The 72,089-nt window shown below is 35.3% G+C and overlaps 2 protein-coding genes and 1 pseudogene across 2 annotated transcripts in view; 1 reads left to right on the top strand and 2 right to left on the bottom strand.

Moving 5' to 3' along the window:
• Positions 1-731, bottom strand: part of LOC127846080 (uncharacterized) — a 7,599-nt gene extending 6,868 nt beyond the window's left edge. Inside the window, exon 1 of the mRNA XM_052377258.1 lies at positions 554-731. Within this exon, the coding sequence (XP_052233218.1) occupies positions 554-662 (109 nt within the window). The 5' untranslated portion in view covers positions 663-731. The remainder of the gene's footprint in view (positions 1-553) is intronic.
• Positions 732-19,818: 19,087 nt separating this feature from the next.
• LOC127846079 (uncharacterized) lies at positions 19,819-25,696 on the top strand (annotated as a pseudogene).
• A 4,595-nt stretch (positions 25,697-30,291) lies between these two features.
• On the bottom strand, positions 30,292-63,628 carry LOC127844421 (uncharacterized). The gene is made up of 9 exons (XM_052374631.1): positions 63,512-63,628; positions 52,194-52,727; positions 48,708-48,812; positions 48,291-48,547; positions 47,059-47,143; positions 42,003-42,122; positions 40,479-40,589; positions 39,972-40,033; positions 30,292-39,139 (listed from the first exon to the last, which is right to left on the bottom strand). Exons 1-9 carry the CDS (start codon positions 63,564-63,566, stop codon positions 39,095-39,097), a joined length of 1,374 nt encoding a protein of 457 aa, XP_052230591.1. The 5' UTR covers positions 63,567-63,628; the 3' UTR covers positions 30,292-39,094.
• Positions 63,629-72,089: the final 8,461 nt, after the last annotated feature.

Genomic DNA, 72,089 nt, shown 5'->3' with positions numbered 1-72,089 from the left:
ATACTATAAATTCCAATTTAAACTGATTTATATGACATAATTAGAAAAAAGCAAAGTCCCGGAAAATAAATGTTGTTTATGAATGGATTAAAATCGCTAGGAATACGGTTTAATCATTAAAAATAGTTAGGCAATGGTTGTCATGGATAGCCATGCTCCTTATTGATATTTATACATCCATGAGATTTAACTGGGAACCAAGAGATAGAACAGAATGACCTTCACTGGGGACAACGTAAAATATCCGGTGTTACCGAATGGCACATAATTGTTTGACACTCGGAATAACCATATTAACAGTCAATATCATAAAAATATTTCCAAATAATTATTGTAGGTTTATTTTTTTATTTGAAAGGTAATATCATAAAAAATATTCATATAGGCCCATGCCTACCTTTACAAATTAACGAGATTTACGCTATGCATACAGATTAGTGAAGAAGATACAATTTGACTATACATGGTTTATTAATTTAGTGTTATTATAGCCCAAGAACCTCAAAACAAAATACGCTTTTGCAAAAAAACCTACTAAAAAGATGACACTAACCTTTTGCATTTTCACCTAACGGCATGGAAAGCGTTGTACACAATCCCAGAACAAAATAGAGTTTAAATGTATCCATTTTAGTATTAGTAAATAAACTGTGTGTCCACATGTGGGTCCTTCCGAAACAGACGCCGACTAATTTGAGATGAATGTGAAAATATTTGGACTGGGATCCCAATAAATACACAACAAGGGACAAAATTGTCACAAAACCAGGTTTTCATTGTGAAAAAAAAATCTGATAAAGGGAGAAAACTAAAACTGAACTTTTGAAATGACCAAAAAAAATTAACCCCCTTTGTAAGTTTTTTTTTTTTTTTAAATCTATTTTTAGTCGTGGCGACCTTGACATTGGAGATATTGACGTGATTCTTTCGTGGGACACACCGTCCCATGATGGTGAACAAATGTGCCAAATGATTTTAAAATCTCACAATGAATGACATAGTTATGGCCAGGACAAGCTCATTTATGGCCATTTTTGACCTTTGAACTCAAAGTGTGACCTTGACCTTGGAGATATCGACGTAATTATTTCGCGCGACACACCGTCCAATGATGGTGAACAAATGTGCCAAATGATTTTAAAATCTGACAATGAACAACATAGTTATGGCCCGGACAAGCTTATTCCGCCAGCCCGCCAGCCCGCCAGCCAGCCAGCCCGCCAGCCCGCCAGCCCGCCAGCCAGCCAGCCCGCCCGCATTCGCCAATCTAATAACCAGTTTTTTCCTTCGGAAAACCTGGTTAATAATATATATGACTAACCATCAAAATATTGTACTGGGATCCCGTCTTAGAATAACCAAATGTTAAAATACAAACATTATTATGTTAACAATTAGCTTATGTTTTACAATCAATTTTAATTTTCGTTCTTGCTGTGCAGTTCCCAGTTTTGAAAGTTATCAAAATATAAGACAATGAAAATGTGTGTTCAATTGTAATTTATCGACTGTTTACGGAATACGAAATACTCCTTGAGATGGACTATTTATGAATATAACTTGTAATGTATCGACGGTTTCTAAAATACTCCGTGTGATTTATGCATATAAATCGTCTGTGTGTTGTTGCTGTTTTTTTTTTGTTGTTGTTGTTTGATTTTTGTTTGTTTGTTGTTGTTGTTTGTTGTTTTTTTTTTTTGGGGGGGGGGGGGGCTTTCCCCTATGGCCACCATCCTCAGAATACTTGTTAGTTACGTTACGTGGGATAGTGCGAGATACAGGATACGTCCGTTTCAAATATAACCCTGTGCCATTTAGTACCCGTTTAACCGTGTAACGTCTCATGCGAAAGATTAAGTAGGTCAGATTGAAATGTTGATTGAAGCTGCGACCCCCGATTTATGGCGCTGGTACGTTACACTAGACCACAGATATGTTCAATTGTATCTGCTCTGACCATATATTAATTTAATACCCAACAATAAATCTTCCTAATAGGGCTCTGCGTACAGATTTGATCGGCCCCGAGCATTAAGTGGCTTTTATTCAGTGGTACGTAATTATGAATTTATATAAACTTTGAACAAATAGTATGATGATGATAAGTGTACGTGTAATTTGAATTTAAAACTTGTATTAATTTTACAATAATGGGAGCGCCCTTTTCTACAATTATGAGTCAGCTTAAAAGCTCATAAACACTCAAAATCAACGAATATTTCGTGCAATATTTCGAAACATAAAATTAATAAATAAACGATATCCGAACATTTACGAGCGAACGCGAGATTGGCTTCGGGCAGCTTCGGAAACACGAAGTACCGGTAGATCATGAATTCGTTGTTCTTCCGACGCTGCCTGAAGCAAGTCTCGCGTTCGCTTGTAAATGTTCCGATATCGAAGCTGGTGCGTTGAAAACCGATTATGTCAAAATAGGGCCCCGTGTGAGGCTCGAACAATCGACCTCACGCTGCGAAGCCGAACCGCCTTACCCCTAGGTTAGTAAGACGCGAATGTAACAAAACATGTAAATCTGGTTTTATATTATGTAAGAATATCCGTAGCATTATTTTATAAACCCCCTTTATACTACAAATTAAGTGTAACGGTAGTCTGACTAGTCTCCCAACCTATGTTTAATGTTCAACCTTTATTATCCACACAATAAATAATTGTTTAATATGATAACACTGCTACTTGATGTGTGTCACGTTAATTCGAACCCGATACAGAAATATGCAAGTTAAACATCATTTGAATTATTTCGTGTAATACCAATGTGATGTTTTGATTGGCGCAGCGAAGTAAATAAATGGCAAGAATGGCTTAGTAAAACATGTATTATTTATAAAGTATTTGATTGAACAGTCCTTACATTATACAGCTTGTGCACGAGAATAACGTAAATATCCCTCTCTCATCCACGTGTATTGAATAAATATTTCGCACGATCGTGTATTAAACTTATAAATGTTTATGTAACAGCCATGATTTTGTCAATGTGTTCTTCAATTATTTGTTGACATAATGTCTGACTACATGGCTAGTTATTTTTTAACAAAGTACCTAGCAAATTTTTCTAACTTTCACCAAGTTACCACTTATTAATTAATTTATTTAGCGTATTTGTCACATGGTTTTAAAACACGCAATGCAGCTGTAACTAAGCTATTTGATGCATACAATACAATAATAATTAACCGACGTAAAAGATAGAAAACAGACCTGTTTAATACATGCAATTAAATAAAATCGACTTACCTATTTATTTATTATGTGCAATAGAATAAATGCTGACCTATTTGCCACATACATTTTCGGTATTTTCTCTTTGGAAATGTTTGTACCGCGGCGTCGCTTTCATTCCGTTGAAAGTTTTTTAGCAAGCACCTGGATGATTGTGAATAGCAATAGACAGTATTCAATCGTTCTTCGGACTAGATTTCAGAGTAAATATAGCGTCTGACAACATTTTTAGATGGTCGCTTTAGCGACTGTCTTAAGTGCTTAGTGTAAAATTCAGATCGGTACGGCCTAGCTACTTGGAGCCCAATACCCGCTTACTACGCGTATCCGCGCAAGAAAGAGTTGTATAATTTATGCAAGAGTTTTGAGTTCTCCAATTATGTTTATTCACAAATGGAAACATTATATTAATATCGTGTTAAATGCAATAGTTTCGAACGGTGTTTTATAGAAAAGAATCAATAAACAATGGTCGTATTGTACGTGTCGCGGCGGAGATTGTTTATGAATGATTAAAATAGTCCACTTTCTGCTGCGTCTGCGTTACGTAGTATTTTCGCGCAGCTCATTCATAAATCTGAGGCTCGCGATAAACAAAGGGGAGTCTGGGTGAGAATAACGCAATAGTATAAGGTTACGCTTGTTTATATTCACAGGTCTCAATTAATAATACGTTGACCACGAGTTCAACAATTATTACAGGGATACGATAGACAACATACAACAAATGTTTCATTATCGCTGAAACTGAATATTGAAAAACATTTAAATATAACAAGAATATTCTTTAAAAAATGTAGTCTTGCTGTTTTGAAATAAGGTTTGGAATTTTGGTTTCTAAATAACTTAATTCAAAACAAAAGTTAGATTAAAGTGTTTTTTACTTGTTAGTCGCATATTTACCGCATTATAATGTGTGTTATAATAGGCAAACCATACATTAGTAAAATTCAATCTTCCTTCGCACATAGAAGGAATGGGTCAATTAGGTGCTGCGTTTCGTTTGCTTACTTCAGTTAGAGGTCAATTCTTACGTAATAGCAATCACAAGGCCCCGGCTTCAAAGGAATTGCGGGCGTTCTTACATAATAAAAGTCGTAGTCGCATGGTATTTGCGTTTAGCGTCCTATTTCGTCACGTGGTTCTTTTTCGCGGGTGTTTTGGCGTCTATTTATTTTTCGAAGGTGCATAATTGCGTAAGTCCATATCATATGAGTATACATTTGAAGTATGTAATTAATTACATTGGCATCATAAGCGCCGTATATATTTGACAAGCATGGCGAGCTAGTGCGTCTACATATTACGAGTACAAATTTCTCTCGTAAGTTTAAATTGTCGTACGATCGTTTGTGAAACGGCCTCCAGCATTCTATCAGGAACATTTCAGTGTTTTTGGAAGTAAAGGTTAAGAATTAAATTTAATAAATAAATGTCAGAACAGTGATTCAAATGTGTACATTTCATTTTTGTGTAAATTTCATTAAATCGACAAATAATATTTGGTGAATATGATATTCTACTTATTAAGAAAGAGACATTTGTTCTTGTTTGAGTGAATTGATATTTACAATTTTGGCATTGTTCTTCTGTTATACATGCATGTTGAAATCTTTTACAATAAATAGGTAAAATTTGAGTTTTCTTTTCTTTTTTGTTTACCCTTATGACAACGTATTTGCCAACTGATTCAAAACAAGACTGTAATGTCCTCCATTCAGATTCTTTCCTTTTTGTTGCAGTATAGATGTAAATGAAAACTCTTTAAAAACCTAACCCTTACCTTGATAATTACAAGTGGAGTGTTTGCGAATCCTATATACAATTATGAGAGATGGTAAATGAATGTCATTTTCCTCCCGCAATATCTCCCCCCTGTACACAAAGTAAAATCGTATTTATGTGTTTATATTCTTCGTGGCCATTCCATTGGCCTAACTTAGATGGTTTCACTTTTATCCTGTGACTGTGATATTGAATACATTTCTAAGAGCGAACATCTGCAGTGCCTTCAGCGCTTTGATTAACGACAGCATCCATGCCTTGTCTATTTAACTTTATCCGCCGCTCATTGTGCGTAAAGTCTCTTTACTCTCAGTTTTTACGACGATGCATAATCAAAGAACTGAAAGTACTGGTGCCGGGGCGATTTTGCTCAAATTTTGTGGTCGTAAAAACACTATATACACCGTGATGCCAACCAATCAACTTTGTTGAATAAACAAGAAGGAATTAGGGAAGGGTGACAGGCTGTCAACATAATATATGATTTAGCTATTAGGGTTAAAAGTACATTCTGCTTTTTAAAACAAGTCATTGTCGCACGTACCAATTCACAACTGCGAAACGTTTGTGAATACAATTTTGATTATTATCATTTAAACTGGTGACCTAGGTTTTTACTCTGACTTGGTGTTTTATGTATATGAGATTTCATGAAGACAAAACGTTGTCATAAGGTTTCTATACATCATGTAGATTCAATAAGTATTAATATATATATTCAATTAATTTTTTGCTGGATTTTAAGTCACACCGACACAGTGTTGGTCATATAGCGACTTTATGGGAACAAAAATAAATGTTGATAATGTTCTACTGTTTGGACGGACATAAACAAGATTGTTTTGATTAATTGAAAAACATTAACGCAAATCAAAAAGCTGCTGTGAAAGTGACAATCACAACATGTATTTTGTGTGTAAGGAAAAAGTTCAAAACTGGCATGAAAAGCACGGGCGAATTGTCATATAAAAACTTTGTAGCGCAGAGAACATTGAGATGTTTACTTTGACAGTAAAAAATGTAGCGCGTGGTAATTAAATTGCGTCGCCCATATCGCGAACGCAGTTGATTTCTTAAAACGAAAGAACATAGATGCGCTGTATCGGTTAAGTGTAGATAGGTCAGTATTGTACCGATAGTTCGTAGCTGTATACACCTTCCACGAGGACTGCGGGTTACTCGGGTGCTAATGCCAGAGTGAAAATACGTTGCCATGAATGGAACGCGCTCATCGGAGCTATTTTGTTTACGAATTCAGAATCTGGATGCAAAGTGGTTAAATGCAGTAACGGACTACATCTTCGGTATACGTGTATAATGTAACCTATGGGGAGAATTGCAGAAGGCAATCGCCACAATAAAAACTGTCCGAGAGAGGTCGAAACACGTCCATGATTGGTTCGGTCCATAATTGCTTCGCCTCATAATCCTCAACTTTTTCAAACCAAGTAGGCGAGAGCCAATATCTTCCGAGTAAGCCTTGTCCTCAATTTTGTTAGAAACATAGCATGTAGCAGTTGACAGTAGCGAGTTTGTTAGAAAAAGAGCATGTAGCAGTTGACAGTAGCGAGTTAAGATAAAAAAAAGTGTCCGTGAGAAAAACAAACCATTCGTCAAACGTCGAAAAGCCAGATCTTTGATTAGAAATGATTGAAATTGATGGAACAGACAAGAGAGCCAAGATGGCCCTAGTTCGCTCACCTGAGAGGAGTCGGTTCATTCAATCTTTACCAAACGTCAAACTTGACCTAGATATTGTCCAGACAAACATCCTGGTCAAGTTTATCAGTATTGAACCAAAACTCTGGCATATGGAGTGTTTTTGTTTTTGTAAGATTTGACCTGGTGACCTATATTTTGAGTTGACCCCCCGTACCAAACATCAAACTTTGCTTACAAAAATAAATATTATGACCAAGATTCATAAAATCTGAAACATAATTGTAACCTCTAGAGTGTTTAAAAGGAATTTGTAGAATATAATGAAAATTTGGACAATCTAAGGGCAATCATTATGGCATTAAATATGTGATATATATAAAACCAATCTTTTCACCAAATTGTATGATGATTGGGCAAAAAATATGACTTCTAGAGTGTTCACAAGCTTTTTTTACTACATAAATATAAGAAAACTGCCCCCCCCCCCGGCAGCCATGTTATTCAACTGACCGGAACCATTTTCGAACTCAACTCTCATATCAAGGAAACAAATGTACTGACCAAATTTCATGAAAATTGGGCCAAAAATGTGACTTCTAGAGTGTACACATGTTCTCACTATAAACATATAGAGAAAAATGTCCCGCCCATTGGTGGCCATTTTTTCACCGATCTGGACCATTTTTAAACTCCTCCGAGATATCAATGAAACAAATGTTTTGACCAACTTTTATGATGATTGGGCAAAAATTGTGACTTCTAGAGTGTTTACAAGGTTTCTTTATAGCCAAATAAGGAAAACTGCCCACCCCACCCCCCTGCCAGCTATGTTATTCAACTGACCGGAACCATTTTCGAACTCAACTCTCATATCAAGGAAACAAATGTTCTGACCAAATTTCATGAAAATTGGGCCAAAAATGTGACTTCTAGAGTGTTCAAATGTTTTCACTATAAACATATAGAGAAAAAAGCCCCGCCCACTGGCGGCCATGTTTTTTCACTGATCTGGACCATTTTCGAACTCGTCCCAGATATCAATAAAACAAATGTTTTGACCGACTTTCATGATGATTGGGCAAAAATTGGGACTTCTAGAGTGTTTACAAGGTTTCTTTATAGCCAAAAAAGGAAAACTGCCCAAACCCCCCCCCCCCCCTGCCAGCTATGTTATTCAACTGACCGGAACCATTTTCGAACTCAACTCTCATATCAAGGAAACAAATGTTCTGACCAAATTTCATGAAAATTGGGCCGAACATGTGACTTCTAGAATTTGCACAAGGTTTCTCTATAGCCAAATAAGGAAAAGTGCCCCCCCCCCGGCAGCCATGTTATTCAACTAACCGGAACCATTTTCGAACTCAACTCTCATATCAAGGAAACAAATGTTCTGACCAAATTTCATGAAAATTGGGCCAAAAATGTGACTTCTAGAGTGTACACATGTTTTCACTATAAACATATAGAGAAAAATGTCCCGCCCACTGGCGGCCATTTTTTTTTCACCGATCTGGACCATTTTCAAACTCGTCCGAGATATCAATAAAACCAATGTTTTGACCACTTTTCATGATGATTAGGCAAACATTTTGACTTCTAGAGTGTTTACAAGGTTTCTCTATAGCCAAATAAGGAAAACTCCCCCCCCCCTGGCAGCCATGTTATTCAACTGACCGGAACCATTTTCGAACTCTACTCTCATATCAAGGAAACAAATGTTCTGACCTAATTTCATGAAAATTGGGCCAAAATGTGACTTCTAGAGTGTTCACATGTTTTCATTATATAAATATAGAGAAAAATGCCCCTCTCACTGGCGGCCATGTTTTTTCACCTATCTGGACCATTTTTCAAACTCGTCGGAGATATCAATAAAACAAATGTTTTGACCAACGTTCATGATGATTGGGCAAAAATTGTGACTTCTGGAGTGTTTACAAGGTTTCTCTAAAGCCAAATAAGGAAAACTGCCCCCCCCCCCCCCCCCCGGCAGCCATGTTATTCAACTGACCAGAACCATTTTCGAACTCAACTCTCATATCAAGGAAACAAATGTTCAGACCAAATTTCATGAAAATTGGGCCAAAAATGTAACTTCTAGAGTGTTTACATGTTTTCACTATATGCATATAGAGACAAATGCCCCGCCCACTGGCGGCCATGTTTTTTCACCGATCTAGACCATTTTCGAACTCCTTTGAGATATCAAATATAACCAATGTTTTGACCAACTTTCATGATGATTGGGCAAAAATTGTGACTTCTAGAGTGTTTACAAGGTTTCTTTGTAGCCAAATAAGGAAAACTGCCCCGCCCACTGGCGGCCAGGTTTTTCAACGGACCGGAACCACTATTGACCTCAACCAACATATCATTAAAACAAACATTTTGACAAAGTTACATGAAGATTGGGCATGAAATGTGACTTCCACAGTGTTTACAAGTTTTTACTTTTTTTTTACCTAATGACCTAGTTTTTGACCAGGCATGACCCAGTTTAGAACTCGACCGAGATTTCATTGGGACAAAGCTTCTGACCAAGTTTCATGAAGATCGGACAAGAAATGTGGCCTCTTGAGTGTTTACGAACAAATGTTAACGGACGGACGGACGGAAGGACGGACGTACGACAAACAAAGACCTGTCACAAAAGCTCACCTGAGCAATCAGGTGAGCTAAACAGAGATTTAACTGTACATTTTGCACCAATTTAGACTTTTTTTTAAGATTAAACAGCAGAAGGAGTACCTAACATACAGCGATCGTCGCTTAAAACATGCCATATATAAAAGTAAAATGTAAGTGCTGCAAATCTTTTTTTTAGTAAAAATGTTAATATTAGCATATAATTATTGTAATTAAAAAGAAAACTTTGGTGGCATTTTTAGTTAGCAAGAGATATTTTTTTAATTAAGAACAGATTAAAGCCTTGCTTAAAATGAAAAACCATCAAGTAAGTAAAGTAGCAATTCTTATTAGGTATGCAAATGTTACGTATCGTAATCTATTTCAGAAATAAAAAAACTTATTTTTCGAACTCATTGGGTAAAAGAACTATTTTAAAACATATCTTGAACACTTTTCGAAAGTGAAATCATCAGTCTTATGCACTTTAAAGAGTAGACAACGACAATTATTAATTGTGTGTTTTAGAACTTTACAGAGCATACGACTGATGAATAAATAAACCAACAACATTTCATTTATAAATCAACATGCATATTTTTTAATTAAAAACGCACGGTAGTAGTTGTATCAGGTGTGTGATTCTCCGCACGCAAAATTAATTCACAAAAATGGCGCTTCTTCAATTGTCTACTTGCCATAAAATTATTGTAAAATAACAATAACATTTTAAACAACGACGACATACCAATAACAAATAATTCGTCAAAAAAGAATTTCAGTATAATGTGGACAGGATTGTCAAATGTATGACTTTTTGTTGAATTTAGCTGAAGTATTGCGTCTTAAAATAAACCAAACAGCAAACAAAAACTAGAAATGGCGCGGCAGAGGCCGACGCGTACCCCCACGCCGCATGTTTGACACAGGGGCGCCCAAGGGTTGGTAATAGGGCCATGCATAGTTGAGATTGACCGTATTGTCATAAGAGATGTTCAGTATAAATTTGAAGTAATCCAATGTAGAAATGAAGAAGTTAATGTAAAATAACCTAAAATATGAGTGAAAATCTATAACCTAATTTCTCCTCCTCATCCTGCTCACCTAAACAATTTCCCACTTGAACATTTTGACAGATTTTCAGTAATGAGTCTAAAATTGTAATTGCACAAATTGAAAGTTTCAGTCCTTTTATAGATTCTTGAGGCTCTATTCCATGAGTTTCTCATGCTGTTTATGCTTGACTGCACTCTATCTCTTCTCTCATATGTCCCTTTGCGCCAATAATTTATAATCCCTTGTATAAACATTAGATGGATGAGCTAAACCATTTCACAGATGAGTTAACACAAACAATTGAATACTAAATACATCTCTGCGCCACTACTGTGTAACTCTATGCGCCACTTTGATTTATTTAATTTTTATATCATTTGGCAGGTTATTTACTTACCTCCCTTTAAAGCTTATTACTTCCCTTGGATTTGTTTTTTTGACCTTTGACCTTGAAGGATGACCTTGACCTTAACCTTTAACCATTCAAAATGTGCAGCTCCATGAGATACACATGCATGCCAAATATCAAGTTGCTATCATCAATATTGCAAAATTTATGGCCAATGAAGCATACCAGGGGCATAAAAATAAGTGAAAATCTCTAACCCAGCCCCGCCCCAACCCCCATAACTTTTGACCCAGGGGTAAGATCAAAATTCCATCACTGTCACCGTCGCACATATGCTCATAGCTATCATGTATGTAAGTTTCAAGGTTCTAGTGCTATATTGTAGGAGGAGCAGGTGGCCAGGGCGGACGGACGGACAGACGCACATCACCACAATATCCCCACTTTTTCTCCGAAAAAACGTGGGGATAACTAAACAAATGCGTTCGTCATGACTTAAAGGCATCAATCAATCAAAAATAGATACGTATAATGTGCGTTTGTTATGAATATTAGGAATATTTGTTATTGGGAACTCAGTGATTTAGTTTTTTGTAATTTATATGTTTTATGAACTTGGAAATCTAAATTAGTGTGACCTTCTTCCAAAAGTATGTTACTAACAAAATATTCACCTTTTTCAATTGCATGTGACTTTCGAAAAGGAGCAAACCCCGGACGCCTGTCATAGGTTGACCACTGAAATAGCAACTAACACACTAAAGATAGTCCATGAAATTCTTAGGCTAGCAGAGAAAATATCTTTGGAACATATTTGAATTCAACTATAAATATCATTTACTCATTTCATAGCAGGAGTAAACGTGATACACCAAGGAACTTCACTATTTTGAACAGGTAGTGTTAAAAAGGTTTCACACATGAAAAACTGACCCAATACCTGGACGCCATGTTTTTTTTTTCACAAATCTCAATCAGTTTCAAAATCAGAACTCATACATACTTTTTTCAGCGTGTCCAGATGGATGGGTAAAAAAGTAATTAATACAGTGTTGAAGTCGTTTCAATACAAACAGCCACAACAGTCAGAAGAACTGCTTCACATCTGTCCTCAAGAATTGAATTGTACATTTAAGATTTTTGATAAGCATTTGCAAACACCAAAATGTAACAGAGAATTAACAAGAACATTTATGAAGAAGATCTAGCAGAAATAAGCATGTTGATTGTCAATAACTGACCAAAAACATTAACAGTAATTTGTAATTAACAAACAATTACTTGTAAAAGCGTTGACTTTATTAAAAAGGAATTTTAATTATCTATATTGTCGTTAACAATTGCATACATACACATTTCTGTATTGCGAATAAAACTAAGCATATAAGCATAGCTTGTAAGTATTATGAAAAACATTTGTAATTTTGAATACTACAGTTATCTATCAACAGCAATTGATCAATTATACGCATGAATCAAATATTCCATTAAATTCTGTGACTTTAATGAATAACCAGTGTAATTAACAACTCAACATTTTTAAATTCAGAACAAATAACTCCAAATAAAAATCCTGCAGTAAGAATAAACGGATAATTGTTTGAACCATGAACAATTCGCAAATGCTAATGCAACAAGAAAACGAAGCTCTTTAAATAAGACAACACAATTTTAAAAACAACACAATTTTAAATTAGGATCCCAAAATATAAAAACTACTCAGGATTGTACTCAATGGGATCCCCGAACATAACAAACAAATAGGAGTGTTCAGGGTTCCCATTCATTACGTTCAGTATATTGTGTTCGGGGATCCTATGGAGTACAATCCTGAGTAGTTTTTATATTTCGGGATTCTAATTTAAAATTTATGTCTGACTTGTTATGGATGTTCTTTTTTCATAGTTGTTTTGTACGGTATTGTGAAACGTTGTTGTTGTTTTTTCATTAGTTTGCTTTGATTTTTTTTAAACTATTTATATTTAAATTAATGCATTAAAGTTAACCGATGTGTATTGCTACCTCAGAGCGAGACCGGTGTAGCGGTCCATTTTTCCTCCGGACAGTTTTTTCCCGGGAAAAGATTTCCCTATGCCGTTTTACCCCCGGGGGAAAATGGCCTAGACCAATCTTACCCCCTTAGCCAAATCCCCCCCTACTTAAAGAATTAATTGCACCATGACTCTCGGCCATTTTTTCTATCCTCGGCCAATCTTTCCCCCCCTCCCTTCTTAAGAATCTATTGCAAAATGACTATCGGCCGTTTTTTATCCCCTCGGCCAATTCCCCCCTACTTAAGAATTTATTGCAAAATGACTCTTGGACATTTTTTCTTCCCTCGTCCAATGCCCCCCCCCACACACACTCTTGACAATTTATTGCAACATGACTCTCACTTTCCATCACCTTATTTAAGAATTTACCGCAACATGACTCTCGGCCAATTTTTCTCCCCTTGGCCCTACTTAAGAATTTATTTTAACATGACTCTCGGTCAGTTTTTCTCCCCTTGGCCAATCCCCCCCCCCTACTTAAGAATTTATTTTAACATGACTCTTGGTCATTTTTTCTGACTTCGTCCAATTCCCCTCCCCTCCCCTACTTAAGAGTTTATAACAACATTACTCTCGGCTATTTTTCGTCCCCTCATATTCTAACCAATTTTCAGGGGGGGGGGGAACTTGCCGAAAGGTGAAGAATAAAGGTAAAACATAAGTAAAATAAAAGATTAGGGGTTGGAGGCAGTTTCAGCAACTCTCAATTAAATTATGTTGTTAAAACTACTTTTACATGGAAGGGGGGGGGGTAAACTTGCCAGGGGGGAAAACTGGCAAAAAGGTGAATAATAAATGTAAAAGATAAGTAAAATTAAAGATAAGGGGTAGAGGCAGTTTTAGCAACTCTCAATCAAAATCTGTTGTTAAAACTAGTTTTACATGTTAGAGGAAAAAACTGGCCGGGGGGAGGGAAACTGGCCGAAAAGTGAAGAATAAATGAAAAAGATACTTAAAATAAAAGATGAGGGGGTGAAGGCAGTTTTAGCAACTCTCAATCAAATTCTGTTATTAAAACTACTTTTACATGGTAGGGGGAACAACTGGCCAGAGGGGGGGGGGGTGGCCGAAATGTGAAGAATAAATGTAAAAGATAAGTAAAATAAAAGATAAGAGTGTGGAGGCAATTTTAGCAACTATCAATCAAATCATGTTGTAAAAACTACTTTTACAAGGTAGGGTGGAAAAACTGGCAAGGGGAAAAAAATAGCCGAACATTAAAAAATAAATGTACAAGAAGAGAAGTTCAATGAAAGATAAGAGGTGGGGGCAGTTTTAGCAACTCTCAACAAATTCTGTTGTTAAAACTACTTTAACAAGGTAGGGGGAAAACACTTGCAAGGGGGACAAACTGGCCGAAAAGTGAAGACTTACTGTAAAAGATAAGTAAAACAAGGGCTGTTTGTAAAACATGCATGCACCCCATATGGGCTGTCAGTTGTAGTGGCAGCCATTGAGTGAATACGTTTCTTGTCACTGTGACCTTGACCTTTGACCTAGTGACATGAAAGTCAATAGGGGTCATCTGCCACTCACGATCAATGTACCTATTAAGTTTCATGTTCCTAGGCCTAATTATTCTTGAGTTATCATCAGGAAACTATTTTACTGTTTCGAGTCACTGTGACCTTGACCTTTGACGTAGTGACCTGAAAATTAATAGGGATCATCTGCCAGTCATGATCAATGTACCTATGAAGTTTCATGATCCTAGGCGTAAGCATTCTTGAGTTATCATCCGGAAACCATTTTAATTTTTCGAGTCACTGTGACCTTAACCTTTGACCTAGTGACCTGAAAATCAATAGGGGTCATCTGCCAGTCATGATCAATGTACCAATGAAGTTTCATGATCCTAGCGTAAGCATTCTTGACTTATCAACCGGAAACCATTTTACTGTTGCGAGTCACTGTGACCTTGACCTTTGACCTAGTGACCTGAAAATCAATAGGGGTCATCTGCCAGTCATGATCAATATTCCTATGAAGTTTCATGATCCTAGGTGTAAGCATTCTTGAGTTATCATCCGGAAACTATTTTACTATTTCGAGTCACTGTGACCTTGACCTTTGACCTAGTGACCTGAAAATCAATAGGGGTCATCTGCCAGTCATGATCAATGTACCTATGAAGTTTCATGATCCTAGGCCTAAGCGTTCTTGAGTTATTACCCGGAAACCATCTGGTCGACGGACGGACGGCCATACGGCCGGACCGACATTTGCAAAACAATATACCCCCTCTTTTTCGAAGGGGGGGGGGGGCATAATAAAAGATAAGGGGGAGGCAGTTTTAGCAACCCTCAATCAAGTTCTGTTGTTAAAACTAGTTTTACATGGTAGGAGGGAAACACTGGCCAGGGGGGAAACACTGGCAAGGGGGAAAGCTGGACGAAAAGTGAAGAATAAATGTAAAACAGAAGTAAAATAAAAGATAAGGGGATAGAGGTAGTTTTAGCAACTCTGTATCAAATTTTGTTGATAAAACTACTTTTACAAGGTAGGGGGGGACTTGTCAGGGGAAAAAACTGGCCAAAAGTGAATAATAAATGTAAAAGATAACTAAAATAAAATATAAGGGGGTGGGGACAGATTTAGCAACTCTCAATCAAATTATGTCGTTAAAACTACTTTTACGTGGTAGGCGGGGGGGGGGGGGGGGAACTGGTCAGTGGGAGGGAAACTGGCCGAAAAGTAAAGACTAAATGTAAAAGATAAGTAAAATACAAGATAAGAGTGTGGAGGCAGTTTTAGCAACAATCAATCAAATTCTCTTGTAAAAACTACTTTAACAAGGTGGGTGAAAAAACTAGCCAGGGGAAAAAAATATCCGAACATTAAAGAATAAATGAAAAGAGAAGTAAAAAAAAGATATGAGTGTGGAGGCAGTTTTAACAACAATTAATCATATTCTGTTTTAAAAACTACTTTTATAAGGTAGGGGGAAAAACTGGCCAGGGGAAAAAAATGTCCGAACATTTAAAGAATAAATGAAAAGAGAAGTAAAATTTAAGATAAAGGGTGAGGCAGTTTTAGCAACTCTCAATCAAATTCTGTTGTTAAAACTACTTTTACACGGTAGGGGGGGGGGGGAACTGTCCATGGGTGGGGAAACTGGCCGAAAAGTGAAGAATAAGTGCAAAAGATAAGTTAAATAAAAGATAAGAGTGTGCAGGCAATTTTAGCAACTACCAATCAAATGCTGTTGTAAAACTACTGTTACAAGGTAGGGGGGAAAACTGGCCAGGGTAAAAAAATAGCCGAACATTGAAAAATAGATGTAAAAGAGAAATACAATTAAAGATAAGGGGTGGGGGCTGTTTTAGCAACTCTCAATCAAATTTTGTTGTTAAAACTACTTTAACAAGGTAGGGGTAAAAAACTTGTCAGGGGGGAAAAACTGGCCGAAAAGTGATGAATAAATGTAAAAGATAAGTAAAATAAAAGATAAGAGTGTGGAGGCAGTTTCAGCTTTAACAAGGTAAGGCAAAAATGGCCAGCGGAAAAATGGTGAATAATTAAAAAATAAATGTAAAAGAGAAGTAAAATTAAAGATAAGGGGGGGGGGCAGTTTTAGTAACCCTCAATCAAATTATGTTGTTAAAACAACTTTTACAAGGTAGCGGGGAAAACTGCTCAGGGGGGGGGGAAACTGGCCGAAAAGTGAAGAATAAATGAAAAAATAAGTAAAATAAAAGATAAGTGGGTGGAGGCAGTTTTAGCAACCCTCAATCAAATTATGTTGTTATAACTACTTTTACATGTAAGGGGGAGGGGGGACTGGCCAGGGGGGGAAACTGGACGAAAAGTGAAGAATAAATGTAAAAAAAGAAGAAAATAAAAGATAAGGGGTAGAGGTAGTTTTAGCAACTCTCTATCAAATTATGTTGTTAAAACTACTTTTACAAGGTAGGGGGAGGGGAACTTGCCAGGGGGACAAACTTGCCAAAAGGTGAATAATAAATGTGAAAGACAATTGAAATAAAAGATAAGGGGGTTGAGGCAGAGTTTTAGCAACTCTTAATCAAATTCTATTGTTAAAACTACTTTTACATGGTAGGGGAAAAACTGGCCAGGGGGGGGGAACTGACCGAAAAGTGAAGAATAAATGTAAAAGATAAGTAAAATAAAAGATAAGAGTGTGGAGGCAGTTTTAGCAACTCTCTATCAAATTCTATGTTAAAACTACTGTTATATAGTAGGGGGGGACAAACTTACCAGGATGGACAAACTGGCCGAAAAGTGAAGAATGAATGTAAAAAATGAGTAAAATACAATATAAGGGGGTGGAAGCAGTTTTAGCAACTCTAAATCAAGTTCTGTTGTTAAAATTACTTTTACATGTAAGAGGGAAGGAAATGGCCAGGGGGAAACACTGGAAGAAAAGTGAAGAATAAATGTAAAACAGAAGCAAAATAAAAGATAAGGGGAAAGAGGTAGTTTTAGCAACTCTCTATCAAATTCTGTTGTTAATACAACTTTTACAAGGTAGGGGGAGGGGAACTGTCTAGGGGGGACAAACTGGCCAAAAGCTGAATAATAAATGTAAAAGATAATTGAAATAAAAGATAAGGGGGTGGAGGCAGTTTAAGATACTCTCAATCAAATTCTGTTGTTAAAACTTCTTTTACATGGTAGGGGGAAAAACTGGCCAAGGGGGGACTGGTCAAAAAGTGAAGAATAAATGTGAAAAAAAACGTTAAATAAAAGACAAGAGTGTTGAGGCAAGTTTAGCAATTCTCTAACTGGCCGGGGGGGGGGGGAATTTGCCGAAAGGTGTAAACAGAAAGATATATTAAATGAAAAATTAGGGGGGTGGGGAAGAATTTGACTACGGGGGGGGGGGGGGAATTGGCCTAGGCCACTTTTTCCCTCGAGAAAAAATGGACTAGTCCATGGCCTGTTACACCGGGCAGCAAATAATTGAATCAATCGTAAGTCGGTATGCATGCTTTGTGCATGCGAAAGCATGACGGCATGAGAAAGCTTGCGGACACAGTGGACAAGAGGACGATTTATTAAATAGCCATGGAAGTTAAATCCTAGAATATTTTTCCAAAGGTCTAAAATAATGTCAGACTTAAAGTCGTCAAAACCACAATTGGACTTGATATTTATCTTGACCACAAATACTGATGACCAAATTGATGGGGCCCAGCAAAGATAATATGCAAAGTTTCTGAGGAAGACACATACAAAAAACACAGAACTTCAAGAAAACTGAACAGCCGTACGATTACATATATTGACTTGCTGGAAAAAAAGAATTCACAAAATTGAATCAGCAGCTAAAGGTGGATTATGTAGGCTATAATGTAGATTAAAACGAACAAAAAAGATTGGTGAGGTTTTATAACTAAGTGATCGCCACTGATACACCATTCAAAGAGAGTAAAAAGGCTACGAAAATCAAGGACGAATCATTACGAAAAAAAAACAATTTCGAAGCCATAAGCCTTGTTTGAGAAAAATTCTTGTTTCTACCATTTATTGTAGTGACTGGATGTCTTTATCTAAGATTCTGGCAAGATTTCTGTTCTTATTAATTTTAAATTGATCACTTTACAGAACATTTTAATTGATGTTCTGTACTATATACACAACAGTTATTCTGTACAGTATACTTAACTGTATATAATCGTATTAATGAAGACTAAAGGAACTTCAGGAGTGGTGAAGTTTTAATGTCCAATGCCTTAAGTTTACCACCAGTAAAGAGAAAATGGGTGCTGAAAGCATGTGCATTGTATTTGCCGTATAATACTGATGCTTGAACAAATAGTTTTTTCACTAAGAGCGACAAACAAACAAGAAATTGCATTTCCGTCCTTCATTAACCCACCCCCACCTATTCATCCATCAATCCATCCATTCATGTATCTACCCATGAGTCCCTTATTCCCTAACTCACTCAAAGATTTAAAATCAAACAATCAATCAATCACTCATTCATTCATTTACTCAATGTGTAGACATAGTTATAGTAGATCATCGATATTATATTTGAATAATAATTGTAATTCTATTAATTGGATATTGTGTTTGTCATGTCAAATATTTAATTGTCACGCACGTTCAAAAATTACACTAATTTTATTCCGTATGTCAGTTTGAAAAACTGTCGATCATCGTTGATACACAGGTACTTGAAAAAAGGTCCTTATATATGTATAATATTATATATATATATATATATATAAGGACCAAAACAAATTGTCATGTACCTGTGCGTTGGTATAAGTTATTGTATGACTCGTAATCATGTCTAAAAATAAGTAACAATTGGGATCCCAAGCGGTCGTTTTCGAAAGCGTGTGGTTTCCCATCGCGGTTGCTTGTTAATTTAAATAGCACAACATCCGATTATGATTAATACATATAAATAGACAGCCTATCAAGCGACACTTATTCTTATAATATACATATATTATATAGATTTTCTAAAATAAAAACACAAATAAACCGATATTACTATTTTAATGACCAGAACTCAGTATACATTAAACAAAAAGCTAGAGACCCAGAAGTCATATAAATTTTTTAGTACAAACAGATTAACCCATTCATGCCTAGCGTCCTGAAAAAAGGACATTGCAAACAGCGTAGACCCAGATGAGACGCCGCATGATGCGGCGTCTCATCTGGGTCTTCGCTGTTTGCTTAAAGGAATTGTAGTAAGTAATATTCTAAATATAGAAATAAATATACTAGACATCCCTAATTTTGGAAATAAATTGATCCAATTTACAAGGATGGGAGAGTCCACTGGGCATAAATGGGTTAACAAAAACACTCACCATTTGCCGAAGAGGCTAGTGTGGCCAATACTACTCCAAAAGCAAAATATGTCAAGACGTTCATCTTATTTGTGTATATCTCCGTACGAGTCGTATTATAGGTAGTACTAATCCGATCAACGACGATTGTTCAAATCATTGCACCACTATAAAGAACGTGTGCGCATATTTCTTGCGGCGAATTATTAATATCATTGCGTTAAGTCTATATTTAACATGGAATCTAGAACGCTTATACTAAATGCTCATCCTCATCAAAGCGCTGAAGGTACTGAATGTATTCGCTATTGCATAGTCTTGGAAGCAACTCAGTTTTCAAACTTATGTTATAGCGTTTTATATCGCAAGTTTGAAATGAACACAACCCATTCCAATTTAAGTGTCTTAAAGCACAGGTCGAGATGTGTGTGACTGTTTATCCTCATATTTATGTTAAAGATATAACTTAGACAAAATAACAACAATATGTCTTTTTTTCACAATTGGTCGCTGCACTGGCAACCATCTTCAGAATTGTGGTTGCCTTGCTAAAGAATAACAAGCCTATAAACATGTACATGTTGTGATATGTGTATCTAATACTTTATCTATTTTCTTTAAATTATTGAGAAACAATTTTTACCACATGACAGACTTTTAATGCATCATTAAGCACCGTTTTCCCAGAAAGCAGCCAATATGTACAGATTTCAATGATAAACTTACCAATGTCATCGCACAAGCTGTTTTAAACACTAGACTGGCCAATATGTCCCACAAGCTCTCACACCTATTGTTTACATAATTACAGGCTGTCGTCTGCTGCAGTGTACCAGTTAAGTATAAACAGAAACGCTTTAAGCATTTGTCGTCTGCTAAATTTGACTGGAGTTATCCACACAGGCAGTCATGGGTTACGGGCCCTACCGTAGCTAATGCATACTGATTTGCAAAATTGCGTCTGCATTATTTGTGAGCTTCGCTCACAAATAACAATAATTTAACTTAATTTTGGCAACCACAGATCGAGGATTCGGCTTACAATAAGAACAAAAAGAATTTGTTCGAATTATCAGAAGCAGTATAACCAATAGCTATTCTTGGTATATCACACAAATGTTCCACACAAATATGATTGTAGCATTATTTTGCGCCGAACGTATGGCACAAAGCAAACACTTGAAATATACGGATTTATAGTATCTTAAACGACGCTAGAACACTTTTTTAATTAAACGTTTTTTTAAAGGTTTGGTAAAATTAAAATGTTCAAAGTAACCGCCTTAGATTAAACAAATAATGTATACATTTAACAAGCGAAATAACACACCTGACTAATTAAATTCTCGCGCGTTGTGCGTCCGTAGTCAACATTTACCTTCTTAACACTCTAAAGGCCACATTTATTTCCAATCTTCATGAAACTTGGTCAATATATTTTTGCCATGAACCAATGTCAGAAAGTCATTGATTTAAATGTGAATCGTGAGACAAATAACAAAAGTATAATTTACACACGAAAGATAATCGACTTGTACGTATACGTGTTTACACCGCTCTTTAAAAAATACAGGCAAATACAACTCTACAAATAATGTAAATTTATTGAAAGCAAAAACAAAGACCAGTGTATACTGCCTAATTTTTTTCAAATACTTTATTTTTTTACTTGTTACGGTGATAAAAGAACGTTTAAAAATCTTCAAAAAAATGCTTTTAGTTTGGGAACGGTTAATCACGTGTGACGGCTCGACCGGGTTAGGTTCACGTCTCATTGATTGATCGCTCGTACAAACATTCATTCATTGTTGAAGTATACATAAGAAGGCGTGGTTAAAATTCCTATACGCGTTTGCGCAATAATGTATCATGTGACCTTAAATCCGTCTCATATTCGAAATTTTCCCGCAAACCAGAACAATTATTTATCAACCAGTAAAATTGCCAATCTCTTGCACGACGGTTACATTACATTCGCCTCTATGTTGGGCTCAGAACGGACAATTTTTATGAGAGCGTCTAATTCATGTCATGACCATTCCAACCGATCATTCAAGATGGTAGCACATAGACCCATTAAAATTACAAAATTAGATTGTTGTGTGTGTTGTGTGACCAAAATTAGACCGATTAAATGAAATGGACGAAAATCTGAAGAGGAACATTTTTTTGGGAAATTGACATTAGTTTTAAACAATGATAATCTGTTTTCAAGCATCGTAAATTCAGCTTCGGTATGCAGAAACTGTTACAGGAAGATAGAACACAATATGATTTTATAATACAGCTGAAGACATCTGCAACTAAATATGTTACCCAAAGTGATGTACGAGTAAAAAGGGGAGTAGCTTCACCTGTAACGCCCGAGACTTTGAATTCAGGGTCATTGAATGCACAGCAGAACAGGTCAAGGAACAAACTTACATTGCTGTCACCTGCTAAACAGGTTCGAAATCCAACCCCTTCTTCAAATATTCCAGTTATTGAATATTCAACCCAGTCTTCAACATGTACTTAACCTGCAGACCATGGTTAAAGTAGTTCGTCTAAACAGGTTCAAAATCCAACCCCTTCTGATGAGGACCAGGTATCAAATTTTCCAGTTATAGAACATTCAATCCAGTCTTCCACATGTACTTTACCTGCAGATCATGGTTACATTTGACCTGTAGTTGATGACAAGGTTTCCTGTGAGAGTCCTATGTTAAGTGATTTGAATGCACTGTTAAAACAGATTTCTGCAGGTAAATATTTGACTTCGGTACTGTTGCAAGAACTGCGGACGCAGTCCTCATCACTGACTTCGAGAACGCAAAGTTTTTGTCCAGTCCTGTATAAATACAGAGACATAACTAGACTAGAGAACAGCATTGATCACTTCCTGGATGAAATAATTGAAGAGCTGATGAACAGGTAACACTAATACTAATAATAGTTACTAATAATCATGCATTTTTTATAATCCTGATACGAATTTAAGGGTGTTACAGTACAGCTCACGCGGAACAAAAAAAAATCGCGATCCGCGGAGTCAATGCGCAACGAGTCATGCCGAGTCGGCCATTTATGCCGCGTCAGTATGCAGCGATTTCGCCGAGATGCTTCGCATCTGTCCGCCGAGACATGCCGAGGCAAGACGCGATCCGCGATATGACGCCGAGTCGATGCGCATTATAAAATAAAAATCTTTTAAAAATGACTATTAAGTCAATAAATAAAAGAACAATTATAATAATATTTAAAATCATAATAAACTTAATGTATCTATTACTGCATACTTACAATTTTTGCCGTCGCCACTCATTTCCCGATTATCCCGTATATTCCAGTTTTAAAGCAAATTCTGGTAAATATTTACGATACAAGTGCTCGAGAATTTCAAGAACCACAAACATTCGCCATTTTTCTTTAGTATCAAATACATTTTTGCATGTATTACTTTTTAAAGATGTGATGAAATAACGTCCAATCGGGGCGGTTTTTTCCCACTGAACACGCGTAAATTGCCTGACGTTATGTTCATGTTTTTATACAACACAAAATACACCCACACATTCCATGCGACGTTCTACATGTATGCATAATTTTCGCGCGCTTTTTGTTGAGAAAAAGGATAAGGCATTGTTTAGTTGACGCTAGAATTTAAAGGGGCCTTTTCACGTTTTGGTCAATTGACAAAATTAAAAAAAGTTGTTTCAGATTTTTCGTTTTAGTTATGAGTTGTTTGAGTCTATTTTGCATCGCTTGATGGGGAATTACCCAAAATGGTTTTGAGCAAAGGCATTTCAAAGCCTAGCTTTACCTTTTTTTTATTACACGGCTTCATTATATCGAGCATTCAATTAATTAAACTAAGCAACTAAGCATGAATGTTAAGCCACTGTTTACAAAACTATATGGAAATGATCTTGATAGAAACCGCTTGTCTCATTTAATTGTAAACAAATGATCCATGATCCATGATTTATCAGCTACCCCAATACTTCATTCATTTTGATTTGATAAAAACACAGCCGTCAATTATATGGAAAAATTTAGTTTAAGCCTACGTTGTCTTCAAATGCCTTAGGCATTCTTGTGGTTCTTTCATGGATTGAACCATTACTTCTAGAGTAAGAATAGTACCTGGGACATCCTGATCTGTAGGCCGACACCATATCCATTTCGCCTCTGCTACCTTTAACATTTAAAATCTTGTCAGAAACCACTAATCAATTAAAAAGAAAAAATGTTCTTAGGTGGTCATTACCAAAATACTTCCATTATTTGGAATAATAAAATACATGACTACGAGGGGCCACAGCAATTTTACTTATTTTGCTAAAAACACATGTTTAGGATTTAGGATTTAAAGATATGATCACATGCTTTGGTAACCCTAAACTGGATTTGTTAAACCAAGAGCATTTTCCAAAGCTCAATGTTATGTTATAATATTAACATTTTTATTAAAGGTATCTTAATACTTCACAGGCAATGCTGACCTACTCAGGAAATATGGTGTACCAATAGGAGGTGATCAGTTTCCCAGAGTTCGCCTTAGTGCGGCAAAACACCTGAGGAGTTTGTCTGTAACCTCTGAAAAGAGGTATGAAAATACATTGCATTAAGGTTTCCTCTGGTTTAAATAATTTTTTGTAGAATTTGCCATATTATTTTTCACTCATATATGGTGTGGTATATAAAGACATAGATTTCGTTGGCAGCATTTAGAGACTATGAAGGTCCTGTTGAAGCATCGTTTAATACGAATTGAGCGTATTTATCACTTTTTTGTTATTATTCGGAAGTCGTTTCACGAAAACAAAAATATGTTTTTCATATACAGTTTACTCATCTAAACTAAAAGGAAAATTAAATAAAGCACTTATGAGTCAAAGTTGCTTGGCCATGACATTTAAGCACACATATAAGTAGCCTCGTTAGTGTGAAACCACTATTATAAATTCATGCTTAAATAGCAATAGTTCATGCTAGTGATTTTAGTAAGCAGCTAGTTTGATGATTAGACTGGTGATATGAATTGACAGCAATAATTTAAAATATTTTCTTTTTTTTTTTCAGAAATGCTTCCGATAATTCTTCAAAGCCGATGTCAGTCCTGGTACCATCAACCACTTCAATACCATTCTCCACAGAACAGATATTAATGGGAAAGTTAAGGGTCGTTTCCAACCGCACTTCAATTTACTTATGTCTGTTGGTGAGGGTATGGTTCTTGAACAATTCCATGATTCTTCAAGATGGAGGGGAATGATAGTCAGCCATAACACAAGTTCTTGGCTGATCTTACAGATGTACAACCGGCTGAACAAAGTGGCGTGCTAATGAAAATTGTTCATGAGTGTATGACACACTACGGGTAAGGAACATTGGACTGTCCAAATACATAATGTGCAACCATATTCTAGCACTCCAAGAATAGTTGACATTTCAAAGTCAGACAATAACCGGATCGTAGTAAGATATGAAGTTTCCAGCATTCCAAACTGTGAACCCGATGAGCAGTATAATTATTGCATGCAATTGTGTCATTGGTGCTTGCATCTTGCTGCACTGGATGATACTGCCAAAGAAGCTGATCTGAATAGGACAGTTGTAAACTGTCGGTACTCTCTGCCTTTCTTCTAAGCATATTCCAAACTTAGTAAAGATATCTGGTGGAAAACATTGAGTACATACTGAAATTAAAGTACTTTTTAAGTCCTCTGCAGAAAGTGCGAGTGCTTGAGGGATCATATGTCAATACTAAGGGTGGAAAAGGCAGAAACGTTGAAAGTGACTTGACACAAGAAAATTCTGTATGCAATCAAAAAGCGCTCATTAAGTCACTTGTTGCAAACAAAAGTGAAAAAGCAATCAAAAGAGGCACTGGGGCTGCCGATACCATAGCAGTAATATGCTCGAAAGTTGATGAAAGTGCTCAAATTAAGCCTAAAAGTGGCCATCACTCTAAACATTTGAACGAAACTGACCATGACTTAATTTCAAAAGCACTGCGAAAAAATAGGCCATTTCGTTTCACTCCTGGGAGAAAGAGTCATGGATTCGCAAATGTTTGTGCTTTTCCAGTCAGTGTTGAGCAAATACCAGCAATAAAACAGAGACTGAACCAGATAATAACAAGGTTAACTAACTAGAGGTATCAGTGTAGATGTTGAAGATGAGGATGATATTGATGTTTAGTGCATTTCAGTGAAATGGTGAATTACACGTTTGTTATTCAATGTCTAAACTAGACAAATACTTTATATTTGAAATCTGTCACAGAACTTTGTTATTACATCAATATATAATAAAAAACTAATATATATTAATTCGAACATTCATCAGAAAGTTGTCCTACAAGAAAGGTTTTATTGCAGCATAATGTGAATGTGTCTGCTAGGCTTTATATCAATGTTGGAATAAAGGAATCCCGATAACTGAAATATAGGGGTCCTGTCAATAGAGGGAGTTGCAAAATCATTTTACCCCCCCCCCGCCCCCAAAAAAAAAAATTTATAAATGTTTATAATAGAGAGCAGGTATAAAAATTATACAGCAAAATAATTCCACTTGATATTTCCATTGTCTCCATTTGAATCATCCTTTTGAATGAATTTTAACAATAAAATATGAAATTCAATGTATTGTAAGGGATAATTGCTCAGTAATAAACAATAAATGCAACAATTAATGTTGGCAAGCAATTAACACAGGTCAGCAAAATCTCCATCCAATGGGATGCAAATTTAGCAATAGCAGGGTTTCTGACCCACAACGTCTGCATTTGAATCATCCTTTTGAATGAATTTTCACAATACCATATGAACGTCGATGTATTGTAAGGGATAATTGCTCAGTAATAAACAATAAATGCAAATATTTTTTTTTAACATAACAGTTTGGTCAGCAAATTCTCAATCCAATGGGAGGCAACTTTAACAATAGCAGGGATTCTGACCCACAATTTAGGGTTCTATGTAAGACGGAGAAAATTGTGTCGGGTAAAACTGTGTCAAACATAAGCAATCAACTAAGTTTTGTAAAGTCCTGTCAAACAATAAAAACATTAATAATGAATTTTAAAACCTAATGTACAAAGTATCTAGCAATGAACAATATCTATTTATTTATTTATAATAATGCTTTAACAATCAAATTAAAAGACATCCACTAGTTATACATGTCATTATTTTATTTCATACACTAGCTTTAGGGGTGTTTTTCACTATTAAAAACTCTTTGGTAATAGTAAGTCAATCATCAAAAGAGATCGTGTTCATTGCTATACACCTTGTATATGTTATGTACAATTTTCCCTACAAAAAGAACAGCACTTGCAGTCTTCAATGCGTGTGTCCTTTTGAAATCCAAACACTGATAGCAGCTGACTTTTGAGACAGGAAGCATCATTCTTACAGTAAGAAATTATGTTATCATTTATTCCAGGAAGTTTTTTTGCAATGTTTCTTGAACTGTAGTTGAGTGTGGCTGTTGCAGGCTGATCACGCCTACCAGCTCTACCAATCTCCTGGAAATACTGTGTGATGTTTCTTGGAGGACAGGCGTGAATAATGTGTGTTACAATTTTCGGGTCAAAACCCATTTCTAGGATGGAAGTTGTCAACACTTATCTTATCTGTGGATTCGATTTTTTCAGGTCTTGAGTAGTTCTTTCAATTACATACTGATCTTGTCCTGAGCAGATTGCACTAAACAAAGCATTGCATATGCTTGTTGACTGAAATAAACTGTTCAGATTCACAATAACTTGACTCATATAGTATATTGGAAGGAATAACCGGGTCAAAGGAAACCTCTCTCTTTCCTTATACAATCTGTCACATAGTCCATGAGTAACTGCTTCATACTCTCCCAGCACATCAGTAGTACTTCCCTTGTAAAACTTTTCAAGAAAAACATTTGGTTTATCTGGACTACTTTCAATGATGCAGTGAAGCCTTGTTGCTTTGGAAAGATTTGTTTCTGTTCAGCTTTAAGAGTTTCACTCAACGCAACAAATGGTACACCTGGAAAAAACGCTTTTAAATTGTTCAATACCTTGAAAGCAGTTCTGAACTCATCACCCCTGAAACATAAGATATTCAAAAACATGATTAATTTTTATTGAAAAGTAATTGTTGGCAAATTTTAGTGTACTACAGAAATACAATGCTCAACTACTTAGTGTTAAATGCAGACCCTCATAAAAAATACAGTGACATTTATCGATGATTATTTTCAGCGTTGCCGGTAATTAATATCGGAAATATCGGAAGTTCTGGCACAAAGTCTTTAGGTAACAAAAGTAGTTTTTATATATAAGGCTAACAATAAAAATATCTTTCTTTTGCAATAGCCTACCTGTCCAATGACATTGTCCATTCTAAGAAATTGTTTGGGTACAATCAAATATTTTCTTAAGAATTGATCTATTTTTGTCATTGAATGTTGACCTATTATTATTTGTATCGACTGGAAACCTGTGAATATAGAAAACAATTTCCTTGTGTGTCAATCATAGACGATCCTTTCAAAATTCGCAAATTTAAAGATGCAGTTGCAGTGATGTTTGCAAAAAGAGATTTGCATACCTACCTAATCATTACCAGCCACCCTGGGTTACGATCAATTGCAAACAAACATTTTTACGGTTGGTCTTGTTATATTCTGTCATCTCTTAGGTGCATATTTTACTGTACTGTTTGAAATTTCCATGCATTAAAATACATAATTATGTACCTGTATGCATTGATAGTTTAAGGGACTTTTAGTAAGTTGTACATGTATCAAGAATTTATCAAATGTTAAATAACTTTTTAGTCATTTAGTTTCTTTAAGGATATATTAAATATAATTGCTTGTGCAAAATAATCATTCATCACAAAATGCATCATCCTCTGAAGCCCCTGCTGGGATTTGAACCCAGACCTCTTTCTTCTTGATTGGAAAGTATTCTACTTTAAAATACAAGGGCGCATAAGAGAAAATGAGCAATTAAAGGCAAGAAACATATCAACAATATTTGGTATAATTCTGAACAAAAATCTCGAAACATTAATTAACACATGACCATTAATCATTAATTAAAAAAATGCATGTACATCTCTTAATCTGCAATTGTTAAGTTTTAAGTAGTGTGTATGGTACAGTATTGACAAGCACTGTATTTATTGTTGTGACACTGTTAATCTATATACGTTCCAATATTAAAATCTGAATATTCTTTTATGTTACTCTTGAATTAACCCACGAAATCTTTCAAGGGACTTGTTCATATAGTTTTGTGTACGTTTGAAAAATACCAAATTTTTAATACAAAACTAAATTCATAATACTAAAAAACAAATAAATATAAGAACATAATTTTCATAAGAGCCCGGATCCAGATGAAATGTAGTGACGCTCTGCGATACTATGTACATGATTTTTGGGAAAATTTACTCCCCCTCTCTTGTTTAAAATAAAAATAATTGCAATTTTGGAACCCAATTGAGATGCAGTCTGTCATATGTCTGTTGAACATGTATAACACTACAAGACACGCGTAGTACAAAGAACTCCAGTTAGGATTTGAAAAGGGCACCAAGTACTACCAGTAGAGATGTCATACAATCCATGAGATGAATTTCCTGTTAGGTCAGCTCGACTATAAATAAATCCGTTACAGATTTGCTACTATCATGTGTGGCAGTAATGATTCTGCGTATCTGTGTTATCACTGTTATGTCCTTTAGTAATTGAAAATTATTGTAAAAGGACATCAACCACTCAATTGACTAACAACATCAACGGAAACTTGATAAGTTGATTAGCAGCACGTATTATATACACATGTATCTTGTTCTATGGCAATAACAATGTCAGATTATGACAACATTATACTCACCATCGATACAAAACGTGGCATTCACCAATGACAACAGCAAGAACGTGTTGTTGCAGCTGACTATTTAGGATTTTCCTACCATTTTTAGTGTTCAATAGAGCTTCTGGGTTACACTGTACAACCGAGATATCACCCCTTTTCAGCTGCTCAATACTAGCATCTGACGTGCATGTGAACCTATCACTGTCCTCGCCTGCACCATATGCACCGTCGTCATCTATATTAGAATTAATGTCAAGTCTACATAAGGAAATGTTGTGACTTTGAAGTGACACAAGCTGGTCCTTCCGAATAATATTCAAAGAAGACACTACTATCACAACAGGTTTAAATACATGATCGCCAAGAAGTTTAGGTAGTAAAAAAAGATATGCTCTTTCCGTAACCAACAGGCAAACTAACAATATGGTCCCTTTTTGTTCAATAAATGCAACAAAGCTTCGGATTGCTTCTCCTTTAATACAAGTTTTTCGTCGTAGCCAAGCACGAAGGCATTATTTTTTCCATTTTGCTTACATTTTTGAAGTGCGCGGAATGATTCCATCAGCGTAAATGGGCAAGACGATAGTTATAAAAGAGATGCATTAAAACTACAAAGTTTGTGCCTGATATATCGTTAATTTAAAATTCCTTTCCATTTGTTAATGCCTATGATCCTAAATATCCAATCAAATATACTTTGAATGCGTTTGTTCGGTTTTGACAATATTCTTGTCAAGATGGCTGCTGAGCCCATCGCAGAGGTGTATGTGAGAGCATGAAAAGACAACTCAGAGTGGAGATTTTAAAATTGCATGTTGTTTTCTACGTTATCAAAGTGATTCGCCTGACAATTTCGCCTGACTATAAACACAGAACAAATTGTTTTAACTTTTATAGTTATACAATTAGATTTCAGAATAATGAATGACAATATTTCGTTGAAATTGACACCATTCAATTTTATACAACAATTAATATGTCGATTCTAATAATGCAAACATTAACGACAGTGTTTAACCTGATTCAGTGAGCAAACCAGCAGAGCGGAACCATTTTTGACCCCCATAAACAATACATATTTGACAAAATGTTTCAAAAGGCCACTTAAATTATGATATAACCAACCCAACTACCAAACATCTGTGCTTTGTCGTTTAACAGAAGAGAATTTATTAACTGATTTTGCTATGTCTTTAATTATGCTGCAACTGTGACGTGGTCATTTCCGACCTCTCGGGTATAAATCGAACAAACTGTAAATTATAAATATACAATTTTGCATACCAAATGTTTGACTGTTGAGAATTCTGCTCCCGTGAAAAAAGTTTCCTTTTTGAAAATACTTTGAGCACTGTTGACTTACACATACTGCGAACCGGAACGATTTGAACTATAAAAGAGTTTAACCCATGGATCAGATAATTACTGTGAAGTTTCATGAAAATCTTCCGATCGAGTTGTCATAGTTTGGCAAACAATCTGGAGGGGAGGTTATAGTTTTAGAAAACAGTCTGGAGGAGAGGTCATAGTTTCGAAAATTCAATCTGGAGGAGAGGTTATAGTTTCGTGAAATCTGCAGGAGAGGCCATAGTTTCGTGAAAAATCTGGAGGAGAATTCATACGTGTTGTGAAAAATCTGGAGGAGAGGTCATAGTTCGCGAACATCTGCAGGACGAGATGTGATAATTTAGTAAAATCAATCTGGAAGACAATTTGTAGATTCTTGAAAGTGTGGAGGAAAATATATAATAGTTGTGTGAAATTCTGGAGGAGTATATGTCTTTAGAAGAAAATTGTTGACGCTGACGATGGTCGACAAACGACACAATAGCTCACCATGAAAACTTCGTGGTCAGATGAGATGAAATAGCAAAGAAAAAATACTTTCAAAATAAAGAAGCTATATTCATTGCTTTGAAGCCCTGCACTTCCTCACACTAAGGTCATATACTTGTGAAATTTCAAGTTGATACTTAGTAATAGTTTAAGAAATATGCCCCCGAAAAGAATCTCAACGGATAAACAGACGGTCGGACGGACAATCTGCTTCTAGTTTACCCTTTGTGCACCATGTTTGTGCTGATGGTTAAATATATAATAACTTAACTAAATAAAATCGTAATGCACATATTGAAATATATTTTCGACGTTTTGTTAAAGTATGCATCGATTGTTTCGACAAAACGCTATGAATAAGTATGTACCTAAAAACTTTAAAACGTTAGTGATTGTTTACCATTACATGCAATCATATATTTCATATATTAACGTTACCTTTTTTCATCTAATTAAACAGTTCTGCTATATGTACGCATTTATATCATAAAATGATGTTTACAATACTTCATAATACCATATTTTTACTATTACAGAATTCAATAGTCTGCTTCATTTGGTGTACGTGATGCATTTTTTAAGTCTTAAACAATTCTCGTAAGTATTAACACGTCTAATTGGTGAATACATTTTTTCCATCAATAATAATTACAATTTCATTTACCATGACAATCAAATGACAAAAATGCAAATTAACATAGTCATCATTGTGCCTAATTGTCTGGATAGCTTTTATTTTTAGTATTTGCAAAAAAACATTGCTAGGTAATAAAGATGTTTCAGAGCATGTTCATAATAAAATGAACACGAGGCAACAAATACACATTATACTTGTCAACACATTTCTGCAGCAAAGGAACAGTCAAACTACCATTTCCGAGTTTAAAAAAACAACTTGATCAAAACAAATCCGAATTCGAACACTATATGAACACCTTATAAAACATATGGCACGAAATAAACATATATATATATATTACACAACGGTGTTCTACGTGACTACATGCACAATTCATTAAAAAAAGTATTTGCATTACCTACATGAACATCTCTACAATTAAGTAATAAGAAATACAATGCGTTAACATCGAATCTAGAGTTATAATAATGGTGCACTGCACCTAACCAGATAACTTAATACTTATTGTGAAGATTCTACATTGTGGCATTATTTTGTCTTCACTTAAGTCAGTAATAAACTTTCCATAGATATTTTCCCCTATAGACCTCTATTCAGACTAATTATCCTTGTTATTGTGTTACCATTGATGGTAGTTTAAGTTATTTTAAAATCACAGAACACATTTGGACTAAGTTTCTTCAAAATCATAAGTGTGATATTTAAAGGCATATGAACAAGGTTTTTTTACAATTTAACCCGGCAAGCTAGTTTTTTTAAACAATATGATTCGAAGTTATATTAAACTTCTCCATGGAATATTAGTGTAAAAATGGAAACAAAAATATTTAAATTGACCTTGCGCTTTTGCCGTTTAGCATGTAAGTTGCACGCAACAACGTGTCTTGTCATGGGGAATAATAATACGAAGTTGTGTTAAAATTCTCTAAGTCATTATAATGTTGAAGAGCAAAAACGAACATTCGTGATCTTTTCCATACAAATAAACATTCATACAAACGAACATACGTACAAACGCGAGAATACATGGTCAGAGTTAACTCTATATGTCACCCGTTACTGTCGGTGCGAACATGTGACAAACAATGTTATATATTGCAACATATAACCTCTAATAAAACAGTTTTTTTTATTGAGACCAATATTCTAATTTTCAATAATAAACTAGCGTATGTATGCATTTTCAGCTGAAAACCATGATCTAAATGTCTATGAAAAGTAAAAATAGAAACTTAATGAAAACAAATGTTCTTGATTTATCATTTGTGTTCAAGCAATTAAATCTTACAATATGTCTAATCATCATCATTTAAGTGTATATTGGTTCCGAACAAATACGGATTAACAATTAAATAAGATGATCTAAATCAATTTTACCGCATAAACTTTTTGTAAACAAAAATAAAACTATAAATACTGACGGAAACCATGTGGGCATACACTAGTGGCACGCAAGTATGGGCATTTTACTTCAGATAAAATTATATACACATAGTGAAACACTTATGTACTAGGCGAATTTCTTTCCGAAAAATGTTAAGAGCGCGGCAATTTGACCGATAAATTCCCTAAATGACATAATGTATGCGACAGTTAACATTGTCAAACTGAATTAATACATATTTACCAACAAAAACATCTTAACTTTGAACAAGAGGCCCAGGAGGGCCCTGGATCGCTCACCTGAGAGACTTACATGGAAAGACACAAAGATTAAAACTCTTCAGCAAATATTTCAAAATATTGGTATGACAAGACAGACTTAAAAAATAAGGTGTTCCAAAGTATTCACAATAGGCCTATATAGAAAATTACCACCCTGGCGGCTATGTTTCTATACCCAGATTTATTTAAAAATATATATATATAAGGAAAATGCTTCTTACAAACATATAGAAAAAACTGTCCCACCCCCTGGCGGCCATGTTTTTCCACTGATCGCGACCATTTTCAAACTCATCCGACATGTCAATAAAACCAATGTTTTGACCAAGTTTTATGATTATTGGCAAACAAAATTTACTTTTGAAGTGTTCATAAGCTTTTTTACTATATTAATATAAGGAAAATGACCCCCCCCCCTCTGGCGGTCATGTTACTAGATGGCTTAAAACAATTTTTAAACTCGACAGTCGTATCCAGGAAACAAATGTTCTGACCGAATTTCATGAAAATGGGTCTTCTAGACTGTTCACATGTTTTCACTATATACATTTAGAGAAAACTACCCCACCCCTGGCGGCCATGTTTTTTCACTGATCACGACTATTTTGGACCTCGTCCGAGATATCCATTAAAGCAATTTGTTGACCAAATTTCATGATGATTGATACAAAATGTGACTTCTATAGTGTCCACAAGCATTTTTCATTATATACATGTAACTATACGGAAAAGGACCCCCCCTGCTGGCGGCCATGTTTAATGACGGATCAAAACCAATTTCAAAATTAACAATCATATCCAGGAAACAAATATTCTGACCAAATTTCATGAAGATTGGACAAAAAGTGTCTTCTTGACTGTTCACATCTTTTCACTATATTCATATATAGAAAACTGCCCACCCCCTGGGCGGCCATGTTTTTCAAATGATCATGACCATTTTCGAACTCGTCCGAGATATCCACAAAACCAATGTTTTGACCAAATTGCATAATGATTAGGCAAAAAATGTGACTTCTAGAGTGTTCACAAGCTTTTTTACTTTGTAAATATAAGGAAAATGACCCCCCCCCCCCTGGCGGCCATGTTTGTGTACTAATCAAAACCATTTTCGAACTCAACTGTCGTATCTAGCAAAGAAATGTTCTGACCAAATTTCATGAAGATTGGCCCAAAAATGCGACTTCTAGAGTGTTCAAATGTCTTTACAATATACATATAGAGAAAATTTCCCCCACCCCTGGTGGCCATGTTTTTCAGCAATCTAGACCATTTTCAAAGTTGTCCAAAATATCAATAAAAGCAAGTTTTGACCAAGTTTCATGAGGATTGGGAAAAAATTGTGACTTCTAGAGTGTTCACAAGGTTTCTCAATAGTCATATAAGAAAATTTGCCCCGCCCCCTGGCGGCTATGTTTTTCAACAGACCGGAACCATTTTTAAATTCAACCAACATATCATTCAGACAAACATTTTGACAAAGTAACATGAAGATTGGGCATCAAATGTGACTTCTACAGTGTTCACAAGATGTTTATTTTTCTTGACCTAGTGACCAAGTTCTTGACACTGCATGACCCAGTTTCGAACTCGGTCGAGGTATTATTGGGACAAATGTTCTGACCAAGTTTCATGAAGATCAGACAAGAAATGTGGCCTCTAGAGTGTTCACAAGGCAAAATGTTGACGACGAACGACGCACGACGGACAAAAGGTGATCCCAAAAGCTCACCATGAGCACGTTGTGCTCAGGTGAGCTAAAACTAGCTAACAAGAGACAAATCATTTTTGCACGATATTTACAGTTAAGAATTTATGGTTTTAAATATTTATCAAATGCATAACAATAATAACATTATTAAAATATTGAATAAATTTCTTTCCATGTGGACAAGACAAATATACTATGTAGTTACTGCACTTAATAATACTCACAGTCATGCATAGAGACCTGTCAACTTGTTCATCCGGAAAAAGCAAGTGGTAAAATATAGCAGTTTTTTTATTGATAACATGCTAACTCAATTTATATTAAATATTGCAAGTAAACATATTAAAACTATTTTGCAAAACGTTTTTAAAGAAACTACATGTTTCTAAAAAAAATAGTTCTAGTATGGTAGAATGTCGTACAATTTTTATAGAACAACGTACAATTGCTTTGAGTGGACACACTAATAAACCCTGTTTTTCTTCTAGCAGTGATTGTAAGTTTAATCAACTGAGACTTTTATTCAAGTTAGGCACTTCTATTTTACTACTTTAAAAGGACTTGTTTACATATTCTGATCACATCATATTTGAAATCCGAACGCGATAAGGATCAATTTGAAATATAAGCACACATGACATAAAATGTTCATAATTGTGTAAATAAATATTCATACAAACATATTACAAATATATGTCTATATCAAGAGTCGCTGAATACGTATTTCTGACATGTTTGCAAAGCAGGATTGACAAAATATTGAATCGTAAAATGGTAAAAAAGTCCCTTTACTGTAGTAAACAAACTTGTACCATTAAAGCACTTAACAATGTACAAGTGTAGTTCCTACTGGTCATATGACCGTTTGAGAACATTGTATCATTGCGCTTTCACTCACTGACAAACTAGCTTTATATGTTTTAAATATGATTGTAATAGTTCCTATATGAACTTACATTATATGTAATCACCCTCACGATATTCTGACATTATGCTTCATCAAGTCCTTATAAAAATATGGAGGTGCTTTGGCTAATATATTTGGATATAGTGTGTTTACCGATGAAGATAATAGCAGATCCTGAAACTAAATATGAACGTCATTGAAGAAAACACCATACCTAATAGTGATGTATACCATTCCTCATTTCTTTAACACAGGTTCATCTGGAATTGCCTTTCACTGAACCCGTGATAGATTAAAATATTCATTAAATTATGTAACTTATACTTGATCTGCTCTTATTTCTTGATATTCAGGTAAACACAAAATTTGATATATATATATATTTACTTTTGTAATTATAATGTACAACCATGCAAGTTTTGTAAATATTTTGTTTTCCAAAAGGAATAATTTACATACAAAAACTGAAGAATATTCAGAATTTGTGAACAAAACATCTCGTTGCCAATGTCAGGAGTTTGAGTGTAGTCAATTAGGATTAAACTAACTACTAGTTATATAACAAGGTACCCTCATTGTGGCGGGGCTACTTTTGAACGAATATGCAAAGTGAATTTTAATAAGTGTCCACATAGAGCATTGATCTTTATTCAATGAAAATAGTCCGACCAATTAAATCACTAACGACATAAAACGATTGCGAACAACATATATTAAACTATAGACTATATAACTATAATAGTATAATTGACAATAGACAGTTGGCAGTAAGCAGGTGGCAGTCAGCAGTAGACAGTTGACATTAAGCAGTTAGCAGTTTGCGGTAGACAGTAGGCTGTCGTTTATGGAACTCTGTAGGTGGCGCCCGTTATTAACGACCGTGAATTTCGACATTTCGACATTGACATTTAAATCACAAATATACACTTAAAAGAACACCAATTATATATAAGAAATGATAACCTGAAGTATATTTATATTTGAAACATAGTTCAAACACATTACCATGACTTCATTTATGACCATAACTCATAACAGAAAATCATCATGAGTAACAATAACCCAGAGTTAAATTACAATTAATATAATAATTCTTGAAGTTATGTTGAATTTACAAACTGCTTCCACTAAACATTTGACCAAGCATTTTGACCTTGACCGGGTATGTGTACACGTGTAACCAGTGTACTGTTATGTGTATTTAATACGAAGCAATATCAGGTAAATCAGTATTTGGAATCATTATATGAAATAATTGAGGCGCCGTACAAAATATTATCAAATTATTATATGGACGGACTAACCTTACCTAAGTTATTTATTAAAGGGGCGGTAAACCAGATTGACGAAAAAAGAAAAGTTCCAAAATACCGTAATTTAATGCTCTATGTTGATAAATTTAAACAATGGATCTAAAAATTTCCAGTAACAAATCAAGAAAAAAGTAACCATGAACAGGTCTCGAACCACTGACCCGTGCAGTTCTAGAGTAAAAAGTCTCCCATTTAGACCACTCGCCCATCCATGAGCGTTGTATTTTATACTTTACATAAGCAATCCTCGTAGTTTAACAAAATAGAACGACCACAACAGAACTGTCCGAATTACCAGGTAGACATACTCAGTAAAATTTTATTACCGAATATACTGAAAATATGACAACTTTAAAACTTTTTTCAAGTAATGTAATATCCCAGTCGTGATATTTTAATCAATATAATCTTATTATTGTAAAAAATACGATATTTTAGATCTTGTCTGTTTTCGTCAATCTGGTTGACCGCCCCTTTAAAAGCTTTACAGGGAGCAAACTTGCGTATGTATACATGACTGCGATATCTACATGTATGTGATGTACATGTAACAACAATTTAGCAATAAATACGCACATCATGATTTAACATAAAAACATGCTAAATTTAACTAGAAATGGCGCGGCAGAGGCCGAGGCGTATCCCCACGCCGCATGTTTGACCCAGGGGGCGCCCCAGGGTTGGTAATGGGGCCATGCATAGTTGAGATTGACCGTATTGTCTTAAAAGATATTCAGTATCAATTTGAAGTAAATCGCTGTATAAATGAAGAAGTTATAGTAAAAGGCAATTTTGGGTGGACGTGGTCTATGTGGGCGAGGGCGCGCCAGGGTTGGTAATGGGGCCATGTATAGTTAAGATTGACTGTATTGTCATAAAAGATGTTCAGTACCAATTTGAAGTAATTCGGTGTAGAAATGAAGAAGTCATAGTAAAAGGAAATTTTGGGTGGGCGTGGTCTATGTGGGCGGGGGCGCCCCAGGGTTGGTAATGGGGCCATGCATAGTTGAGATTGACCGTATTGTCATAAGAGATGTTCAGTATCAATTTGAAGTAAATCGGTGTAGAAATGAAAAAGTTATTGTAAAAGGCAATTTTGGGTGGGCGTGGTCTATGTGGGCGGGGGGCGCCCAGGGTTGGTAATGGGCCCATGCATAGTTGAGATTGACCGTATTGTCAAAAAGATGTTCAGTATCAATTGGAAGTAAATCGTTGTAGAAATGAAGACGTTCATGTGTAGAAATGTAGAAGTTAATGCAAAATAACATAAAAAATGAGTGAAAATCTCTGACCCGGCCCCACCCCAACCCCCAAAACTTTTGACCCAGGGGTGTGATCAAAATTCTAAATAGTGCAGGGTCGCATATATGCTCATACCTACCATGTGTGTAAGTTTCAAAGTTCTAGTGCTTATAGTGTAGGAGTAGATAGTGGCCAGGACGGACGGACAGACGGACGGACATACGGCGGAGATAACCACATTTTTTAAAAGCGTGGGGATAATAAAAGAGCAAACAATGACAAGTTAACAAATTTTTCAGATACGAGCATCATGATTATCGGTACTCTTCTCTCTTTTCGCGTGATTGTCCGTATGTTGAATGTATTGTTCAGAATCTCGACATATCATCCCCATTCACATGACCTTCGAATGCCTGTTTATAAGATACAGAAAAATATTTGCATGCACATATTGCAAGTATATACAAGTGTTTTTTTAACATGAATGCCCTCTTCTTCTCCTTATAATGATTTTCAATGCAACACATCTAGGTATCATTCAGAAGAAAAACCCCGATATGGCAAATTAAACATACTGGTACAGATATTTTTGCCAATACCATGTTATTAAAAAATGTTGAAACATTATCTTTCCAATAGCAGCGACTTTAATATATTCAGATAGGGATTTATCTAAATTAAATCCTGCATCAAGGATGTTTTCGTAGGTAGCAACAGAAAATCAAGTAATTCCATGTTGCGAGCCGCTATGACCTTGACCGACGTGCCTTCTAAGGGACCATAATCACAAAGAAATATCCAATAGTCGAAATCAAACTATTTAATAAGCGTGTGCGCCTTTAATCCAAATTATTACAAGCGATGAGTCGATTAAAGTTAAATAATGTATGCCTTGCTTCTAGCTTAAACAATGCATACAATCACTTGAGGGAACGTGCATATTAATCAGTTCAGTGGTTTAGGCTAGGCACAATTATCCCAATGCATGTTCACAGGTATTACATGCAACATTCATTCTCGCGTGAAATATCCTAGCCTAAACATCTTAATTCGGCTTTGCCAAAATAGTTTCGACGTGGTATCAAACACATTTTAACACATGCGAATCATTTGCCGACAAGCAGTGTAAGTAAAGATGTTGCTTTACAAGATAACACCGACACACTCTAAAACTGCCATCTTAAGCAAGTAAGTTTGCCGGGCTTCTTTGAGAGAAGGGAAATACTGTTTAACATTAAAGAATACCTGATGAGCATTAGCTCTTGAAGCTGCGTGTAAGTTGAACATTCCATCCCCGATGTAGGTACCTGCAAAACAGCCGATTTATAGCCAATATATACAACATATCTGCGGAGATGTACTAAACTGTGGAAATGTATAGTTAAATGAATAGCTCTATTTTAGATATTACCGTGTGTTTAAGACTACGTTTGTTTACGAAAATTACTTAGATGTATGGCATAATCATTAAGACACTTCGCCACAAAGCTTCGAACTTCAATTCTACCACTAAACATTCAAACTGGAAGATATGCTGGTAAAAACCATACCACGAAACGAACCCTTTTCGTAATTGTATTCGATGCTGCTTATAATATTACTTTGTCTATCTTTGTGACAAAATTGTATGTTAAATATCTAGTGTTTAGACACTGATCACTGTGCAAGCCTTTATAAAAAATTTGTCTTCCCTTGCCTTGCCTTGTCTTGTATTAAAAACCGTAACGCAAACGCAAAGGAAATCTCACATACTTGCAATAACATCGGAAATCGGAACTGAGTCAGTTTCAAACCCAGACGACATGCTAGTACGGCGTCTATCAGTTGCAATGCTAGATCGGCTGTCTGATAATATGCTGGACCCTGAAGTAGAAATAAGAACTTGGTACATTTCAATTATCAAACCAGCTTGTGACTTTACATCCAATTAATGAATAGCAAACCCTTGACATTTGCAAAAGTCTATATTAAAAGACTATTGTTAGAATTTTATAGAAGAACTCGAGTATATATTGATAAATACACGTCAAGTCGATAGTAAGGTCGCCGTGGTGTAATGGATATGGTGTCCGCCTTGCGACCGGGAGGTCACGGGTTCGATCCCCACCGTGGGAGCGTTCTTAAGATCTCCCACAAAGACACCAAGTACTGGTTCTAGGCCCAGGAAACGGACTCGAGAGCATTTATATAAGCCTAAGGCTTTCGACGCAATCGAGCTAAAATAAATAGGTTTAAACTAAGTCGATAGTATGTAGCCATTAATGCACTTTAATTTTAATCACCTTATAACTATAAAAAATTCTTACATTCTTTACTCATCGAAAGAACAGATTTCTATGTTTAGTCAAGATATATAATAAATTAATCAATATGAAAACCAGATGAAACAATGATACTTAAGTAAAACAATAATAACAGTTTAGAAAAGCAAATAATAATAACTTGTTTGAACTGTTTTTGGTAAGACAAAAGCAGCCCCCAGGTAACACTTAACTTTTAAATCTTGCTAGTAAGCTTCTTAGTACAACTAGATTTTCCTAGTTTATTAGTTTATAACTTATTCGCCATGAAAAAAAAACAAAAAAAGGGATGGGACTGACGTGAAGATAGACGGACATATCAAGTGATTATTTCTAAGGATCCGCGAAATCACTGTGTCTCTAGTAAATTGGATGTATGGATACTGAGTTTCATTCCGTTTAAAAAAATAGATTCAATGAGACTTACCATATATTCTCACAGACAAAGCATAGATCTTTTGAAATTGTATAAAGATTCATTTAAAGTTTACAGGAATACGAAACTTAAACGCACATTGTTTACGACATCATAACAAACCGACATCCACCAAATAATACGCAGAACCAACCTAAATAGTTATGATGGTCCTTTTCTTCAAATGATCACTTTAATTTATTAAAATTGTAATTTAAATCACGATTCTCAAGTCAGGTTACTCAATAACACTGTACATGATATACGATTTCTAATCTGTATTATTTTTGTCCATTATAATACAATATTTTCTTTCTGAAAGAGCTACGAATAAAAAGAGGAAGTGTTATTTAAATAACAATTAGTTATCCTTGGATAAAGATGAAACAGATGAGCGAGATGTTTGTCATTAAAACATATTATGTGATCAAAACAACTTGCCAATTTTTGTTTTGTTTTGATCTCTATATAAAAAAATCCTGTTTGTTACATAACAAGTGGACATTTAGAAAAAAAACAAGAAAATACCGAGCTGAGATGTAATATAAAAAAAATAACTACTGTTTAGACTGGTGTCTCTTCCGCTGTCGTCTTCGTTCGGCTCATGTTGCGACTCTGATCGGTCGTCTATACTCATTCGGCATGTTTCCTCACTATCAACATCTGCGATTCGATGCTCAACTTAAATTGAACACACATACCATGATTTTTTGTTGAATGATGTAATCAATAAAAATCGATTTATTGAATAAACTAGTTGAGAACAAGGGCTGTTTGTAAAACATGCATGCCCCCCATATCGGCTGTCAGTTGTTGTGGCAGCCATTGTGTGAATACGTTTTTTGTCACTGTGACCTTGACCTTTGACCTAGTGACCTGAAAATCGATAGGGGTCATCTGCTAGTCATGATCGATATACCTATGAAGTTTCATGATCCTAGGCCTAATTATTCTTGAGTTATCATCAGGAAATCATTTAACTGTTTTGAGTCACTGCGACACTTGACCTTTGATCTAGTGACCTGAAAATTAACAGGGGTCATCTGCCCGTCATGATCAATGTACCTATGAAGTTTCATGATCCTAGGCGTAAGCATTCTTGATTTATCATCCGGAAACCATTTTACTATTACGAGTCACTGTGACCTTAACCTTTGACCAAGTGACCTGAAAATCAATAGGAGTCATCTGCGAGTCATGATCAATGTACCTATGAAGTTTCATGATCCTAGGCCTAAGCATTCTTGAGTTATCATCTGAAAACCATTTTACAATTTCGAGTCACTGTGACCTTGACCTTTGATCGAGTGACCTGAAAATCTATAGAGGTCATCTGCCAAGTATGATCAATGTACTTATGAAGTTTCATGATCCTAGGCCTAAGCGTTCTTGAGTTATCATCCGGAAACCATCTGGTGGACGGACCGACGGACGGACGGACGGATGGACCGACCGACCAACATGTGCAAAACAATATACCCCCTCTTCTTCGAAGGGGGGGGGCATAATTAGATAACTTTTACATAATTTGTGCAATTTTGATATAAGATTACATCTAAATGTACTTTTTTAAAGTAAGTCAAATAATCAACTGTAAATACGTTCTATCGTAAAATTATCATTTTAAACTAGAGGTGTATAAAAAACATATATTTTCCCAGACTTGAAGACAATTGTCCATATTGAATGTCGCTGTTACTCTGATTTTGATCGCTTATTTTGAACAAAGGTAAGGGTCATAGTTTCCTTGAGATTTAAAAGGTCCGAGAGTTCGTTTTTAGTTCTATTTTATATTTAAAGCTTATATGTCTTTATTTATATTTTCTCTCTGATAGGCGTTTCTTGTTTGATTTAATTATTTTTAATTTGTTTAGCAGTCACATAAACAACCAAGCTATGTAATATGGAATTTTTACACCCATTATTGCTGCTTCTTCCTGTATTTGCGCGATGATTATCTGAGATATTAACTATATGATTCTATATTCTCAAATCTTTTCTATAAAGAAGGAATGTAGTTGACAATTGTTAATAGTTTTATTTGATCGTTCGTCAAAAAATTGTAATTCTGTTACTCTTGTATCTTCAATGCAATTGAGTAATTAAATAGTAATTAAATTGAATGCGTTTTAATTCCCTTTTATTATTGTTTAATTTGAGTTACAATGCTATGACGTTAAATTTTATTTACACTTAAATGTATTATGAATATTGCTGGGCCAAGTGTGAGGTTGAGCGCTCTATAACCAGGTTTAAACCCCCAATACTTTGCATTGTTCCAAGGCGGTGACCCCAGCTTTATTCATATTTTGTGTTTATGTTGGTTTGTATTGTGCTGTTTTGTACTGTTTGGGCAATCGGTCACTTGCCTTAAATAAAGGACCAACTAATTGTTTTAATGAAAATTCAATACTGCTCCAGCAGCTGGAGTTTCACTTCTTTATATTGTTAACCTAAACATGGTGAGGCGTTTTGCTTTCTTCCAAAACAATTTTCATACGGATTTGCATGATGGAAGGTCAAAGCGTTCGCTAAACAACGAGCGGAAACGACTTGTATACACTCCGACGAACTATTTGATCAACCGACCAAACGAGGTTCTAAACAATATATCACCAATTCGTCAAATTAGAGGCGGCATTATTTATTGAAATAAAATATAATTAAACAAATAGTAAATATATTTTACAATTTACAAGAAGTCAAAATGTACATTATGCATTCAAATTTATCAAAATTTATCGCGATTAAAGTATTGCAAGCTTAGCATACTCCGCTTTAATCGTCTACAATCATTTTGGTTCATGCTCTTTCACTGCAATAATGTGTCGTGTTTCACTAAAATTTGACACTTGCAGAATTGTACAACAAACACAAGTATGTAAGACCATGGTTACATTTAAGTCCTTACCTTTTTTATTATAAATAAAGAGATTTTGAAACCATATATTATCTCAAATAGTATATATTTACTTGTTTTGCTGCTAAACAAATACTTTTTAACAACGAAGCTAACATAAACTGTTATTTGTTTCCACGAAAATCACTAAAAAATAGTGTAGTTCGGTCGGCTCAACTCTTTTCGTTTACTTTTTTCGATTACCAAATTTAATTAGAATATGCAATGACGTGAAGATTTTTTTTTTTTAATCAGAATTAACAATTCTTTCAAATGATCGATGTGTTCATTTGGTATACATTTAGAGAACGTGATAGAATAAAGCATATCTTGTAGAAGATTTATTAGTAAATAAAGGTTATATATTGGGTGTTACTGAATAGCCAAAGGGGCTTTGATTGAATGGTATTATATATTTTTTATTGACAACAATGCAAAACTTATACTACTAAAAATAGTTCTCAATAAAATATGTTCATGCTACAATTTTGAAACATTTTTTAAAGTATTAATGACTTTGTCAAGGGTTTTTTGGTCCAGTACTAGAAAGGTTCGGAAAGGCCTAACACAACGGAGACGGCAATTCGATAATTTCCGTAAGTAACGTGTATTGAATCTGTCATATTGTAAGCATGATAAATATTGCCAGCCGTAGAATCATTAGATGCGTTACTATTTACATTCACTTTTTTATAATTGATATTTATGATAGATGGGGACATGCAACAACGGATCTAGGTAGATTGAAAGGAACCAATACGTATTGTTGTATTTATTTCTTGATAATAAGTAGGTTTATGAACAATTCTTCGAGCCGCGTCATGCGAAAATGGATATCAAGCCCTTTGCAGCCAGCGTTGCATCAGCGCAGTCAGGTCGGGGGCTACGATGTCCGCTATAAAATGAGTACAAAGTTTCGTGGTCTTGTAATTGGACGGGGTGGCTATTGAACAGAATGCGCGGATGATTGCATGTTTAATGGTGATTTACTTAAATAATTTCCACTGAAAGCAAGTATTTATTACTTGTGTCATTTTACGGCTATTTTACAGCGCTATTGTTGTTCTTTATAATTTTTAATTAATCAAATAATATATCAACTCAAATTTAGTTTCAATAATTTTAAACAAAATTATTGAAATGTTCACATTCCAAACTTTTAAGAAATTGTGATAAATACTCGATTAATAATTAAAGATGTAAAAGCTGCTTAAGAAGTGAGTTTACGTGTATATTATGTTTTCGGAAAGTAAAAAAATGTCTTGATAAAGGACTTTCGAGTTTGTTTTTATAAGATGGCATTCGTTGCTAACCCTGTTCATTTTAAAACTGTTTTTTAACAAATACAAGTCTTGCATGGTTTCTTTTTTAGTTTGAATAATGCAAACATAACTAAAAACGCAACGTAGAATACCAAAATGAGTTAAGGGTCGCAGAAAATATTTTGGTCGATCGGGTACGTGGAAACACATATTTTCACGTCTTTGATTAAACATTAAATGATACGCAGGTTTGTCTAAAATTGGACGTGGTAACGTAGTATTTGGACGCACGTGATTAAGATTTAAACAAAGCATAGACAATTCTAAAGATAAACATTCTGACTGACGGTAATAAAGATTAAGAGATAAATGTTTTTTAGAGTGGTAACAACATTCTCCTACCTGTTGACATAATTTCTTAACGCATACCTGATTCTAACTAGGCCTGGATATTGCCAAAACAAACAATCTGACCAAATTAAATATTGAGTGAATCTCAGTAGTATTAGCAAAATGTTTCTAACTAAGATTTGTTACATTTATTTAGACTTCGTGGACATGTCAGCTGAAAATTATGAACGGAATTCCACGTAAAACTATAAAATACAATCAACAACTCACGAAGTGTACATTATCAGGTCAGTTTCTGAAAGCCTGGCTTTCTACACAGAATCATAACATGAAACATACTACTTGTACATAGTTAAGATAAATGTTACTTAAAAAACTGATTAGTTTTGTTTCTCAACAAATAATCTAGATCGTATAATTATTGGAAGAATAACGCACATTTGCACATTTGAAATTTTAAGACTCTTCTTACCATTCTATATTCGATATTTACGTAAAGTATTGCACTACACTAAACTTTTTTTTTAAAGAAAAACATAATCGAGATAGATTATAGATTGTATAGATTTATGTGTCGTCTAAATGTAGAATCTTTATTAATTATGTTCTTTTTTGTTAATGTGTAATAAATACATGATTATTCGAACAATTCATATGAAAGATAATCCAAAAATCGATTTGTCTTATAATAGATGTTTGAATTCAGATTTCTATAACTTGAGGTTTTAATTGTTTGCATATTAAAACGGCAAAACATTGTATCAACATTAATGCGGAGATAACATACTTGTTTACATCAGATATTTTTATGTCAAAAGCTCATAGTGATACAATATTTAGCGAAAGAGTGGTAACTATACGAATGTACGAGTAGACAACGTCGTAAAATGTCAAATAGCAATAATGCTGCCAACTTTAATCACATTAAGCTTCACAATAAGAGGTTTAAATATATTAAAGGGAACTTACAGCCGTTTAAGAGGAATTAAATTTTCAAACATTCGAAAACAAATGGATGAATGTTCGGACGGGTAATACAAAGCCAAAAACTCATTAATAAAAAACGGATTGAAAATGGATAAAAATGATATTTAATCACACATACCTTGTTCTTGAATGCCAGAAAAGGGTTCGGTTATATTAAAAGCAGCTAATGGAGCTTGCTCTCCATGCACCATCTCAACATCATTCTGAAAACATGCTTTGATATAGTTATGAGGTTTTTTTATTATCCATACACACTTTTGTGGGTATTATAAAAATTAACCAACTGACCCATTGACCAAGGCTAATTATACGGCCAGATACTTTGACAGTTTATCAATATTATTTCTGTTTTAGCTTTACTTAGTAATTGAAAATACTATTTTGGGACAAATGCAAACACCAAATGAAGTTTATGAACAATATAGAAAACATGTACTTTTTTAAAAGCACATTGAATTTTTGTTTAATGAAATTATGTTGTTCGAGTTCAGGAACATCACTCATATTAAATATAAAACAAGTACTTATTTTTTGTTAAACCGACAAATTAAGAATTGCCAGTCAATGATGTTTTATGATACATTCTAATATTTTGAAAGGTCCTTTTGCTAAAATGTTGAGACATTAACGTGTTTACGTTTTTGAAAATGGTTTCAAGTAGCGCAGATGCTAAATGCTAACTGTTTTCTGTTTGCTTTAAATAAATCTATATAATACAAAGACATATATACGTAATGGAAGATATTTCATGGTTGAAAATAAATCTACATGAATAGCTTGAGCAATCACTTGTTTATTTTAACACACATTATATGGCGTCTTAGTACCAGATATACTGAAAGTTCATCAATATTATTTTGTGGGAATTCTTTTTAACGTTAGCATGTGACAGATTTTGTATACAAAACAGGACAAAACATAAATTGCAACATTAATCATGACAATGAATACATCTTGGCACAGCCTATCGGAACGAACACTGTTAAGCATTATGGGTTTACAACGTATGGAAGCTACTGTATAACCTATTATGCTTAGAATTAAGTAGTGTTACATTTTACAAAAACGTAATTCGCTATGTGTTCTCATGCACGCGGTACGACATAGACAACATTAAAACATGTTGGCATCGTCACTATTTCATAAATGTATATTTAAAATGCTATTCATTTTGTAGAACAGGCATTACTTTTGTAACAAGCACTGCACACTAAAAACTCGTCAAGAAATACCGGAAAACTATTCATCATATACCAGTGCTACATCAAGGATTTTAATGTCAGACATTTTCGATATAAGATTAAGTGATAATAATATATATACGCGCTTGTAAATACAACGTGTACTTGCCTTTCTACATATTCCTCCACAACGTTTAGATAGAATATAACCCCCAACTGCGACGACGAAGAATACAAACAGAAGGCTTATTAAAACCTGAACTACCAATGTATCATTTGATTTGTATTCACTCTCTTTTCGTTGTGTGGCATCTAACGTCGCCAGACTTTTTGATGGGTCGTATTCTGTTGTTGGCACTTTTGTTACTGCAATTATTGGCGTTTGCGTTGTAGATAGCATCTCACTTTCCAATTTTTCTTTATAGTCTGCAATAAAAACAAATCTGGATGTGCATGACTATGTTATTGACATGGTATATAGCAATAAAGTTTGGTGACAGACGGTACATGCAAACATCAATTATGCACTGAATTGTGCTCTAGTGCGTGTTGTTAATAATAATGCAGTCTATTACAGCTTACTCACACTTGCACTGTAGACCACATTCGCTTTCTGCGCATGCTGAACATGATATACAGGATCCTATGCCCTCTAGATAATATTCCAAGGCCTTGCATCGGTGGCTTGAATCTGCGAAATCAAACAATACAAAATACTGTGTTGCATGTCATGTTTATTAAATTTATATTGCTTAATCAATTATAAAAATGTATAAATAAATTATTATGAGAAAAACAAAAGATGTGTTTGTCAGAAAGACAATGCCCCCTATTGCGCCGCTTTGAAGCCATAAATTTGACCTTTGACGCTGAAGGATGACCTTGACCTTTCACCACTTAAAACGTGCAGCTCCATGAGATACACATACATGCCAAATATCAAGTTGCTATCTTCAATATTAAACAAGAGCTGTCAGAGGACAGCGCACTCGACTATTCGAGTGCTTGACAGTATAACGTAAGCCATCATGGAGAGGGGGGTATAATGTGGGAGTGTGGTCATTTTATAGATGATCTTTCAAAAAAAAGAAAAAAAAAATCGGGCGGGGGGATTCTGGGGTGGGGCGTGTGGGATGGTTTGGGTGGAGTCCATTGTGGTATGTCAGGGAAGTCGTGTTTTGTCAAAGTATGAATCAAATGTGATCATAAATAAAGAAGTCATGGCAATTTATTAATTTGACCTTGAGAGTAAAGGTCATTCTTTGGTCACGGTCAAATTTAACTTGCCAGGTACCCTCAAATAGTAAGAAAGTATTTGAAGTTTGAAAGCAATAGCATTGATACTTTAGAAGTAAAGAGGATCTTAACACAAAATTTAACAAAATATTCAAAGTTACTAAGACAAAAAGGGCCATAATTCCGTTAAAAAGCCAACCAGAGTTATGCAACTTGCCCTGAACAGTCCCCTTATGATAGTTAGCGAGTTTTCAAAGTATAGCAAGAGATGTGTTTGTCAGAAACCCAATGCCCCCTATTGCACCGCTTTGAAGCTTTACATTTGACTTTTGACCTTGAAGCATGACCCTGACCTTTCACCACTCAAAATGTGCAGCTTTGTGAGAAACACATGCATGCCAAATATAAAATTGCTATCTTCAATATTCAAAAAGTTATGACAAAACTTTAACGAAGGTAAAAGTTTAAGGAAAGACAAATACAATGTTAATTGACCTTTGACCTCGAAGGATGACCTTGACCTTGACTTTTCACCACTCAAAATGTGCAGCTCTATGAGATACACATGCATACCAAATATCAAGTTGCTATCTTCAATACGAAACAAGGGCTGTTTGTAAAACATGCATGCCCCCCATATGGGCTGTCAGTTTTACTGGCAGCCATTGTGTGAATAAGTTTTTTGTCACTGACCTTGACCTTTGACCTAGTGACTTGAAAATCAATAGGGGTCATCTGCCAGTGATGATCAATGTATCTATGAAGTTTCATGGTCCTAGGCGTAAGCATTCTTGAGTTATCATCCGGAAACCATTTTACTATTTCGAGTCACTGTGACCTTGACCTTTGACCTAGTGACCTGAAAATCATTAGGGGTCATCTGCCAGTCATGATCAATGTTCCTATAAAGTTTCATGATCCTAGGCGTAAGCATTCTTGAGTTATCATCCGGAAACCATTTTACTATTAGAGTCACTGTGACCTTGACCTTTGACCCAGTGACCTGAAAATCAATAGGGGGCATATGCCAGTCATGATCAATGTACATGTACCTATGAAGTTTTATGAACCTAGGCGTAAGTATTCTTGAGTTATCATCCGGAAACCATTTTATTGTTAAGAGTCACTGTGACCTTGACATTTGACCTAGTGACCTGAAAATTAATAGAGGTCATCTGCCAGTCATGATCAATGCACCTATGAAGTTTCATTATCCTAGGCCTAAGCATAATTGAGCTATCATCCGGAAATCATTTTACTATTTCGAGTCACTGTGACCTTGGCCTTTGACCTAGTGACCTGAAAATCAATAGGGGTCATTTGCCAGTCATGATCAATCTACGTATGAAGTTTCATGATCCTAGGCTTAAGCGTTCTTGAGTTATAATCCGGAAACCATCTGGTGGAAGGACCGACGGACGGACGGACCGACATGAGCAAAACAATATACCCCCTCTTCTTCGAAGGGGGGCATAAAATGTTATCAAACTTTACCCAAGGCTAAAGTTTTGGGACAAAATGACAGACAGACAGAACAAAAACAATATACCCCCGATCTATCGATCCGGGAGCATAAAAATAAGACAAATAATAATAATATAAATACTAATAATTTAAGTGGTTTTCGTTTTTATACATTAAAAGGGCCTTTTCACGTTGAGGAAAATTGACAAAATTAAAAATAAAGTTGTTTCAGATACGCAAATTTTCGTTTTAGTTATAATATTTGTGAGGAAACAGTAATATTTAACATTTATCATGGTCTAAAATAGCCATTAAATGTAACTTTTGACGATTTAAAACCAAGAAAATTATAAAGCGTTGCAACGCGAAACGATTGAATAATAGGAGAGTTCTGTTGTTGTCGTTATTTTTGTGAAACTACGACAATTGCTTATATAAAGTATAAAATACATGTTTCATTGTATGAGCGGGGATGGCCGAGTGGTCAAAGTGGTAGAGTTTTACTTCAGGACTCCAGGGGTCAGTGGTTCGAGCCCTGTTGAGGGTTACTTTTTCTTTTCTTTTTTTAAATTTTATTCTTGATTTTTTACTTGAGCTTTTTAGATCCAATGTTAACATGTATCAATATGAAGCATTTAATGACAAACTTCAATACATGCCCAAATCTGTGAAAAGGCCCCTTCAAACAAATCAGAAAAAATATTCGATCATAAAGTGTATTCCTACAAACTATAAAATAAGGACAATAAGTCATGCATGAGTTGTAAGTACGAGATAATCTTTTAATATAAAAACATGTAACGTTGTTTAATGAAAATCTCATAACTTTGACCAGTACAATTGCTATAAATATTGTAGCAATTCAATACATCATGCAAACAAATTTAACAAAAATTATGTTGATAAACATTTTGCAAAACATGGAAGACATTTAAAATCCAACTTCCATGTGTCAAATACTAAGATACGTGTTTGGACAATTTTATGGTTGCTGTGGTACAAATGTGACAATAAGGGAATTCACTTGCTTCTCATGCAGCAATGTAATGCATGTAAACAAATTGAGCCTTCAACCGAGTTTTTTTTATTAATATTAAGTAACAAGTTGCAAACAGTTTTACACAAACCTATTTTTATCGGACAAACACATAAATAAAAAACATACACCAGCTTAAAGCTGTGATCAACACGTTGGAAATATAAAAAAACATCAATCCCTGTTGGTGATAATATCAACGGAGCATAACTCGGTCTCAGCAAAGTTAAGCTTTGTGTTGAATAGACAAACTTTTACGTAATTACGTACACATAAATAACACTATATTACAAATAGCTTTAAGCAATTACATGATTTATTTATATAAAAGCTTACCAAATTGCAATGTTTCCATTATCGTATTTATCTCTCTAAAATGTAGGACGTGCCTTGCATCCGTGGCCATTGTAGTCCAACTTGATTTGTCTGTGTCTGGGCTGCACAAAATGTATGTAATTATTCCCATATTGTCTATGGGCACAGTCAATTTAACATCTGGAGCTACCACCAATATCACTATCTGGGCATTGGGTGTTATATTTTCTATTGATGGATCTTTACTATATGGGAATGTCTCTATTATGCCAAACTCAACCAATTTTCCAGAAATGGTGTTTCCGTACGTTTTATCACCGGGATCGAATATCATAGCATGAAAGGCATCTTTGCAGCTTTCAAAGTCATTAGCTTTTGTAAACGCTGATTTTGATAGTCGCCGGTCACCCTTTAGTACATCCACGTTGAAGTTGCTATGCACTGGGAGTATCTCACACAATTGATGCAACTTGTCCTTCATTTCTGGTAAATTATCATCTGTGGAATCAAGTAGCAACTGAATGCCGTATGTTGCTGGTGAAATAACTGTCTGGTCTGGAAAAGGGTAAAATAGTATTTACCAAGACTATTGCCAAGCAATATATGTCCCCTACCGGCTCCACAATTGTCAGGTAATTTTTTAAATATTTGTTGCCATAGCATCCAGAATTGTTGACGTATAAACAAAATGAAATGACGTGCATAATGTCCGTATTGCCATCTATCTCCATGTTTCAAGTTTCATGAAAAAAATATTAAGAACTTTTAAAGTTATCGCAGGATCCAGAAAAGTGTGACAGACTCACGGACTGACAGACTGACGGACTGACGCACACACAAAGCGCAAACCATAAGTCCCCTCCGGTGAAACCGGTAGGGGACAGTACAGTAACTATGACTTTTTCATTCATTATTTCAATTCAGAGGTTGTGAATGTACCAGCAAAATTTGAGTAATTGTATTTGAGTATTTGTGTTTAATAAATCAGCACCGTATTATATGAGTAAAGAATAAAAGATAAATGTATTCAAATGTACAGACTTCTTCAGCTGAGAAAGTTCCTTAGCTGATCACCAGATATTATTCTAAAATGAAATATTGATTTAGTATTTAAAGGATCACAGTTTAAAACAGATCATGATAAAAAACGGTACCTATTTAAACAGCTTAAGTTAAAACGGAATCAAAATGATTGCAGTATCGCTTTTTAAAGATGTCCCACATTGAATCATAATTGGCTAACGGTCAAACAATGATATTGAAATAATTTTGTAAATATAAGTAAATGTACAAATAGTATCTAGCCATGGCGTCAAGTTTTCTAACGAACTCTAGTTCAATCATTAGTTAAACAATATGACCTAGATGTATTACCTGTATAATATTGTTGTTGCTCTTAAGGCTTTTGTTTACTTTTGTTTTGATTTGTTCGTAAAGTCTTTTTAAATGTGCCTCTAGAGTGTAGTAAGTTTTTATTCCAAATGCATGCTCTTGAGAATGAGGAAAACATACAAAGTAAAAAAGTAAAAAAAATCCCGCAGGCCGTGAAGTTCTATGGAATATAAGGTAATTATAAAAGTATCAACTCTATAGCGTGACCTCTTTTGACCCAAGGTAAATTAGTTGAACCAACTTTGTATTGGACTACGAGTTGACCTTAACTACGTAATACCGAAGCTACGGTGATTTTAAATAAATATTTTGGCATACAAATTTATAAAACATGATTGCTTGCAAATTTTGACAGAGACAAATTAGTTTATAGTTTTAAAAGGGTTCACTTATTACAATATGTAAATATATAAACATGGTCCGTTTCGACCTCGGGTACCTCAGTCTGTTAAATAACAAAGATCAAAGAAGTGGTATATAGTACACGAAACGTTATTTCTAGAATGTCCAAACGTTATTCAATTTCATGAAGATTGGACAAAGCATGCCGTTTTAGGAGTACCCTGAAGGTAAACTTTGACGACGAACGACTGACAAAAGGCGATCTAAAAGCATGTTGAGCTGCTGTGAGCTCAACTATGACTTCTACATTGTTCACAATTTTCTCAATAGTCATACGAAGAAAACTTCCCGCTCCCTTGGCAGCTTTGTTTTTCAATGGAAATTAACCTTTTTTGAACTCGGTCGCGATATCCTTAGAAGGAATTGTCCGAACCCTATAATATGGTTAGATGCAGAGAGTGTTTGGAACGAATTAGTTACCCACCCCGACCTCCTCAACACTTAATGATGCGTAAAAAGAACTAAAATTCGTAACAAGTCGGATAAAAAATAACCATCAAAGGAACGCTGCCACACCCTCTGTCGCCATGTTTGTCAATTGATCCGAGACATTTTCAAACTTTGCTGATATATTGTGAAAACAATTTTCATGATGATATTTGGACATATTTTGACCCCATGTGACTCAGTTTCTAAATCGGCCAATGTATCATTGGAGCAATGTTATTGAACATTGGACAACCAATTTGGTCTCTCAAATGTTCACTAGGTAAATGTGTACGACGGTTGGCGCACGAAGGTCGATTGGACAAACAGTGACCACAAAGGTGAACTATGAGCACGTTGTGCTCAGGGGCGCTTATAGTCATCGACAATTATAAATATATTGTGTGAATGTATATTTTTGTGATACAAAGATCTTAGTATAACTCATTATAACCATACACGCACTCCAGACAGGAATATCAATGTTTATTCCAAGCGGATACGTGTTTATGTTGTTTTGTATTATGCTGCTTTGTACTGTTTTGGCAATTGGTAACTTGCCTTAAATAAAGGATCAACTATTTGTATATAATGAGAATGCATTACTGCTCCAGCAGCTGGCGTTTCACTTCTTTATATTTCTGTTGGCATTTTTCGTTGTTGGTGTTTTGATGAAATGTGTTTTTAGATTAAAAGACGATAACTGTTTATTTGACTTCGGAATTGAAAATCCGGTTGATCGTTTCTTTCTGTGAGTTATCATAATTGAAGAGTAAACGACCATTCTTAGCATAAGATAATATCACGTCTAATAAGCAATTACTTATTCAGTTTTTTTTTAGTTTCGATTATTAACAAGAGATGTGTTTGTCAGAAACACAATGTCCCCTACTGCGCCGCTTTGAAGCTATATATTTGACCTTTGACCTTGAAGGATGACATTGACCTTGACCTTTCACCACTCAAAATGTGCAGCTCCATGAGATACAAATACATACCAAATATCAAGTTGCTATCTTCAATATTGCAAAAGTTATGGCAAATGTTAAAGTTTGACGCAAACAAACACAAACCAACAGACAGGGCAAAAACAACCACACTTTGTACTTTTAATTACGAGTTGCGTTTATCATTTTCACAGTATAACATTGAAAAGAGCTTTCGAAAAAAAAAACTTTACAAGTTTTTCCTCTTAAACACATACATTTCTATTTCCTTTAAAAATCGCATGTTTGTAGCGGCCTAACATGTATTTTTATCAATGTTATAATAAGTTTGACATAAATTATAATTGAATGTTAAAATTTTCAAATCGTTATACAGAGTTCTTTAAGATTTAAAAATAAATTGCCGCTTGCAAATTCTTGTTTATCAAATATTTCATATCTCCATGACATTGTATATATATATTCGAACTATATGTTCACACAACTACATGAAATCAATCATCTAAGTTCAAGGAACAAGAATTTTCCGATAGACCTGGTGACCTTTCGATTCCGCATGACCTAGATTTGATGTTGAACTAGATTTGGTTAACTTACATATTGAGACTTATAGAATGTCTAAATGGGTTTTTTAACTATTAAGCCGGTAACCTTAACTGCAACCCAAGCAAACTTGAAAATTTTAAAATAAGTTTAACAAATTTCATGATTTAACCACAAAAATGGCTACAAGTTTTTTTCTAAGATTTGACGCATTGTTTGAGTTGCTAACACAACTTGACATAACTCAAGCTCGACCTTGATTTTTTAAGATAACATTCTGACCAAGAGAGATTACATGTTTCTAGTTCTTTTCTGGGAATTTTTGTTGACGCTACTAATCGCATATTTCAAAATGGCTTATTAATTGCCACACTTAACATTCAGACTACATCTCATCAATATTGATTTTTTATGTGGTTTCTAGAGTGGTACCGAAGTTGTTATACGATCCGACTCTTTTAGCAAGTTTTTATTCCACTCAAATAAACTTCAAACCTAGTAAAGCTAAACGTGCATGTATTTTATCAATGAAAATTGTATTTCAAGTTTCAAAAGGTGTAACCTCTCATTGATAAATTTCGGTCAAAGTGTTTGTTTTAACTGCACAAAGGCAACGTTTCAAAGTATTTCGTAGCCCAGCTCCTACTCGAAACAAGCGATGAAAATATTAAAATACATACATTTGATCTTGATCCTCAAAATTTGTGAAAACAGACACATCTGATTTATTTAGTGATACAAATAGTTCAATGTCCTCTATTTGTACATGATATTTGATAGCTATATATTTGCTTTTAAAAACATAAACGAAGGACAATACCTCTATAAATGCCAAACAGTTATGGTTCTTGTACTTTGCACTTATTATCAGAGTCTTTAAACTAAAACATGATATTAAGTTCCATTTGAATCAGTGTATTGTATTTAAATTTTAATTAAGCGTTCGATTAATTTCCAGATTATGTCAACTCCAAGAGGCATAAACTTGCTTGGAAGGGATGATTCAGTTGATTTTGGGCTGATCATGAGAATACACACCGCAAGACTTGAAACAGAATCTATCATTGAGAAATATAGTGACGTCCTTGGGGAAGAGATTGGGTGTATACCGGGCGAGTACGAGATTTAAATCGATAAGTCAATAGAACCAGTGGTTCATGCACCACGACCGGTGCCAGTAGCGATTCGTGAACAATTGCAAGCTGAACTAAAACACTCAGAGAAATGCATCATTATTGCTAAAGTAACCGAACCTACGCAATGGGTCAGTAGTTTGGTGTGTGTAAGAAAGAAAAGCGGAAGAGTGCGAATATGCATTGACCCCATAGATTTAAACCGCGCAATCCGAGGAGAACATTATCCAATGAACTGTTAAGATGATGTAGCCACAAGATTGAATGGGAGTAAATACTTTACAACGCTAGACGCGAATATGGGTTATTACCAAATAAAATTAACTGAAGAGCGCTCGAAGCTCACAGCGTTTAATACTTCTTTCGGCAGGTACCGATACCAGCGGATGCCGATGGGCGTGAAATGTTCGAGTGAAGTGTTCAAACGGTCCATGAAACAGAACTTTGTTAACATTGACGGGGTAGAAATAATTGTTGACGACATTTTGATTCATGGTAGAACCCTTGAAGAACCTAACAGGCGTTTGGAAACGGTGCTTCAAAAGGCACGTTCAATTAACTTGAAGATGAATAAAAAAGTGTATGTTTGCAAGCCGGAAGTGGACTATGTAGGTCACAAACTAACTGGAGAATGAATTGAACCAACAGATCAAAGAGTTAAGGCGATAGCAGACATGAGATAGCCAGAAAGCTTCAGTGAGCTGGAAACTGTGTTAGGCATGTTATCGTACGTGTCTAAGTTCACCCCAAATCTCAGAGAGTTGAATGCACCATTGCGCGATATGAAAAGGCTCGAAACGTGGAGCTCAGGTGACGAAGCGAAGCGCGCGTTCAATAAAATAAAAGAGACTCTTGTGTCAAACTAAGTACTCCAGTACTACGACTTGAAAAAACCTGTCACACTCACAGTAGACGCATCAATGAGAGGCCTGGGGGTTGCGATAATCTAACAGGACCGTGTTGTGGCAAATGCGTCACGTGCGCTCACACCGACAGAGCAACGGTACGCTCAGATCGAAAAAAAAAGAAATGCTAGCCGTTGTATATGGCTGTGAAAAAATCCACAAACTGCTATATGGCCGAGATACTTTCCTTGTGGAATCTGATCACAAACCGTTGGAGTCGATTCTAAAGAAAGAAATACATAAAGCTCCGCTAAGGATTCAACGAATGATTCTGAAGCTTTAACCGTATGACTTCAACCTCGTGCACAAAAGCGGCAAGGACATGGGTCTAGCAGACTGCCTCAGCAGATTTCCGTTAGAAAATCAAGATGAGAAAACTATCGATGAAGAGTTAATGGTTTTGAAGCTCGACACGCTGTCGTCTTCAAACCATGACAAAATTGCACGCGCAACACAAGCGGATGAACAATTCCAAGTACTGTCCAAGGTAATCATTCGAGGATGGCCAGAAACTAAGTGCGAAGTTCCCGTGGAAGCCGTTCTATTTTTGGGATTACCGCGATAAAATATTACAATGTAGTTCTCTACCGAGGGAAAGGCGTGTGTATCCCGAAAGAAATGAGAGCAGAAACGTTGAAAGCGATACATAAGTCGCATATAGGGGTAGTTAACTGTAAAAAGAGGGCGAGAGAGTTAGTATTTTGTCCCGGAATGAACAAACAAATTGAAGATCTTGTGGGCAAGTGTAGAACGTGTTTAATGCATCGCAACATGCATGAGCCAAAAGGAGGCAATGATCATCCAACCAGTGCCTGGGCTACCCTGGAGCAAAGTTCGAATTGACTTATGCGAACTAAAGAGTAACCATTACCTAATCATTGTAGACTACTTCTCCTACTTCATTGAAGTAGCACCATTGCAAAGAGACACTCGAACGAGCACCATCTTAAAACACATCAAGCAAAACGTGGCTTGTTATGGAATCATGGACTCAATCATCTCGGACAACGGTCCACAGTTCACCAGTGTGGAATTCCGAGAATTCGTCAAAAAATATGGCATCACCCATATCACTTCGTCGCCTTTGCACCAACAAACAAGCGGCCTTGTCGAAAAGGCTGTACAAACCGTGAAAAATCTAATTAAAAAGTGTAGCGAAGCAGGAGACGACATCTACTTAGCCCTGTTATAACTAAGAAACACACCACGCAATAACATCGGATCACCAATGCAACGTTTGATGGGTCGACGCGCAAAAACACTTATACCTATGAAACAAACATTGCGACAATCCAAAACAACCAGTGAAAATGTCGCACCGAAGTTATTAGAATTTCGTGAAAAGCAAAAATTCTCCTACGACCAACACGCGGAGATAAAAGGACAATCTTCAGCCAGAGGACGCAGTAAGAATTAAAACCCCATCTGGCTGGAAACCGGCAGAGTATGTGAAACCGTCCGAGTACCCGCGATCACATATCGTTAAGGCAGGCGAATCGGGGCGCGAATATCGCCGAAACACGGACATACTAATGAAAACCAAGGAAGAACCACACATTAACACCACAAACAATGACGTGTACATACCGACACACACAGCGCCAACAGAGATGGTAGCAAAACAACCACCAACCTTTCGGTTAACAGCCGAAAAAAACATCAACCACGCCAAATCATGAAAACAGTGCTAGTGCGAGATCGAGCAAAACCAGTGACAAACCGGGGAGAGAGAGTGTACAAGACACTATAAGAAAGAACACGAGGTCAGGAAGAAGAGTTCGCAAACCGACACTGTTAAATGACGATGTGTAAGATGTGAAGTGCAAAACATGTGTCATATGACTGCCTTATTGTAGTTCAAAATAAAATTGAATGGGTTGTGTTCATTGCAAACTTGCGATATAAAAATTTATAATATAAGTTTGCAAACTAAGTTGCTTCTAAGATTATGCAGTAGCGAACAACTTCAGTGCCTTCAGCGCTTTGATTTTTCTCCTAACAACAAAATGTTCATGAAATTCTCTTCTCACGAAAATCCAATATTACATTGTGTTTAGGTGTATCTAGCTTGTGTTATTACAGTCTGGTATTATTTCTTAGCTGAAACCCGACATTTAGTGTATCTGGCATTTGTCATTTTGTCCTGAACAAGCCTGAATCTGAGATAACAGCGACACTTTTGTGGTAACTTAGCAAACATATATTTAAGTGAATAATTTTGTCTTACATGTTGTTTTATTGTTAATTTGATTTTATGAATTTCAATTGAATATTTAATTTAAAAGAAGTTCTTCATTAATTAAAGTGAATTTTGTTCGTATGGTATGTTCTATTTTCAATAACAATTAAAAAAAAAAATTCCCACTGATTGATTTTATAAAAAGAGTAGTTAATAATGTTTTACGACAGGTTATGCTATTTGCTTTCTTTCATAAACCTATTCGCATATGTAACGATAGCATGTGTTTATAATTTAAAAAAAGAAAGAAAATGGGATATCATGTATTGTAATGTAAGGGACACAACTCGTATTGTCTTGTGAAAGCATGCAGTCATGAGCTTCTTGTATTGAGGTTTATATCTATGTGAATCTATGAATAAAGTCAGTTGTGAGTTACCCACCGACGAGTTCATAGTTATTACATCATCCGTGATGATCGGACGCTTCAGCAAGTAGGGCAGGTAGACCGCAACTTGCCAAAATGCGCGGTTGCCATCCTTCACAATTTCCACGTGCAAAAAGATGAAAGCATACCTACCACACGTTCTTTAGCGTCCAATAGTCACGGATTCTGAATGATTATATCGTAAGCTTGCACAGAATGTAGTCAAAGTCACATTGTAAATCAGAACATTCCTCATAATTGAGATATTTGTTTGAAAAATTTACTGAAGATAAATGGTCTTTTCAATCAAAATTTTCTCTTAAAGCCACCTTTAACCCAATGCAATCTTGACTTTATACCAATGTCTTCCATCAATTTATAAATGTTTATTTTTACACCTTCAATTCTAAGTAGGTGTGGCTAAATACAGGAAAACTGACTAAAAGGGAAAACTCTATTAAGCGTAAGTCATCGTTCATGAATGTTGTACTAACCCTTAACGAGTTATATCAGTATATTAAGTTCCGTTCGAAAATCCCATAGTAATGCTCAACACAAGAAGCGGAATGCGTTGACAGACCGGACATACAGAATGGAGATCGCACAATGCGATTATTATATACCTTCATTCGGGAGCACAACCGAATATACGTCTATTATTCATTTGTTTAAGTGTGCGATAGCAATAGCTTTAATTCGGAACTCGCGCGCTGTGTTTTTTTCTGATTGCCTAGTGCGCGCGGGAGGTACAAACATTGTCATAAATACAGTAAAGACATAACGTCGATATCCGATTTGCTTCCGATTCAGTAGTTGTTAATAAGTTTTTAAACGACAGAAGTGTTTCTTTTAGAAATTGTCAAAATTCAAGTCTTTTGTTGTTGTTACTATTACTATTTTTATTAATAATTACACATAACAAATCAAACACTGGTGTACATGTATGTCAGATGTTTAATACAGGATTAAAGTCTAAGTACACTGTTCAGATGTACAGCCGCCTGTACGAATGGGTCCAGTAGCTTACATCATTAAAAGACACGAAACACAGACTTGTCATCTGTATGTTAATGAAGGAACCAATACAAACGGCTTGACATATGCAATATTTCTTCTGAAAAAACATTAATCATGTTCTTGTTTTTTCGGCATGCTTTATAGTTATAGCAAACAAGCAAATTCGTTGAATTTATATCCCCCGCCTATATGCTTCTGGACACAAAAGTATTATATTTGACACTCAAAAAAGCATTTTTTCAAGATAAAAAAGGTCATAACTCCGTTATTAAAAGATGGTGTACAATGCCATTTGGCGTGCATCATCCTCTTCTCCATATATATACTCATACCAAGTTTCAATAAAATCCGCCAAAGCACTTCCAAAATATGGCTCCGGACACACAGAAAAGCATTTCTTCAAAAAACAAAGGGCCATCACTCGTTTATTAACAGATGGTGTACAATGCCATTTGGCGTGCATCCTCCTCTTATCCATTTATATACTCATATGAAGTTTCAATGAAATCCGCAAAAGCACTTCCAAGATTTGGCTCCGGACGGACGGACGGAAAGACGGACGGAAAAACGGACGGAAAGACGGAAAGACGGACAAAGCCAAAACAGTATCCCTCCGCCTATGGCGGGGGATAATAAAAGTAATGTATGGTAAAGCTCGTTAGTGATGTGCCTTCTAATCTTAAGGTCTTAGTCTTGAGCGAATATTGTTTTTACTTTTCAGATTAGATTAAAGAAAGGTATCACAATAGAGCTATATCAATAGACATAAAAATATCCAACTGATATGGAACGATATATTAGTTTTAGTACTACGAATGAACTGAGGATGGTAAGGTTTTTGTTGTTCGGTACTTGTCTACATGTATATGATTTTAAATGTATTTGAATAGTTTAATATATATACGATGCAGTGAATGTCTTGGTAGTTTCGTTTACATACTTCCATTAAAACTGTATGCTAAGGCCTACGCACAGTATATGCAATGACATAGTTACGTGACCGAAGCTGTTCACATGTACACGCAGCATTATGTCGTGTAACATAGTATTCTTACCAGTTAAACACGATTAAGAGTAATTCATCTATAGAAAACTGATTAAATCATGGTATTTTTATCAACTATAACGAACGATTGAGCAGAAAAAGTGGTGTTAACTAGTCAGCGATATGAGAAATTATTGATGTACTCTCTTTTAAAATATGCTGGTCAGCTTTTGTTTGTTTGTTTGTTTGTTTGTATCAGAGTTTATTTACAGGTCCTACTGGCCTCTTCACGAGGTCTCTGTAGCCCGACCTGCCCCTGTGACCTATCAGGGGAGCTTCTGTTTGTACCTACCGCGCGTGCTCAAATATCGGAAAACCCCAGACTGGATGGGTTCCGAATAACAACTATTAAACACCTCTTACGACCTCGGTAACACTTGTGGTAAGACTAATGTGAACTAAATTCTAAATAAGATTCGTGTTCTTCAATGTAATATGATGATATAACGTACAATATAACGTACAATAATATTAAAAAGTAAAGTTAAACTGTAACTTAACGTAAAAAACGTAATTAAAACTTGAAACTTAATCACTCATAACTCTATTTTTATCATGTGCTTATGTGTACGATTGGCTTATATTTATGTGCACCATTCTTAACATCGATTCTAAAAATAGTAAACTGACACTAAGGCTATTTTTAGAATTGACGATCATGCGATATTAAAGCAGAGCATAAGTCAACATATCTAGTGAAAAATAACTGTTGTAAATGAAAACAACCGTTATCAACGATCTTAAAAGAACGAGAACATGTTGAAACTTTGATCCGTAAAATTATGCATATGTTTTAAATGTAATGTTCAATAGTATAATGTTCGAAATTCTCTAAAACTAAAGTAAAAGTACACATATAAGTACACATATAACATACATGTAAACAAACTAAATTTACCAATACAAGTTGAACCAGAGATTACCTGAAATCACTATAGCAGTGGCATCAACTATCAGTAACAGATGTAAAGAGTTCATTTTTAAGACCAATATCCTATGTCCAGAGTCTTCAAGATGACAACCAGAGTGATATAAACTAGTGTTACGAAAATGTATATAAATAGAATAGTGCACCAGTAAGGCCAAGGACTAATCGGGCATAAACAGTTTGGAGCAGTGTGGTAGCATGAATGTATTTGGTTTAAATAATTGTGTTATCCGAACTGTATTAATCGGGGACTATCTATATAATCCCTTTTAGCTTATGTTAAGGACGTAAGCGGCAGTTTTAATGCAAATGTTGCTCCACTTAGAATTTGATAATTTTTGGTATGTAGGTAGAACCATCTGTTGTGGATAGAGCAATAAAATAAAAATCATGGGTCATCAGTGTTGTTCAGTTTCTATTCGCACTTGAACAACAAGCATATTTCAGCACAATAACAATTCACCAATAAGGTAATAACATAAAAACTAGAGTAAATTAATGAGAAAAGTGTTGAAAACAACCTCTATTTCTCACAAAATATGTAATACTGATTTAATTTGACTGCAAATTATTTAACTTTTAACATGAATCCATTGATTCGTGTTTTTTATCAATTTTTAAACATAAATAAAAACAACAGAATTTCACATTTGAAAATAAATAAAATGCATCAAAGACATTTTTATTTTAACATCACTTCCTCCACCTAGATTTTTTCCAAATTTACCTTAATACAAATATAAACAGAAAACAATAGGTCACCAGGGTCGTTTGTTCACAAATGCAGCTTGACTGCATGTATTAAAATACAATTTAAAAACACAGTGAAAACCATGTACATGGTGCAGGTCAAAACACATACTAGTACATGTATTGCTGTATGCCAATGAAAAAGTAGATTTAAATGTAAATGCAAAACACAAATTATGTGTAGCATTATGAGTAAAAGAAGAATAAGAATAATACAGAATAATACAGTAAAATTTAATAACTGAAAACAAGATGTATGCAATATATAAAGACACGAAACACATGTCAAACAGATTTAGGCATGTAGTGAAGCTTGTCATTAAATACTTAAAATGCTTTATATTGGTAAATTTAAACATTTGAACTAAAAATCTCCAGTAAAAACAAGAATACAATTTAAAAAAAGGACTCGACCATCCACGCTCATGTTTAGATCGGATGTATTTTTTAGCTATATAAGCAATCCTCGTAGTTTCCAAAAATATCGTTTCGCGTCGATACGACGCTTTATCTGTTGGACGGTCCTTTTAAAGGAGGCATATCAAAGGTATTTAATTTTCATGGACAAAAACTGTCCATTGTTTTACCTTGCGTTCATTTTAAGCATGTTTTGTTGTTCTTTCGTTCTAACATTGTTTACAGTCTTTTTTATCCGAATATCCGAAATATATTGTACTTATTTCGCAACCGGTGTTTCAGTAAGAAAAATATTTGCGTGAAACTAAACTGCCTCGTACGTCCATAAGGTCATTGTGTACACACCGGTCTTACTGACCTGTGTACTAACGCGCAAGGAATTGTGGGTAGCACTTCTTTTACAAGTGAAAAGTAAAAGCGAAAGTAAGTCAAGTAATCGTGCTTCTGAAAATCGCTATCAGTCTTAATTGAGATTCAACATCGCATTTAAACATACTAAATAACATTTTTTTAAACAACATTCCATTTTAAACACATATTTAACACCGTTTTTTCTTATTATAGAAAAATATTCATTCCTACGCGGAACTATTTTGGCGGAAGTACAAATCCCCAAATCAGGGGAATGTGATGTGTCCTAGCATAGAGGTGACAATAACGAAGTGACGTCACCATCTATGTATAGTGTCCATAAGGTAAAAAGTATATAGGCATACACTTTTTGATTCCTTATATTACAATTTAAAACAAACGCAAAACTACTAAAGGTAATTTATTAGACTTTCGTTAACTTTTTCTCAAAAGACAACCTGTCTAAACGGTCGAATTTAATTATTTTCATGTTCGACAAATCACATAACTATTACCTAATAATCTATTGTTTTTTGTTTTTAAATAAAATGTTTGAGGTTTGTGACACTAACAACTTCCTCATTGAAGTATTGAGGGAAATGTCAATGACCGTTCTAAGGCGGTGATCCCAGGTTTAATATTACCTTTGAGTTAAAGGAGCCTTTTCACGTTTTGATAAATTGACAAAATTTAAAAAAAAGTTGTTTCAGATTCGCAAATTTTCGTTTTAGTTATTATATTTGGGACGAAATAGTAATACTGAACATTTATCATGCTCTAAAATATTCTTTATATGTATCTTTTGATGATTTGAAACCCTGAAAATTATAAAGCGTTGCAACGCGAAACGATTGCATAATTTGGAAAGTTCTGTTGTTGTCGTTATATCTCGGGAGGCTACGAGGATTGCTTATATAAGTAAAAAAATACATCCGCACATAGCATGAGCACGGATGGTCGAGTGGTCTAAGCGGGAGACTTTTAACTCCAGTACTCCAGGGGCCAGTGGTTCGAGCCCAGTTGAGGGTTACTTTTTTTACTTTTTTTATTGTATTCTTGTGGGTTTTTACTGGAGATTTTTTTAAGTCCAATGTTTAAATTTATCAAAATAAAGCATTTAATATCAAGCTTCAATACATGCCAAAATCTGTGAAAAGGCTCCTTTAAGTGCAGTATTTATGTTTTTCTTGTAGTGTTTCGGTCATTGGTCATTTGCCTGAAGTAAAAATCTAGCGAGTACGAACTTCTTTCTTGTTTCAAGACGTTTATTACTGTGTATTAATTTGCCATTGAATAGCTTCTACAAAGAAGGGTCATATAGATATTTAACTAACAAGTTAGATGTATGTATTAAAGGTTTTATGGTTCAAGTGTTGACTGTTTTATTTTTGCTTTCGTTTCGAGCTAAATGCAGTATACACATATGTTTACATGTTAACAATGTTGAAACATATTCAACAAAGGAATGCATTATTACGTCGGTAGTTAGAAGTGAGATTGTGGTTCAAAATCACTTTCAATATTTCATACTAGAATATATCCGTTATACACAACCCGCTTTTCATAAAAGTTTGGTAATGCCAAACATTATTGTGGAGTATTTTATTACAACTATTTACTAGTATGTTATACCGGCCTATTACAGTAGGACTCAATCGGTATTCTTGATTGGTGATTCAATTGTAAATCAGCTTACATAGATGTATAATACATTTCGCACAAGATTTATCAAGTATGGCTCAAAGGTGTATTATATCAACTACATCAAGAAGTCGAGGAAAGTTTTTTCTCATTATCTTTCTAATCGTAAACAAAGTAATCTTACCAGGGTCATATTAAACTACTATTGACATTTTCGCCCTCTAGCTCTATTTGATGGTCACTAATGTTTTTACTGTATAAATATGACATTATCGCTGACATTTGAGTATTCGTGTATTTATGTCAAATGAATGTACTTCGCATACGCATATACCTATTATAAAGGAAAATGCATGGACACGAGTTCATATATTCGAAAAAATAGTGGAGTGTAACCTGCGTGGGGTTCACCTTTCTTTTAAGAAACAAACTAGGGACAAAATTGTCACAAAACCAGGTTTTCATTGTAAAAAAAAATCTGATAAAGGGAGAAAACTCAAACTGAACTTTTGAAATGAACAAACAAAATTAACCCCCTTTGTAAGTTTTTTTTTAAATCTATTTTTAGTCGTGGCGACCTTGACATTGGAGATATTGACGTAATTCTTTCGTGCGACACACCGTCCCATGATGGTGAACAAATGTGCCAAATGATTTTAAAATCTCACAATGAATGACATAGTTATGGCCAGGACAAGCTCATTTATGGCCATTTTTGACCTTTGAACTCAAAGTGTGACCTTGACCTTGGAGATATCGACCTAATTATTTCGCGCGACACACCGTCCAATGATGGTGAACAAATGTGCCAAATGATTTTAAAATCTGACAATGAACGACATAGTTATGGCCCGGACAAGCTTGTTCCGCCCGCCCGCCAGCCCGCCAGCCAGCCAGCCAGCCCGCCCGCATTCGCCAATCTAATAACCAGTTTTTTCCTTCGGAAAACCTGGTTAAAAAAATCACTTACTAACTATTCTTTTCAGCAGAGAAACCCTAAACCTCTTTGTAAGATCAGGTATTGAGGCAACTTACACAGAGTGTGCCAGTATTTTCCATTCTTACTGCCATAACAGATCTTGGCCCACACTTTGTTCTTTTGTCACGTATTTTCGCGACCTTCAAAAAATTTTCTTCGACCTCTAAATTTTCGTATTTGTACGATTCCTGAAGACAATTATGTCTGCATATACTCTGTGTGTGTTGGGGCTATTGCTCATCCCTCTTCATATTACAAGTGAAGACTCTGCATCTAGTTACATGAAAAATATTCATGAAGTGACAGATCCATCGCACAGTCACAGTCTTTGGTTAAACTTTGCTAAACAGATACCGACAAAGCAGGCAGTTGCTTTATTGAACCAATTTTTCCAGTTAATTAACCATCATAACCCAAATCCAAATCTTAAGTTGTATTTCGGGCTGTGTTCAGGTCTGCTCACTAGAAAAAAGAGGCAACTTTTTGGCAGGAACCGTCTCACTTTATTCTACTTATGTGTATTACTCATCCTATCAGGAAATAATACAGAATCAAATCCAGGTCCAGTTAGTTCAGACTTATGTGGCACTTGCAATTTAGCAGTTAAATGGCATCCAGATAGAGGAGTCTTTTGTGAAGACTGTAATACATGGTTTCATGCAGAATGTCAGGGCATGAGTTCACTTACATATCAGTATCAGTGTGATCACTCAAATGAACCGTGGCAATGTACAAACTGTGGTGTATTTCATTTTAAATCTACTTTCTTTGATCACACAAAGTCTATGCAATCAGATCATTCATTATCACATGTCAGTACAGACAACTCATCCGTCCTTACATGTATGCAATCCCCAGGCTCTAGGCAGCAAGCACCCTTACACTGTAGCACATCAGTCAGTAAACAACATGCATAACTAAAAACTCTCAATCTATGAGACACAAACAATTACCAACTCACAAATCACAGTATGTACAACACTTAAAAATTGTGACTGTAAACTGTCAGTCTGTTAAGAAGAAAAATTTAGCTTTTCAATCTATGCTAGCTACTGTAAAACCTGATGTTGTTCTGGGTAATGAATCATGGCTCAAGCCTAAAATAAAAAAAACTCAGAAGTGTTTCCATCTGATTACGATGTTTACAGAAATGATCGAAAAGGCAGGACAGGAGGCGGGGTTTTTGTACTGGTTTCAAATAAGTTTAGAAGTCATGCTCCTGTGGAATTAAAATCTTTATCTGAAATTATTTGGGTAAATATAAAGCAAAATGGTAAAAAAGACCTGCTGGTCTGCAGTGCATACCGACCTGACAGGGATTTTACATGTATAGACGAGCTGGATCGTACCATCAGTCTGACTGATAAATTAAATAGTACAACCCTAATTTGGGGCGATTTTAACCTTGGGGAAATCAATTGGAAAAATAAAACTGTAGACTCTAATGCTTCACGCTTAGATAAATGTAACACAATTTTAAACTTTGCAGATACTCATTCATTAAACCAAATAGTTGATGAACCAACAAGACTATCTGATATCACTAAGAAATGTCTTCACCTTCCTTAAATAAAGGACCAACTAATTGTTTTTAATGAAAATTCAATACTGCTCCAGCAGCTGGAGTTTCACTTCTTTATATTGACCTGTTTTTCTTGTCTAATCCTTCTTTAGCCGAAACAGTTAAGGTCATTCCAGGTTTTAGTGATCGCTGCATCCCTTTTGTTGATATTTTATCCTCTGCTAGAATAAATCGGAAAGAGAAACGGAAAATACTTCTGTTTGACAAGGCTAACTGGTCGGAAATCAAAACTGGTTTAATGAATTTTATAGGTGTAAACAATATTAATGATATAAATGTCCAGCAGCTTTGGGACAAATTCAAAGTCTGTCTTAACACACTTGTTGAAAAATACATACCAACTAAAACTGTTTCTGGCAAGCAGCATCTACCATGGCTGAATTCTGACATAAAAAAGCTCATGAAAAAACGTGACCGGACTTATAGCAAAATGAAAAAGACTAAAAATTACACTTTACTTCCAAAAATCAGATCATTCATACAAAAGAAAATTCGTAACTCTTACTGGGACTACATGAACAACATAATATGTGATGAAACAGAACATAAACATGGGACAACTAAACGTTTTTGGGGGTTCATTAAAAGCTTAAAAAATGACTCATGTGGTGTAGCACCCTTGAGGGATGATGGTTGTCTTAAAATCTAACCCCAAGGAAAAAACTGAAGTTTTAAATAAACAATATTCTTCTGTTTTTACTAATGACACAAACAGCTCATATCCAGATCTTGGTAATAGCCCGTATAAAAACATGCCATCAATTAATATTACGGTAAATGGTGTAAAGAAACTCCTACTCAAACTGAATCCTTACATGGCCGCAGGGCCAGAACAAATCAAACCCAGAATCTTACGGGAATGTGCAAATGAAATTGCACCTATTTTTACAATTCTTTTTAACAAATCACTTATTTCTGGTTCTGTCCCTTCTGACTGATCCATGGCTTTTGTAGCTCCTATTTTTAAAAAAGGTGAAAAGTACCAAGCTAGTAATTATAGACCAGTCTCATTAACATGTATTGCTTGTAAATTGCTGGAGCATATCGTTGTTAGTAACATCTTAGACCATCTTGACAACTTTAATATCCTGGTTGACAACCAACATGGCTTTCGAGCCCGGCGGTCTTGCGAAACCCAACTTGTGGGTTTTATCCATGACTTAGTTTCTACCATGCAGAGAGACCAGATGGATGTTGCCATCATGGATTTTAGCCAAGCTTTCGATGTTGTACATCACGGTAGATTGTTGCTGAAACTAGCCCATTATGGCATCACGAGCACTACACACTCTTGGATTAAGGCTTTTCTTGGTAACCGTAGTCAACAGGTTGTTGTAGATGGGGCAACTTCCACCATGGCCCCTGTAATTTCTGGCGTACCCCAGGGATCAGTTCTTGGGCCTCTTCTGTTTCTGCTCTACATTAATGATCTACCTTCGTCTGTGAAGTCAAACGTCCGTCTATTTGCGGATGACTGTGTCATGTACGGATCCATAAAAACTATTCAGTTTCAGAGAGATCTAGATAGTCTATCATTGTGGGAGTTGAAATGGAAGATGTCTTTTAACATAGAAAAATGTCATATCATGCATGTTACGAGAAACCGTAAACCATTTAAAACAGCCTACACTCTTCACAATTAACCTCTGTCTGTTGTAAACCAAGCCACTTATCTTGGCGTTGAAGTAAGCTCAACTTTAAACTGGTCACCTCACATAAATAAAATTAGTAGTAAAGCAAGCCAGAGATTAGGATTCTTAAAACGAAACATTCATTCTTCTAAAATGGAAACTAAGGCAGCGGCATATAACAGAATTGTTAGACCATCCTTGGAATATTGCTCTAGTGTGTGGGACATTTACCATCAGAAAGATATTGATAAAATTGAAAATGTTCAGCGTCAAGTTGCCAGATTTGTAACGAATAATTACAGCAAGACACCGGGCACGGTCACAAATATAATTAAGGATTTGAATTGGAACACCTTGCAAGCAAGAAGGCAACAAGCTAGACTCATTTTGTTCTATAAAATAGTATATAATCATGTTGATGTCAATCCCCTTCACTATCTCACTCCATACATTAGACACTCACGCCATCACCATCACATGGCATACCAAATGCCACCAAGTACAGCTGATAACCGCAAATGTTCTTTCTTTCCAAGAACAGTTGTACAATGGAACACACTTCCATCTTATGTAGTCAGCGCTGATACGATCCCTGGATTTAAATCAGTGCTGTCTACATCAGTGTTCCTTCCTTAGATCACATGATTCTGCTTTTATCCTGTTTTTAACTCTGACTAATATTCTCACCACATGCACAGTTATATATGTATATATTTAAGTCTTAAGGGCTTAAGGTGTTAGGTTTTGCACCTTTTTCATCACTGTTGATAGGATTTTCCTGATCGGATTGAGTAACTCGGGAAACCTATCAATCTATTTCTTTTTTAACCCCCCACGCATGGCCATAATGTATCAGTATTGAACAAAGCCATTATTATAAAAGAAGAAGAAGAATGCGTCGATATAAATAACTGCTTGACTGTAAAAGAAACTTGAGAACATATACGTTATGTGTATGTGACCCATTCTCGAATACTCAGACGTGGCTTGTGGTTATTGTGCGCAGTATGTAAAAGAGAAAACTGAAAAACAAATGAAGCCGCACGAATAACATCTGGATGCACACGTTTTGTCTCATAAGACAATTTTTATAATGAGCAAGGATGAGAATCTTTCAGTCAACGAAGACTTAAACATGAATAAATTTGAATGCATACAATGAATTCTAGAACTCGAGAAAAATGAAATTGTTTAATCGAATATTATTTCGACTGCTTACAAC

Source organism: Dreissena polymorpha, chromosome 9 (genome assembly GCF_020536995.1).
Source record: "Dreissena polymorpha isolate Duluth1 chromosome 9, UMN_Dpol_1.0, whole genome shotgun sequence".
Lineage (NCBI taxonomy): Eukaryota > Metazoa > Mollusca > Bivalvia > Myida > Dreissenidae > Dreissena > Dreissena polymorpha.
This window is presented reverse-complemented; position numbering and strand designations above follow the sequence as displayed.

Coding starts and splice junctions, on each gene's coding strand:
- LOC127844421 (XM_052374631.1), bottom strand. CDS start 63,566: ATGAACTCTTTACATCTGTTACTGATAGTTGATGCCACTGCTATAGTG. Junction 42,123..47,058: donor TTCTGGCATTCAAGAACAAG/GTATGTGTGATT, acceptor GTTCAATTTAAG/TTGAGCATCGAATCGCAGAT. Junction 40,590..42,002: donor AAGAGACACCAGTCTAAACA/GTAGTTATTTTT, acceptor TTTCTACTTCAG/GGTCCAGCATATTATCAGAC.